We start from the raw sequence: 71,584 nt of genomic DNA on the forward strand, positions 1-71,584 counted from the left end.
CAATTGTCCAACTTTGCAGAGACAAGGTAGGCCAGTCCTTTAAATTTTTCTGCTTCACAGGTAAGTCTGTCAAATATTCTAGGCTTGAAGGTCAAAGACTGGATACTACAATGTTACAGAGGAATCTTGGGTGACTGTCCAGCAGCCAGCAGTCTCTGTCATTTCTAGTTCTGGAAGCTGCTTCTTCTACACTTCCTGTTTGCTCAGGTAATATTTATCCTTCTTAGCTCTCTGATGGGACTGAAGACTAGACAGCTATGCTCTTACAGTTTTCCTTATTAAGATTAAAGACATAAAAGCTTAAGTTGTTTAGGATCTAAGAAAATGTTCTAGTGTTTAAGAAGATGTTTTTAGGTTGATAAATGCAAATTATGGTAAGAAAGTGATTTAGGGACAGAACTTTGGACTCACCAAGATAGGATAGATAGTGGAGTACTTTCTTCAAGGTTGCCAAATACAAATGAAATGGACATTGTGAATGTAATTTTTACCTGATAGTACTCACAATTGTTTTTTTTTAAGATTGATTTTATTTATTATGTATACAGTGTTCTGCCTGCATGTCGGGCACCAGATCTCATTATAGATGGTTGTGAGCCACCATGTGGGTGCTGGGAACTGAACTCAGGACATTTGGAAGAGCAGTCAGTGCTCTTAACCTCTGAGCCATCTCTCCAGCCCCTGAATTTTGGTTTCTTTAAAAACTCAGTTGTGGAGCCAGGCGTGGTGGTGCACACCTTTAATCCCAGCACTTAGGAGGCACTTTGAGGCCAGCCTGGTCTACAGAGCAAGTTCCAGGACAGTCAAGGTAGGGAAACCCTGACTCGAAAAACAAAACAAAACACAAGACAACAAAAATCCCAGTTATGAGACAGAGCAGAGATTGAGGGAATGTCCAACAAATGCCTGGCCCAACCTGAAACCCATCCCATGGGAGAGAGGCAACCCCTGACACTATTAATGACTCTGCTACGCTTGCAGACAGGAACCTAGGGTAACTGTCCTCTCAGAGGCTCCATCCAGCAGCAGATAAACACAGATGCTGAGACTCACAGCAAAATCTTAGATGGGGGCCACAGGGAACCTGGTGGAAGGTTGGGGGTAAGGATAGAAGGGCCCAGAAGGGTCAGGAGCTCCACAAGAGGACCAACAGAGCCAACTCATTTGTGCCCAGAGGGCTTGCAGAGATTGAAGCACCAACCAAGGACCATGCATGATCTGGACCTAGTCCCCCTACACATATATAATGGATGGACAGCCTGGTCTTTAGGTTGATCCCCTAACAACGGGAGCAGGGGATTCCTCTGATATGGACTTTGTTGCCTGCTTTTTGATCACTTCTCCCCTGGCAGGGCTCCCTTGCCAGGCCACTGTGGAAGAAGATGCATTCAGTCCTGATGCCACTTGATGTACTGGGGTGGGTTGTGGGGGGAGGAGCTCCCCTTTTCTGAGGTAGTAGAGGAGGGGTGGGGGGAAGAGAGAGGGAGGGTAGACACAGGAGGAGAGAAGGGAGGGGCTACAGTTGAGATGTAAAGTGAATAAATAAATAAATAAATAAATAAATAAATAAATAAACCCCAGTTATGGTACGTGAATATGTTTTTGTTTTAATTGCAGGTGTGGGATATCGGGGCTGCTTCAGATTGTCCACCACAGCTGACTATAATGTGGCTTGTGCTCTGGCAGAGGCATGACTTTTACCAGCTACAGATAGTTTAACTCTGGGAACTGTTGAGAGGGTATAAATGGTATAGAGCCTCAAGAGAGGGGGGTGTGAGCAGGCATGGTGGCACACACCTTTAATCTCAGTACTCAGGATGCAGAGGCAGGCAGATCTCTGTGTGTTCAAGGCCAGCCTGGTCTACAAAGTGAGTCCAGGACAGCCAGGGGCTACACAGAGAGACCCTATCTGGAAAAACCGAGAGAGAGAGGGAAAGAGAGAGAGAGAGAGAGAGAGAGAGAGAGAGAGAGAGAGAGAGAGAGTGTGTCAGCGCTCCTCTTCCTCCTCCTCCTGCTGCTGGCCCCTGCTATTGTTGGTTCCTGCTGCTGTGTTTGCTATTGCTGTATTATTATATTGCTGGTTTGTTAGATTGCTGGATCGCTGGATATTCTGAAGAAGACTGTACTTTTCCCTAGGCACCTGAGGACCCTGAGCAGCAAGAAGCACTACAAAGAGGTCTACGCCCCCTTTCCTCTCTAACCTTTGTTCTCATCTATCAAGTATTGGGGAGGGGGTGGAAGGGATTGGGGTGGAGAAAGGTGGTAGATATAAGAACCTAAATAAAATAGCTTTAAAAATATGTGAGCTGGGCATGGTGGCTTTAATCCCAGCACTCAGGAGGCAGAGGCAGGAGGATCTTTTTGAGTTCAAGGCCAGCCTGGTCTACAAAGTGAGTCCAGGACAGCCAATGCTAACACAGAGAAACCCTGTCTTGAAAAAATATATAAATGCCCACAACCAACTGGCTCATAACTTTTTTATTATTTTTTGATGTGTGTGTGTGTGTCCATTGTCTCATAGAAGGAAAGGCCCAACAGTGAATGGTGGCGCATGCCTTTAATCCCAGCGCTCAGCAGGCAGAGGTGGGTGAATTGCTGTGAGTTCGAGGCCAGCCTGGTCCACAAAGTTAGTCCAGGACAGCCAAGGCTAACACAGAGAAACTCTGTTTCAAAAAACAGGGGGTTGGGGGCGGGGAAGGAAAGGCCCAAATTAGTTGTGAAGTGCCTCAGCCTCACAGTCATTCTCTGTGTACTTCTGTGACCAGCTAAAAAAATTATGAGCCAGGCAGCAGTGGTGGCGGACCTGATGTCTAACTAACCGTGTGGTGCCGTTCACCCACCTTCTAAGTCAGTCCTGTGAAACTCTGTCTTGAAAAACCAAACACAAAACAAAACAAAATAACAAAATAACAAAAAACCCAAAACCAAATCAAAACAACAACAACAACAACACCCCCCAAAAAAAAGACTAAAGAAAACTGAGTGTGGGTGCATGTCATTGCAGCACTTGGGGAGGTGGAGGCAGAAGGGTAGTGTAAGGCCAGCCTTAGCTACATAGTAAGTTTGAGGTTCTCTGGGCTCTCTCAAAAATCAAAGCTCAAACCTGAGCACCACATTTGTAGGCAACAGGGTGATGTGAGAAGGACGGCTGTAGATGCTCCCTTCTCAGAGCTTATGAATGAAACGCCATGAGCAAGGACGGGGCACCATGGTCTTTAATCCCAGCACCTGAAAGGAAGGTAGAGGCAGGAGGATCTCTGTGAGTTTGAGATCAACCTGATCTGCACAGCAGTCAGGATTACCCAGAGAGAACCTTTCTTAAAAAAATAAATTTAAAAAATCATAAGCAAGATACAGGAGTGAATTTTAGACTGTAAGAAGTGGTTGGTCCTACGGAGAGAAAAAAAGACACAGAGCCGGGCGGTGGTGGCGCACGCCTTTAATCCCAACACTTGAGAGGCAGAGGCAGGCAGATCTCTGTGAGTTCGAGACCAGCCTGGTCTACAGAGCGAGTTCAAGGACAGCCAGAGCTGTTACACAGAGCAACTCTGTCTTGAAAAACCAAAAACCAAAACAAAAAAACAAGGATGGTAAGAATGGTAAATGCGTGTCAGGCTGAGAAATGACAGGTGCCAAAGCCCTGGGAGGCGCAAGAACGGCTTAGAGTTGGAGCAAGGAAGGGGGTGGGGGGATGACAGCAGAGAATTAAAGGGGCCTCAGATACATTAAGAAGGTTCTGTCCTGCACTCTGAGAGGAGACTCCTGGAGGCAAGAAGGAGGGCCCTGCAGGCTGGTATGACAGGCCTGAGGCCACAAGCAGATCAGGCTTCTATGCTTTAAAGTGGCACCAACAGGATTTAGGGTGAGCTGGGTTCAGGTGCGAGAGGAATGCAGGCACAAGTGTGAAGAAGGTCCCTGCCACTTCCTTTTAACATGGCGCAAGGACACATGGGGTGTTCCAGCTCAGGCACTTCATCATCTGGGGTTGAAGACGGAAAACGAGGAGGGAGGGACTTCACAGATGAGGACAGGTAGCTGGCCAATCCCCTGAGTACCTGAAGCACTCCTTACAAAGGAGCCCTATGTGGGAACTATTTAGCCCTCATCTGAGAGAGATCCCTATCTTATGCTTGCAACACAATTTTATTTTTAGAGGCTCACGTAGCCCAGGTTGGCCTTGGATTTGCTGTGTAGCAAAGAGGATGAATTTGGAATTCTGATTCTCCAGCCTCTACCTCCCTAGTGCTGGGACCTTGGGGATGCCCCGGTTGATGTGGTGCTGGGGTTCGAACTCAGGGCCTCATGCTTGCTAGTAGCCACTCTACCAACTATGTGATAGCCCAGCCCACATTTAACACTTACAAGTTTTCTTTCTTTTCTTTCTTTTTTTTTTTTTTTGGTTTTTTGAGACAGGGTCTCTCTGTGTAGCCTTGGCTGTCCTGGACTCACTTTGTAGTCCAGGCTGGCCTCGAACTCACAGTGATCCACCTGCCTCTGCCTCCCGAGTGCTGGGATTAAAGGCGTGTGCCACCACGCCCGGCTACTTACAAGTTTTCTAAAACTTAAAATCGACTTCATTGTATTTCTACTTAAATGAAATGTCCTACCTACCCTTTGTCAAATTCTTCAATTGTGTGTGTAGGTTTCTGCTCTAGTCCTCTGACAGGTAGTCCCCAGGCACTTCAAGTCTATAAAGCATTATTCTCTACAGTGCTGGGTATTTAGTGCTAGGCAAATACTCTACTGCCTTACCTTGAAAAAAATTATGCAAGAGCTGGAATTGTAGCTCAGTTGGCAGAGTGCATGTCCAGCATGCAGGAAGATCTGGGTTCGCTCCCTTATGGACAGCACAAACTATGACAGGCACACATGTAATGCTAGCATTAGGGTGGTGGAGGCAGGGGGATTAAAAGCTCAAACTCATTCTCAGTTATAACTGTCTCTTGGCCAGCCTAGGATATAGAAGACCTTGACTGAAATAAATAAAAGACATTATTTAGAAGCCTTAAGATAGGAATGGAAGCCAGGCGTGGTGGCACATGCCTCTAATCCCAGCACTCAGGAGACAGAGGCAGGCAGATCGCTGAGTTCAAGGCCAGCCTGGTCTACAAAGTGAGTCTAGGACAGGTAAGGCTAACACAGAGAAGCCCTGTCTCAAAAAAAACAAAACAAAACAAAACAAAACAAAACAAAACCAAAACCAAAACCAAAACAAAACAAAAAAGAAAAAAAGAACCCCCCAAAAAAACCTATGTCAAAGAACAAACCACAACAGGTCTAAATTGTGAGTCTTAGGTTTTGAGTATGGAGCTGGGAGTCAACTCAAGTCTGCTACTCCCTGATCAGATGTGACAGAATTGAACTTCTGTGACAGAAATGGCATTGGCATTGGCCAACTCTTTTTTTTTTTTTTTCAAGACAGGGTTTCTCTGTGTAGCCTTGACTGTCCAGGACTCCCTTTGTAGACCAGGCTGGCCTCGAACTCACAGTGATCCGCCTACCTCTGCCTCCCAAGGGCTGGGATTAAAGGCGTGCGCCACCACCACCCAGCTCCTCTCTTAAGAGACTAGCTCAGTCTGACCTGGAACTCAGTGCAATCCTCCAGTCTCAACTCATGCTGGGACTATAGGCTGGGAGAGCCCAGAGCTAACAGGCACTAGCTAATCTGTGTCCTTTCTGTTGGGTGTGGCCAGGTGACTATCTCACTATCCCTGGCTTGCCTTACTTCTACTCTCTCCAACAGAGCAAAGGATGGGGCAACTGAAGAACCCCATGGAAAAGAGCAGTAGCGCGGAGGAGCCAGCCTTCCTCCCCTCCCATGGGCCCACTCTGGGCTGGTATTGAAGAAGTAAGGTTTGGCTCCATTGCCAGGGCAGGTGTATCACAATAGTATTAGCCTGGATTAATTAACAGGAGGTGTTACTGAGGTGAGATTTGCTGTCATAAAACTTAAAAACCAAATCATCCTGGTTTGGTGGTCAAGGAGTAAATTGACAGGGAGGAAAAATGGGGAGCCATGTTATTCATCTGGAGAGATAGCTCAGTGGATTTGCTGTATTTGCAGAGCACGGGGTTCAGTTTTGACACTCACCAGCACCCACAGGTGGCTTACAAACATGCTTAACTCCAGTTTCGTGGGGTTGGAAGCCTTCCTCTGACTTCTGAGGGCACCAGGCATATCTGTGGTGAACACATACATACATGCAAGCAAAACACTCATTCATATAAAATAATCTAAAATTTAAAAAATGAGTGCAAAGCACATGGAAAAACTGTTCCCTGTGCCAAATTAAATCATACGATGCTAATATCAAGAAGGCCTCAAGGGCTGGAGAGATGGCTCAGTGGTTAAGAGCAACGCCTGCTCTTCCTGAGGTCCTGAGTTCAATTCCCAGCAACCACATGGTGGCTCACAACTATCTATAATGTAATCTGATACCCTCTTCTGCAGATAAAGCACTCATATGCAATAAATAAAATAAATAAACCTTAAAAAAAAAAGGCCTCAAGTTCAAGGCTTTGATGAGGAAGAGCTGGGAAGTCAATGTTGGGGTGTGACTTGTAGGTCACAAGCAATTCTAGCCGGGTGGTGGTGGTGTATGCCTTTAATCCCAGCACTATGGAGGCAGAGGCAGGAGGATCTCTATGAGTTCAAGGCCAGCCTGATCTACACAGTTCCAAGACAGCCAGGGCTACACAGAGAAACCCTTTGTTTCAAAAAACAAAACAAGCACAAACAAAAAAGCATTTCTAGAGAGAGAGCTGAGCTCAGGAAAGAAATGGTAGGAGGAATAGGTAAAGTTAATAAACAAATAAAAGGATAACAAACAAAGGAGATCTTTGGCTCCATGAAGGGTGTGAAAAATTCAATTTCCTGCTGGGCAGTGGTGGAATACACTTTTAATCCTATCATTCTTTGGGAGGCAGAGGCAGGTGGCTGAGTTTGAGGCCAGCCTGTCCTACAGAGTGAATTCCAGGATAGCCAGGGCTCCACAAGAGAAATCCTGCATCTGAAAAAATAAAATAGAATAAAATAAAGAGTCAATATCCTAGCTAGCTATGTTGCCACACTCCTGCAATCTCAATGCTCAGGGTTTCAGGCAGGTTTGAGGCCAGCTTGGGGCCTACACTGAGATCCTCACTCAAAACCAAACGAGAGAGCCTGGCAGGATGGCTCGGCAGGTGTCACAAAGCTCAACCACCTGAGTTCTGTCCCTGGGGCCAACAGCATGGAAAGAACAGGCTCCCATATGCTCCCCTTTGACCTCCACATGCACACCCTGGAATGTGCACACAGAATAGATGTAATGAAAGAACAAAAGGCTGTACCCTCCCCCACTGCCCTTCCCCCCCAAAAAACAAATAAGTAGATACTTCATCGACTCTTACATTCTGCGGTGGCCATGTGACCCAGTTCCAGTCAGTAACAGGAGTTACCACACCTGGCCTGACTTGAAATGACTATCAGTCTGCACAAAGTTACCGGCTTCTGGAAAAGCCAGTTGGGATCTCACATCTAATGAGTGTGTTCTTTTGCCAGCTATTGGTCCAAGCACCTTACGTGTCTTAACCTGGCTCTTCACTGTTATCTCATTTTGTGTATGGCATATGTGCACGTGGGTGTGTGCATGTGCAGGACAGAGGTCCACACTTCTTGGTCACTCTCCACTTCATTTTTGGAGACAGGTTCTCATTAGCCTCAGCCCTCACCAACTGGTTAGTCTGGTAAGCTGATGAGCTAGGGACTGGCCTGTCTCCATCCTGTTGCCTGCCATGACACTGGGCTTTTTTTGTTTGTTTGTTTTTTGTTTTCTTTACCCATGTTGAGTCCTTGGTACCTGAATTCAGGTCTGAATGCCTGTCAATCAGGCATTTTACCAATGATCCTCATTTTACACAGGAAGAAACTTAATCAACTAAGTGGCAAGACTGCACTATACCCAAGCAGCCTGGCTCTAGAGCAGTGGTTCCCAAACTTCCTAAAGCTGTGACTCTCTAACACAGCTCATGTTGTGATGACTCCTGACCTTAAAATTATTTTCATTGCTACTTTGTAATTTTGTTATGAATCCTAATATCTGGTTTTCCATGGTCTTAGACGACTCCTGTCATTTAGCCTTGACCTAAGAGTCAAGACCTACAAGTTGAGAACTGCTGCTCTACCCAGAATTCACTTTGCAGACCAGGCTTGCCTTGAATTGAGTTCCACCTGGTTCGAGAGGCCAGTTTTTACCATTGTACTTCACGGCTGGTGCTGTTTCTGTTATTTTTGTAGCAAATGCATAGAAAATGCTCATCTTACATCTGCAGGGGGTGTCTCCCCAGCAACCTGGAAGTCAGTTTCATGGCTGTGCTCATTCCTTCAGGGTGGGCTCAGGCAAGGCTGCCCTAGTACCTGCACAGAAGTAATTTAAAGGGCCAGCAAGTTGGAAACACAGACTGGAGCGAAGTGTCCATCTCCATTTAGAAGAAGCAGATCAAACGCAAGCATTATGATAAAAACTTTATTGTCTTAAATATCAAAGGTTTTACACATCACGTTTTCTTCAGAAAGTTCCTATTAAAGAAGAAAAATAAAATAAAGTGTTTAGATTATTCAGGGCTGACTTACATTTCAAAGTGTGACAAAAAGGAAAAAAAAAATCAAACTCAAAGGCATCTAGTGCGTGTTCAGCTGCTGACCGGTCCTAACCAGTGCACAAATCGACCTCTGGGATTCCTGAGTGCAGCTCCCATAAGTTCTCAGAGTTTTCCCAACTCTCAAAGCATCTGGGCATGACTGGGCCACTGGCAAGTAGATTTTGCCAACCAGACTAAACCTCAAAAGATGTAGTATCAAAGCTCCAAGAAAAGCCAGAAAACTGCATGACACTTGGGCAACTGCAAGAAGCAAAAGAGGGCTTCCCAGTCACAATCTGCCAGCCATGGCTAGAAGACCAGTGAATGAACCTTTGCTGGGGGTTGAAGCCATCAGCCCAACTCCCTGGAAGAGGAAATCTGGATACAAATGAACAGTTAGTTTCTCATGGAAGGTGCAAGTAGAGCAGATTGGACCAACACAACGGAACCCTAATGTCTCAACAGAACTAAAGGATGCCCAGGGTAGGGGAGAAGAGCGCCAGTGGAATGGGGTGAGGCCACGTCTTCCAGTCTGCTGAGGAGCCTGTGAATACACATCTGGCTGGCTCCTGTAGGAACCGAGGTCTACCCGGCAGGCACACTCATACAAGTTTGCTGGTTTCGGGCAACCAAACTTGTCTTGAGTACAATCACTCCCCATTGCCCGGACAGGCCTAGGGAAAAATGCCTTACCCAAATTAGCCAATCAAAACCTTCTTAGGTTGCTTACTCAGACACAGCTGTTTAAGAAGCAATCCAACCTTATGCTCCACACCATCTCCTGATCTATGGCTCAAACTTTAGTTAAACTGTGTTGAGCCATTTTCTTGGTAGATTTCCCTATAAGTTTTCCTAAAAGTTAGCAGCCGCCTCCCCCCACCAATTTTCACAAGTCTCTCCCCACTCCCGAGTCTAATTATTGGTTAACTTCCGAGTATATTTCCTAACTGTAATGCTCAGAGCCTACTTTCCTTCTATGCTTCAGGAATGCATACATTGAGCGCCCTTAAAGCAACCCTGCCTGCCCCACACCATCCACCGTTCACGACCCTCTGCTCTGGATGCCACTTCCATACACTGCACTCGGCTGCATTAAACGGGCACATCCTGCAGAGGCCTCTGCTAAGTTCTGCTCCCTCAGAGGGTTGAGATCTCAGTACAGCTATGCTCGCCAGAGGGGTGGAGGGTGCTGTACACCCACCCATCTTAGTGTTGTGAACAAAGCCCTCAGGGAAGGAGAGGCATCTATCACTCCTTTCTTCCACTAACCCGGACTTTTATCTTGCCTGTCCCTTTCTGGTCAGCAGCATCCCACATCAATTCCTTAGCATCTTTTCAGTTACTTCTATTAAATTATTTAAAAAAATTTTTTCTTTGTAGTCCGGGATGGGGAGAGGGCGCGTGTGTCAAACCCTGGGCCTTATACTTGCCACGCAAGTTGTTCTACCACTGAGCTACACCAGTAAACCCTCCCTCCACTTTTTTGGAGAGAGGGTTATCATGTAACTCAAGCTGGCCTAAAACTCAGTATGTAGCTAAGAAGAATCTTGAACTTCTGATGTTCTTGCCCCTACGTCTCCGGTGCTGGGATTACATGCATGCACTACCACAACTGGATTATGCAGTACCGGGGGTGGGGGGTGGGGGAGCGGCTTCCGGCAAGCATTCTTATCACTGCATGCCCAACTGTTTCTATTCTATTTTTTTTTTTAGACAGTTCCTCACTGTATCCCCGAATGGCTTTGCACTTATAGCTTAAAGGTGTGTGCCACATCAGCTCCTGTGGGGGGGGCGGCGGGGGGGGGGGGAAGGCAAAACAAAAACTAAACATTTTAAAGTATACCTTTAGGCTTACAGCACTGTATTCCATTGTAGGCTTGATGTTTTTCATAGTCAGTTTTAAACTGCAACCAAATATTTAGATTTAAAAATAAATGTATGCTGTCGACACACAGAATGTGCCTATACCTTCATAATCCCAGCCACTTGAGGATTGCTAGTTCAAGGCCATCTTGGGTTACATTACATCTCTTCTCAAAAACAAAAGGATGCCAGGGGTGGGGGTGGAATAGTATGCCAACAGGTAAAAACAGATCTTAGTTAAGACTTGCTTCATGTCTCCCCTATATTGAAAGTTTCAAAGGCCAGGCTCCAGTCTGGTTTAGCTGATGCTGCTGAACTCCTGAGCTTCAGGGGTACTCAAAGTTTGATGAACACATGGATGGGTTCTTGCTCATACTGCATAGCTTTGATTGGAGGAGCTAACTTCCTAAAAAGAATTGAAGATTTGATCTCTCCCTATCACAGCACAAAATGCACAACAGAAAACCTAGGAAACACCTAGAAACCACTTTTGGTATATAGGATGCAGAAATTCCTGTGGGGAGACCAAATGTTTTGATGCAGGGTAAGAGTGAATCAAAGTGGCAGTGAGCCAAGGACCACATCCAGTGGCAAGCTCTCTCCAGGGGGCTGCCCCAACCTTTTCCCTGATGCTCCCAAGATGTGATGCTTCTGCTATTCAAAATAATTAAGGCACAAAAGAAAAGCAAGTACATCAAAGGCTCACCCCAAAGTCCTTACTGCGGCTCTACCAACACTCAGGGGTCATGTAACTCATAGGGGCTCAGGGGCAGCCCTCAGGGAACACAAAATGCTATCCTGTATTAACTACAGAGAAGGCATCATCCTCCAGGAGGAAAATTAACGGTAACTGTTGTCTTGATAGTCAGCCAGATTCTACCAAATCCCAGACCGGCTTTTACTTTTGTTTTTTGGTGGTAAGGATCGAACCCAGGACCTCACACTCTATGCAGGAGCTCCGCCAGCTGCACGCCCCTCTGCCCAGGCATTGCTAGTGACCCACCAGTCATTTCAGCCAGTGCCCGTTCTTATCACAAGTAGCAATCTGAATGCAGAGTGAACTGGGCATGGTGGCACACACCCATAATCCTAGCATTCCAGAGGCTGAGGCAGGAGAAGTGTCATGATTTTGAGGCTAGCCTGGGCTATGGCAAGATCTTGTCTCAAGACAAACAAAACCAAACTAAACCCCCACAAAATAATGAAAGAAAATTTGCCTTGACATTCTGGCACAGCTATTTGCAAGGCAGTTTATTATATACATAGTAGGAGGAAAAGCCACCAGACATCTGCGGGTAGACATAAAAGCTGCTTTTCAACCTATGTAAAATATTTATCAATAACCTTATATATGAGATAGCTTATGTATTTACTTATAGACATGAGCTGAAAAGTTCAAACAAATTCTTATGGCTTTCACTAGAGATCGAAAGCTGTAGAGAGGGACTAACAGGCAGATGCTATACAAGCTAGGCATAAAATCTGTGACACCAGGTGCCTATCCCACTGCTAGGCACCCTATTGCCAGAGACATGCTTGACCTGGGCCTTCTTCATCCTGCACCTGATGGTCAGAGGGAGCAGGTTTTGAGGCAGAAGTTCCCACACAGTACTCACCATCTAGTCAAGCTTCTTTTGCCAAGCAACTGGTCTTACCTTCACCTATCGACATATAAAGCCCGAAGTAAAGGCTTCTGGCACATCTGGAATTGGCTAGATCTCCAGCTGCAGTGACACCAGCTGGCTACCAAGCCCCCTTCTATACACCAGCTTCAGCATTTACAAGAGAATCCTCTTTGGTGCATAAATGGAGAAAGAAAACTATTGAAGGCCACGTGCTGGCCATGGAATCTCCTCACACAGGGCGGTGAAGGAGTTGCCCTTGCTGTTATGGCTATAATTCGACCGGCTGAACTCTAGTTTCACAATGATGTGATCTTACTCTTGGTAGGTAGCGACTAAATGAAAGCTGGGGATGAAGGGCCACAGTGTGATGCACCTTAATGTCCTCTCTTCTGGAATTGCTCAGTTTAAGCCAATCAACTCCTAACTTCACACAAATGTTATTAGACAAAAGATTGGCTTTTTATTTATGTATTTTTAGACAGGGTATCACTAATGTAGCTCTGACTCAGAGATCTACTTGCCTCCTACGATTAAAGATATGCCAGCATGCCTGGCCTTAATTTTTTTTTTTTTTTTGACAGATTTTAAAAATCAAAAGCAACTATATGTTGAAAAGAAAGTGAGAACCCAAAGGAACTAAGTATTTGGCAAGTGAGTCTAGACCATTCCAAGTATTCCACAAAGGCTATCTGTGCAACCACTGGCCTATCAATTTGCTTTTAAAAATAATCTACAAGTAATGATCTTTCCCACACTGGTATTGTACACTCCACCTAGGGCTGTCTCCCAACCATTCACATTGTCAACGGTCAGTGGCCACACCACTGGGCTTGCAAGCCAATTTCTTCTGCTCACACAGACGACCTTTGGGAATTGTCTGCCATGAATACTTTCTTCTACTTACCCCACCCTGTGGCCTCAAAGATTTGTAACCCTAAAATAGACCCCCACTAACCCCTCCCCCGAAAGCAAACACCAGGCCTCAGTGCAATACCACTTGGTCTTGCTTCTGTCACAGCTGAGCTGCTGACAGAATCCTGTGGGCAGTTCCTAGTGCACCACACATGCATCTTTGGCGTAGAGCAGGGAAACAAAGAACGTCTCAAAGACAGCTCGGCTGGCCTGGTATTCTGAGTGCCCGATGGACAGCAGGAAACCAGAAGGCCATGCAGTTCCAGAAAAGATCATGGTACTCCATGTGACTTGCCATTATGTCACTGAAGCGAGTCTCAGCACACAAACAATATGGCAAAAAGAAGAAATGGACCAGAGAACAGAAATCCCCATGATTGCCCCTAAAGTTCCAAAAACTCCTGAGATATGAACCCGTCTGTGCTCGATGACTTCTATTTTAATGGAAAGAACAAGCTTTCAGAGAGAGACAGAGAGAGAGACTGACTTTAGACAAAAATTAGTTAAAGTTCAAAAATCGATTTCAACAAACTGCAAACTCTCACTTAGAGCCAAGAATTATCCTGAAAATCCATTTTTAAGAAAAATAAGATCATGTATTTCTGCCAGACACCCAAGACAACAGTTTATGTCCCAGGAAAGGATGCGTTTCAACCTCTCCAGAGGGATTATTGCACAGTGGGGGCCATAGGACAGTGACTTGCAAGGGGAGAGCTTACACTAAAAAGGCCACGATCAACACATCTACACATTCTGCCCCACTCTAACTCAACACGGTGAACACAAACATGGATCCTGCTTAGAAAAGAAACTCCTGAGGAAAGAAAGGGATGAAAACTGTACCAAGGCCGCCATAGTTAGAACTTAGTTGTATATTCACTGCCATTAAAGATACTCACAGACTGACCAACCCAAGCACCAAGAGAAACAGGGACAAAGGTTCTGTCTCACTCAGCTCAGAGCTCAGACTGAGTGTGGGAAGAACTTACTAGCAGATGAGTTTAGAAAGCCAGTAGGTTCCTGGTGGCCAACCTATGAACAGAACCTGGACTCATCATTTGGTGGGGTGTCAGTGAGATGCCCCCAAACCCTATCTCCAGTACATTCCAGTGTTTTGTTTATGCCATTATCTTTTTTCCTCACAGTCCTTGACATTTACAAATGGAATTGATTTTTTCCCCCTTCCCTATTGAATACAAGTAGCACCAGGTTTCACTCTAGCGTGAATTCCTCACACCCCACCCATGACCACGAATGAAGGTATTTGGCAATCAATCCATGCAGCAGCCAATGATGCACAAGACAGCCCCCAAGTTTTAAGCCCTCCCAGTTACCCTATTTAAATGTCAACCCTGAGCACACAAATCAAAACATACAACTCCAGAAGTTACTGTATTCTTCTCCAGCTTCCTGTTACAAGCCACATCCTGCACACAGCACAGCCAGAGCCGCAGAGGGCAGCGGGTCTGTTCCTAGCTGCACAGTTTCAAAGCACTCACTCATTCTAAAATGGTATGCTATACACAAAACCATCTGTTTTATTCCAGAATACATCATCTTAAGGAGAATAAAAAGCTTTGTATGCACACACTACCAATACATTTTAAAAGGCCCAAATTTCAACAGATAGAATAGACAAATTAATCAGACAAAAGATCATAAATTACTTTGGCCGGAAAAAAAAATTCTGGCTCAACATTTTGCTTGCAGGTTTCTACATATACTGTATGTATGTGTGTGGGGTGAATGTATTTGTGTGAAGAGGGCTTTTTCAAAGGGAATGGAATACGGTCTAGCCCCCTTCCCCACAATTACGTAGGGACTACAATGTTCTTTGCTAGCAAAACAAGAAGTGCAAGGTCTGCATTCCCACCAACGCGATGCAGAGCCCCAAGGGCCTCCTGCAGAGTGAAGCCGGCACCAAGAATCCTGTCAACATCTGCAGCAGGAAAGATGAATGGTGGGAGAGTGGAGGGAGCAGACGAGGGCTGTGCGACACGTGTGTTCACTCCATGGAGGGGTGGCGCAGCTCCAGGGCAGACATCGTTGGTCTCTGGTCTGTCTGTGCCTAAAGTCTGCACATGCTCAGAAGGCTGACTGTGGTCACCCTCACCTGCTGCAAGTTTGGGGGAAATTTCTACACTTGAGGTGCAGTGCAACTGATCAGAAGGTTTGGCTGTGGTTATGGCGACAGAACAGCTCTTCCTGATTGACTCGGTGGATCCGAGGCCACCTTCTTGGCCAGGTGACAAGCCATCACCCAGACCTCTGAAGCTAGTGGATACTTCGTCTTCTATCCCAGCACAAGGTGTGGTGCCTGTGATTTCTGTCTTTTCCGATTCAGAGGTGGCCTGGAGACAGGAGACTTGTGGGTACTGATCAATGAGGATCAGATGCTCACTTTGGGCTGTCCTTCCTGAAAGGTCCAAAACATTTGTTTGGCTCTCTGCCCCTGGCTCTGACTGACAGGCAGTGTCTTCAGGTGCACCTTCTGAGGCTGGCTTACAGCTAATGACCAGAAGCTCATGCAGTTCTTTCAAGGCCACTGTGACAGATGGACAAAATTCTTCTGCTGATTCCACAGAGGGCTGACCATGGCCATTTAGAGGGGAAGAGGAACTGCCATCTTTGTTATCCATCGTTGACATTTCAACAGTATCTTCTGGGGGCTGCAAATCCTGAGACAAGATGGGACGTTCCACAAGTTCACAGGAAGGGTTATACTGTGGTGTTTCCACTTCCATCAAGGGACTATCTGAAGTGGGATGTGATACTCCAGGGCTCTTGACCATGGCACTTTGTCTGCCTTTTGAGCTGCACACAGCAACCAGAGACTGTTCAATTGTATCCACTTCCATCAGGGTTTCTGAGTATGAGCAGCTACAGCGCCCTAAAGCTAGAAGATTTGTCTCTGTACATGGAAGGTGAGCATTTGCTTGTAGTTCGTCTTTCATCACAGCTTCCAAATTGACAATTTCTTCTTGGTCCTGTTCATTTTCCTCATGAAGCTCAAGGCCCTCTGTGTCACAGAGACACTCCTGGTCACGTGGAGCACTCTGCTGCCCAGCCTCACACTGCCCACTCCCTGCGTCTGTGTGCTGCTGAAGGCCACTCACTTGACTTGGGTTCGGGTTTACTGAATGCCAACTCCTTTCCTCCACAAATCCCCGTGGCTCATGCATCCCAGTAGCTGTGAGAGACAAACTATCGCCCTGTCCTGTGTGGAGAGAAACTCTGAGGCCCTGCGTTCTTCTTTCAGCAGAGTTCTCCACGTTACCTGCAACAAATGCTTCTTCGGATGAATGATGCAAAGGCATAGCTGGACTCTGGCCTGCTGAGGAAGCAAGATCAGGAAGATCCTGCAGAGGAGGTGGCGGACCTGTTTTCTTAGAGTTTGTCTGGAATTCAGCTGAAGCCTTCATCGCCTCCATAGCTAGAGATTCAATGCTATTGGGGTCACTGGGCTCGATGGCGCAGACTGAAGCAGAGACAGAGCGAGCAAGACTCGTAGGGCTACCAACCTCAGGACTTGGCCCTGAAGAAGGGGCTGCATGGTTGAATCCGTCTGAAGTCGGCAATGATGACATTCCCAGTGAGGTAGATTCTTTACGGCTTTTCTCTGCAGTAAAAGAAAAGGAAAAAGATTAGTTAGCAGACCGCTAACTTACCAGACAATGAAAGTCTCAATAGGATAAAAACAGGTCTTTTAATTTAAGTCTCTCTTGCAAATATGAGGTTTAAAAGAAACACAAGACTTTCTCACTATGGTAGACAAGTGGCATCTACCACTGACCCTGAGGTGGGTACGTCCTTAATAAAGGTTATCAAAGTTCATATGTAACATGCACTTCATGATGACTGGATCAGTGCTCACACTTAAAGATACTTATTGATGTATTTATTGATTCAGACAGGGTCTCACTATGTAGCCATCACTGGCCTTAAAGGTGAGAGACTCCTGCCCCAGGTTCTGGAATGTTGGATTGTGGGGCGTATATGGCCATGCCAAGTAGCTCTGCTTCTTTATTTCCGGTGACTTTTTATATCTTCATCGATGATTCTCATGACAGAGCATTCTCTCTTTCTTTAAAAAGATAAAAGATTCTCACTCTGTAGCCCAGGCTGGCCAACTCACTATAGTGAGCCCAGTTCAGCCTTGAACAATCAGTGATCCTCATGTTTCAAGTGTGAGCACAGGAGAAGTCCAAAAGCTGGGACAGAGCAGGCCAACCAATAGAGATGGGGTTTACATGCCAGGAGATCTCCAGAAGACAGAAGCAAACACTGGATTTTATTTCTAGCCAAGCTTCTAAAAAATCATTGCAAAATTGAGTATCCAACTCAAGAACAAAAGAAACCTAGGAATGAAGCAGACAGAATTTTTAAAAAAATTTATTTGATCAACCATTGTAACTATTTGTTTATTTTTGACCAAGATTTCATGTATTCCAGGCTGGCCTCCCATTGCCAGAATTATGGGCATGTATCACCGTTCCCAATTTATGTAGTGCTGTGGACCAGATCTAGGCTTTACTTATTTATTTTTTATTTTTATTTTTTGGTTTTTCAAGACAGGGTTTCTCTGTAGCCTTGGCTGTCCTGAACTCGCTTTGTAGACCAGGCTGGCCTCGAACTCACAGCGATCTGCCTGCCTCTGCCTCCCAACTGCTGGGATTAAAGGTGTGCGCAGACCTAGGCTTTATGTACGTCAGGCAGGTATCTCCAGCCCTGAAATGTAGTTCTGTCCAGCCCAAAACTTGTGGCACTCCTCCTCCTTCAGTCAGAGTGCTGGAAACATGTACCATCATGCCTAGCTTCCAAATACTGCAACTCTTAACACAGTAGAACAAAATTAACAAGATTTAAGTACTTTAGTGACTACAGCAGAGGGAGGTAATAGTTTTTCTTTTTAAAATTTTATTTATTTATTGTATATGAGTACTTTATCTGCAGAAGAGGGAATCAGGGTTACAGATGGTTGTAAGCCACCATGTGGGTGCTGGGAATTGAACTCAGGACCTCTGGAAGAACAGGCAGTGCTCTTAACCACTGAGCCATCTCTCTAGCCCAATAGTTTCTTGACAGGCAACAATAATTTAGACTCACCCTAATTTGACAACTCTTCAGGCTCGACTGTGGGCTCAAACACTACTTCGGTGCAGATGCCATGATGGCCCAACTACTTCCAGTACTATTAAAAATTGGCCTCTAAAGCCAGGCACGGTGATGCACGCCTTTAATCCCAGCACCCAGGAGGCAGAGGCAGGTGGATCACTGTAAGTTCGAGGCCAGCCTAGTCTACGAAGCGAGTCCAGGACAGCCAAAGCTAACACAGAGAGACCCTGTCTCGAAAAACCAAAAAAGAAAAACAAAAACTGGCCTCTAAACACCCATAATGTTTTAAATTAAAAGGCACAGACTGCTATCTAGACTGGAAACAATTGGCTCCTGGGTTAATAAATACTTTGTGCTGTGCTGTGCTGGACTTCCACTCCTCAAGCCACACAGGGTGCAGTTACGATGCAATCCACCTGACACTCTGATCACACACTGCTGAGCAGCAGGAAAGGATGGGCCGCGCTGGGAAGTTGTTATATTTTCCTTTTTTGGATTGAGACAGTATATTGTGTAGTCTAGGCTGCTCCATTTGTTTCTTGAGACAGGATTTCTCTGTCCTGGAATTCACAGAACTGCCTGCCTCTGCTTCTCGTGTGCTGGGAGTGCTGGTCACTACCTGTAGGCAGTTACTGGCTTCTTCTTCTTCTTTTTTTTTTTTAAGATTTATTTATTATTTATACAGTACTCTGCCTGCATACCAAAAGAGGGCCCAGATCACATTGTAGATGGTTGTGAGCCACCATGCGGTTTTGGGAATTGAACTCAGAACCTTTGGAAGAACAGACAGTGCTCTTAGCCACTAAGCCATCTCCTCTCCAGCCCCCCAGTTACTGATTTCTTAAGGAACTACCTAATCTTATAGTTTAGTGGCAAACAGGATAATGGTTTTGTCTCAGTTTTAAACTACATTCCCTGTATCTAGAAAGTTTTTAGTTTTATCAATCTAATCAGTAAAACTGACTCTGAAAGTTCAATTTTGGACTAATGCTAACATAAAAATCATATTGCAATAGAATATCCATGACAGCACCATGGAGGAACATGTACTACCTGGGTTCAGTGCCAAGCACCTGCATACCCCAAAAAATCAGGAAAGGTGAAAGTTAGCCTTAGTGGACTCTGTACTTACTATAAGATTAGCATGTGTGTCATCCTTCTGAACCTGAGATGCCTAGCAACAGGGGGTTAGAAGGAGGGAAGGTAATAGACATTAACTATGCCTATTGTCCTTAAAATGTGTGTGGGGGGCGGGAGAGGGAGAAAGAGGGGGGGATGAAATGATAAAGTCTAATTACAATGAGCACTTTATTAAAGCCTGTGTCAAATAAAGTCAGCCAGTGTACTCTGTCAATATTTCTTTTTTAAAGCCAGTGTTTCAATGTATAATGCCCGATCCCAAATCTTGAACCCTCTTGCCTCACCTTCTCAAGAAGGGAGATGGCAAGACTATATCATCAGGCTCAGCCCACCTATTATTAACTATAATCCTGGACAAGTCATTTGGCTCAATTTTCCAGATGAAAATTTGCCCTTCTATAAACTTCAAACATACAAGGTCTTCCAGCTTTTCAAAGGAAAATGGCTTAAGAAATTCAGTTATCTGCAACAAACTAATGTGACACCAAATAGTCTTGGATCAGTATTTTCAACTATCAGAGGTGGTACTATGACTGTCCCCTGAACCAATAAAATTTTATTATGCCTACATATACACATGGCAACATACATATAAACACATATACAGGCTAGTTGTAACCAGATTGAATAGGGAGAAACAGAGACTGTGATTCTTGAATTTCCAGAATGGTTCCCGACAGACTTTTCAAAGCACAGGTGACAACTGGATGGAAGGTTAATGTGGTGTCTATAAATACCTGGTCTGGGGCCCACTCCAGCTGCAGCACACACACACTACATGCATCATGGCTTCTGACGTTCTGTTTGGATTAGGAAACAGACAAGCAAACGTGGGTTAACAATGCAAAACCACACAGCATGCAGGGCTGAAGTCTTCATTCCTTCCCATCTGCAAAACCAGGAGCTAGGAATCAACATTGGAAGCGGTTTCACAGCTTGAGCATCCCAAAGACTTGCTGGTTGCTTCAGTTCTCTCCAAATGCAACCAGCCAGGTTTCTACATCAACTGTACTTGGAAAGATTATTCTAAAACTCTCCACAGATGTTGGAGGCAAATATGCTGTAGGCAAAGTCAATCCATCAAAGGAGCTACTTGAAGGCCACCCTACAAAGTTAGTGAGCAGTGTAGGAGCTTTCCAAGAGTCTCAACAGTCTCACTTGTTGTTTGCTTTTGTTATATAGGTCTTGTTATACAGCCCTAACTGACCTAGAACTTTACATCCTGGGTGCGGGGCTAATAGATAGGTGCCACCACACCTACCTCAAGGTTCACTTTCTTTCTTTTTATTTTTCAAGACAGGGTTTTTCTATGCAGCCCTTCCTGTCCTGGAACTCATTCTGTAGACCAGGCTGGCTTTGAACTCAGAGATCCACCTGCCTCTTCCTCCTGTGCTAGGATTAAAGGTGCACACACCACCCCACCGCTCAGCTCAAGGCTCATTTTCTGAAGAAGACAAACCAAGTGCTACCCATCTGCTGCCTTCTTCTGAGTTTGGACAGATACAATGGGTAAAGATACCCTCATAATTAGCCAAAGAAATAATTTTCTAAAAATACTTTTACATATTATGTCCAGAATTGTATAATTTCAATGATCATAAGCAGTCAGTCCTCCAAATAAAATAATCTAATGTTGCAAAATCATCACACCATTGTTGTTTTTACATTATCTGTATTATCATTATGCCTAGGTAGCAATCAATCAAGACACTGACACCTGTTATATTTTAAAATAGCCTTAGTTAACCTGGGGCAGGGAAGACATTAATCCTCTAAACTACTTCTCATAGTGGGGCAGGTATCCCATACCTGCCCCAATCCCATGCCATCTGCTTCTAATAACTTCTATCAAGCTACCTCCCATCCATAATCCCAAATACTTGCTAATGTTCTTCATCTGGGCCAAATCCCCATCCACGCTGGTCACATGCTTTCCTTGTACATAAACAATGAGGGCCTTCTCCTCCTCCCTCTCTCCTCTTCCTCTTCCCAGGATTCCCCTCTCTCTCTAAGCCAGGGAACCTTAGTCACACCTATCTCAATTGCCCTGCCCAGGTGGGATGGCTTTTTATTAATTAGCATCAAAATACATCAGACTACCCCCCAACACACCATTAAAACACTACTCCCCCCCACCCCTCGCAAAAAAAAAGGAAAGAAAAACCCAACCAACCAACCAAAACCAGCAAAGGTCTCACATGTCAGCAGCAAATGTTCCACAGATAAACTGACTAGTCCCTTTGCTGATCCTGGAAATGTGTCACCTACTTTAGCTGCCTGAAGGTTACTTACTTATTTTTGTTTTGTTATTCTTTTTCTTGAGACAGGGTTTCTCTGTATAACAGTACTAGTTTTCCTAGACTCGCTTTGTAGACCAGGCTGGCCTGGAACTCACAGAGATCCTCCTGCCTCTGTCTCCTGAGTGCTGGGATTAAAGGTGTGTGCCACCACACCTGGCTTGTTTTGTTTTTCCGGAAACAGGGTTTCTCTGTGTAGAAGCGCTGGCTGCCTGGATGCCTGAACTTTACTTAAGATGCCTACGTTAGGGGGTTAACTGTTAATGGGTTAGGAACACTGCTTCTCTAAACACACCACATGGCTGTGTGAGGGGGAAATCTATCTCAAAATGTCAACATGCCATCTAAGCTGCCAAATTACCTTCTACATGCTAAGGAGGTAAATGAGCTCACTCATGCTGACCTTCTGGGAAGACTAAAGTGATTGCTGGTAACTCAAAACTCTCCCTCTTAAAAACAAAAAACAAAAACAAACAAACAAATACAAAAACCCAGCTTAGCTGCAACCAAAACCCCACTTGACACACAGTGACTCCTGATCAGAGGGTGGTGGGGCAGCTGTGACTATGGCCAGCCAGGAGGCTCCCCAGCTACGCCATCCCACTCCAGAGGTTCAAGGCAAACAGAACAAAACCTTGGGTTCATCAGGAAAACATAACAAAACCTTGTAGTTTGCTTTTCAAATATGTTATCTTTTGTCTTGAGGAGAAAGCTGTCTCATGTGCTCATAATCTAACACCCTTTGCCAGAAAAAGCAAAGCATGAGACTGCCACACTGATGAATTAATCCTGATCCAAGACTTGCAAGATAACTCACTTAAAAGTTAATTCTTCTCAGTTTAGAAATGCTCCCCAGAGCCACTGTTCTGTAACAGGTGAGGGTTTCAGCAACACTGTCTTGATCCTTTTTTTTTTTTTTTTTCAAAAGACTCCATTCTGTCCTCAGACTTAGGAGTTTAGGGGGCTTGCTTTCAGAGGCACTGCTACCTCAGGGAACACAAAGACTCCACTTGATTAATGCAAGATTACACTCATGGCTGGTTCTTCTCTTTGGGGGCAGCACTTTCTCCAAACATTTTTACTGTAGTCACAATGACAATGCCTTCCTTCAAATCAATAAGTGGGCTGAGAAAATGAAACACATTTCCAAGGAAGTACTGCTGATCTTGAAAGCATACGCTTACTGTGGAGTTCTCTTTATGGACAACACAAGATGTTTTAGAAGCATCCAAGCAAGTTATGATCTAATCTTGAACATAGCACTGGATTCTTGTCCCTCCCAGCTTTGTTTTTTTCCACAAACAGCGTCTCACTGTGCAGACTAGCTGGCCAGGAACTCACACTGTAGACCAGCCTGGCCTGAAGGCACAGAGAGCCACTTTGCCTTGGCCTGGAGTCCTGGGATTAAGGTATGTGCCACTGCTTCAGGCTCCTCAAGTTTTTGTTTGTTTGTTTTTTGTTTTTGACAGGGTATGGCTATATAGTCCAAACCAGCCTGGAATTCAATATTCAGCTTAAGCTGGGACTGACCATGTGATCCTTCTGCCCAGTCTTGGAGGCCGCTATTACACGAATGTTCCACTATACTTAGATACTTGCTTTTTGATTTGTTCAAACAGGAGTCCTTCAATGCTTTTATTAGGATGGTACGTGTATATGGGTCCGTGTAGGTCAGAGTGTACTGTGGAGTCAGTGCTGTCCTTCCACTTTCACACAGGCTTGGGTTTCTAGGCTTCTATGGCAAGTGCTTTTGCCAGCTGAGCCACAGCAATGCAAACTCCTGCCCACTCTCTCTCCTCCTTTCTGAGACAACAGTCTAAAATATTCCAAGCTAGCCTTGCATTTAGATTATTTACTCTTATCTCCAAAGTACTGGAATTCTGGGTGTGCACCACCACACTGGCCTAAGTAGTACTGGGGACTGAACCCAGCGCTTCCTGTGTGTTAAGCAAGTCTTTTACTATAGAGCTACATTTCCATTGAACAATGAAGCCAGTAAGAAGCTGGAAAGGCCTGGACCTCGCTAACAACACATCACTATTCAAATGCTCAGTTCCAATACCTGCATCCTCTGCTGATTTTTGAATGGCTTCTGCTAATTCTTGGTCTGCAATCTCCTCTGGCCGTATGTCCTCTCGCCCAGTTCCATATGCCAAGCGGGCACACTCTGGTAACTCCCCCTCAGGAAGGAAGGTGGTCTGTGAGCCTGTGGTGCCAATCACTAAGACATTTTTCTTCAGGTCAATAGAACACTTTAGAAGAAGAAAGCAAAGAGTGAATGAAGTATCCTACAGAAAAATCAATTCTTAGTTCAACATTCAACCAATGAAGAACATAAGAACAGAGATAGTTTAAAAATAAAAATTAATATACACCTGAAACCACCAATTTTATACTTCTGGTTTTAGAGATAAAGTCTTGTTATGTAATCCAGGCTGGCTTTGAACTCATTTTGTAGCCAAAGCAGCCTCCAACTTTCCCTCCTCACTCCAGGTGTGTGCTACTACATTGCCTTAGACTTTTTCTGATTTTAGAGATAGGCCCTTGAGTTCAGCATATAGCTAAGGCTGGCCTTGAACTTCTGGTCCTTGTCTCTCTTTGGTCTCTTATTTCTGATGTTATATTGTGTACTCCAGGGCAGCTGACCCATGAGCTTCTAGGCAATTCTGTCTCCACGTCCTGAGTGCTAAGACTACAGGTCCCCCCCACATCCATCAAGGGCTCGGCGTATCAAGTATGGGTCATCAGGCTTGCACAACCACTGCAGCTAGCAGCGCCTCACCTGCCTGGTTGTCTCCCTGCCCTCCTTTGCTTTGTTGTTTTGAGACTGAGACCCTGAGTGTGGGATTACAGGTGTGGCCACTGGCCATGTTACTTCTTATTTACAGTCTCCTTTGTTGTGTGTTTTATCTCTATTTAAGATCTGACAATTGCCCACATATAAGATTTATGTCTGTAAAGTTAGAAAATACCAGTGTATGTTAAATGACAGCAAAACAGTGACAAGTTAATACCTTGGTTTCTTTTATACAGACATCTACTCATTCCTTCTATTTACAATGCTAATCAATCAATATAATACACATTATTCTTCAAGGCTTTTTGTCTTTAGGGGCCTGAATCTAGAGCCTTTCATGCTTGAGGCAAGTGCTCTTCCACTGATTTATATCCTCAGGGGAATGTTTAAAATACAGTGGTGCAAGTGCAGTGGTGCACGCCTGTAGTCCCAGCCACTCTGGAGGCTGAGACAGGAGGATCGCTTGAGTCCAGTTTTGGACTGTAGTGAGCTATGCCGCTTGGATGTCTGCACTAAGTTCAGCATCAATATGGTGACCTCCCAAGAGCGAGGGACCACAAGGCTGCCTAAGGAGAAGTGAACTGGCCCAGGTTGGAAACAGAGCAGGTTAAAATACAGTGGCGCCAGGTGTGGTGGCGCACGCCTGTAATCCCAGGTGCAAGAGGCAGAGGGAAGAGCATCACTGCAAGTGTGAGGCAGCCTGCTGCACAGTGGGCTCCAGGCCAGTCAGGGCTGCATAACAAAACCATCCTTCAGAAACAACAGAACACAAACCACAAGCCCAGGCTGGGAGTGCTGGGTGCTGTCTGACTTGGTAAAGTGTGTTTGCTGTGCAGGCGTGAGAACCTAAGTCTGGATTTCCCAACACTCATGGAAAAAGCCTGGTGCAACAGTGCACATTTATAACCTGAGCACTGGGGGAGAGGACACAGGAGGATCCCTGTAGTTGCTGCTCAGCCAATCTAGCCAAATTTGTTAACTCTGGGTTCAGTGAGAGACACTCTCTGAAACAAATAAGGTAGAGACTGGCCAAGGAAGACACCCGTTGTCAACTTCTAGCCTCCATGCATATGTGTGCCCCTGTATGTACACAGACACATACAAAAGCTCGTAATTACCTGATGCCGTTTAAGCATGTCCAGTCCCAGAAGCATGTCCATAGGCTGCTCCTCAAGAATCGAGAAGGAACATGCCAGGAAGTCACCTTCAATCTGAACCTGAGCTAAAGCACAAGCAGAGAAGGGATTACTGATGTGGGCTTCACAAGGCCAGGGCGAGCTGTGGGAATGAAGCCATCATTCTGTGCTGGGCTTCCTGGACTCAGTCAGGCCCAGGGAGGCACAACAATCCAACAGGCTGAAAGACAATGAGTGGACAGGGCAGAGCCAAGCTACTGCTCTGAATGCCACCAGGACGCACTCAGCTGGTGAAGAAAGCAAGCATTAAGAGGATTTTAAAAACCTGTAACAGCCAGGGGCGGTGGTGTACGCCTTTAATTCCAGCATTTGGGAGGCAGAGGCAGGTGGATCTCCACGAATTCCAGGCCAGCCTGGTCTACAGAGCAAGTTTCAGAACAGCCAGGACTGTGCTGAGAAATCCTGTCTGGAAAAAAACCAAACCAAACAAAAAAGGTATTTCTATACCTGAGTTGTTGAGGATAAAGCTGTACCACTCAGACACATTTTGCATAAAAGTATCCTAAAAAAAGTGGTGGTGCCAGGTGTGGTGGTGCAGGCCTTTAAGCCCAGCACTCAGGAGGCAGAGGCAGGTGGATCGCTGTGATTCAAGGCCAGCTTGGACTACAAAGTGAGTCCAAGACAGCCAAGACTACACAGAGAAACCCTGTCTCAGAAAAGTGGTAGAACCAACAAATTTTCTTTTCTTGAGATAGGATTTCTCTATGTAGCTTTGACTTTGTAAACCAGGTTGGCCTCAAACTCAAGAGATCTGCCTGCTCTGCCTCCCTGAGTGCTGGGATTAAAGACGTGTGCCGCCACACTCAGTTTATTTTAAACCTTTTAAAGTAAACTTTCATTCGAGAAAATGCCTGTTAGAATCAGGTTCCTACTTATCAAATCAGAGACACAAGTAAGGCCTGGCTTTACTTGCAATCTCCTACTTCTCAGGTTAAAAATTACTTTACTAAGGCCAGGTGTGGTGGTTCACGCCTTTAATCCCAGCACTCATGCGGCAGAGGCAGGTGGACTTCTGTGAGTTCAAAGCCAACTTGGTCTACAAAGAAAGTGTAGGACAGGCAGGGTTGGTACACAGAGAAACCGGTCTCAGGGGGAAATAAATAAATAAATAACTTTACTAGAGGCTATAAAGATGGCTAAGCGGTTAGGAGCACTGGCTGTTCTAGCAGAGGACCCAGATCAATTCCCAGCATCCCACAGGGTAGCTCAAAATCACCTGTAAATACAGGTCCAGGGGGTCCTATGCCCTCTTCTGGCTTTCATAGCACCAGGCATACATGTAGTGCAAAGACTTGAACCGGGCAAACAGCCATAAACATAAAAAATTTAAAATTAAAATTACTTTGCTACTATTAAGTAGTAAATGGTGTATGTACATGTATATGGAGGCTGGAGGTTGATGTTAAGTGTCTTTTCCTCCACTGCTCTCCACTGTAGTTTTAGAACAGGTATTCACAGAACAAGGGACTCACCATTTGGCTGGCATGGATGGGTTGCTAGACACCAAGATCTTCCAATCTTTTCTCACACTTGCATAGCAAGCACTCAGCCAGTTCAGCTATCCTCCAACCCACAGGTGGGCTGTAATCCAGTCGATTACACCACGCTGACGCCACGAAGGTGGTCTCTACATGGATATGCAGCTATCCCAGAACACCTCAAACTTTTGTCCTGTTCTGAGACTTGCATACTAACATAGAATGCAGAAACTCCCTTGGTGATGATAGCTAGAAAAGGGTGTCCTGCTTTTCATGACCAAGAACCACATAACTGGGGCAGGAGTGATGGCTCAGAGGTTCAACAACTGTTCTTTTTGAGGATCCAGATTAGGTTCCTAGCACTGACATGGAGGACCACAATCACCCATAATTCCAATTCCAGAGGATCGGATGTCCTCTTCTGAACTCCAAGAGCACCAGACACACATAGTACTACTCACATACATAAAATATAACAATTCTTTAAAAAACAAAACCAACAAGAATTTCACAAAAAAAAAAATCTCACATCTCAAGTAAGTCAGCCATTTTACGTTGGGTCCCTGCCACACATGTAGTTCATGTGTTGGAAAGTTCCTTTGCAGTGATGTCATGCTGGTTCTTGCAATAAAGGGTGTAGGAAGTTTCATAGCCTACTTGATGGGATCTAGAATCACTATGGAAAGATAAAACCTCTGGTTGTAGCTCTACTGTGTTTCTAGAAAGGCTTTTTGGTTTCTAGAGAGTACCCATTCTGAGTACCCATCAACATCTTGCCCCCCTCCTTGGAATGAGAGGATAAGCCCAGCACAGGAGCCGATTTGTTCGAAGGACATCAAGGGGCTAGAGGACAGCCTGGCTGTGGAGCATGCGTAGCATGTGCTAGGGCACTGGGTTCCACCATGGAACTGATGGATGCATTTCTAGACTAAAAAGCCACCAGCATTTGAGTACAAGAAATGAAGAGACCCATACTCAGGCATATGCAAACACCCTAAAGAGGAGTTGAAAGGAGAAAGGGCCATACATTCCATGAGTGTGCAGCATCGCTGACCACAGGAGATTAAAATGCAGTGCCTAACACTGTGTGGGAAATGACCTCTGACCTAGCCAGGCTAGAGGGAAAGAAGCCATACTCCAGGGTCAGCAAGATGTCTCAGCAAGTAAGCGGCTTGCCACAGAAGCCCAGCAACCTCCATTGAAGTCCAGGGACCTGTGTAAGGGTATAGGCCAGAACCAACTCCAAAGTGGTCCCCTGACCTACACAGGAGCAGATGTATCCAAAGACACACACTGCTTGCTCCCATGTACATAGTCTCATCAAGCAAAGGGACTTATGAAAGAACTTTAAAACTCACCACCTACCAATTCCCTACAAAAAAAGCAGCAACTTGCCTGCCTCCACTCACCTAGATGCACCCTTCCAATAATCTTCTGTGTGCCCACTCCTTTGGCAATGCCAGCCCACCGGCGGTCCACGAGTCTCATTATGTTGCACCTTTCTGCACAAGCCTGGCTCATAATAGTCATCTGGGCACCTAGAGGGAGAGAATAATATCAGACTGTAAAAATAAATGCCATGTAACATCATCCTGCCTAGCTGTTCTTTCACGTATTTTTTAAACTCCTGCTGTTCTTCCTGCTTCAGCCCTCATGTTCTGGTTATTTTACTCCCGGCTTAATTCAGTTTTTATTTCCATACCAGAATCTAGTATAGCACAGAAATCTGACTGAAAGAGTATATTAATCCCAGGACTCTGGAGGCAGAGGCAAGCAGGTTGCTGTGAGTTGGAGGCCAGCCTGTTCTACAGAGATTACAGAACAGACAGGACTACAGAGGGAAATTGGGTCTCAAAAATCGAAACAAAAATAATAATAAAGTTTGAGCAAAAGCAGAGCCATTATTGAAAATAGGTGTTAGTTATAGTTAGCACATGGACCATCTAAAACTCGTGGCAAACTCCATCTCTTTGCTTATTCTTTCTTTCATTCTTTTTCAATTTTATGTGTTTTAGCACATGAGAGCCTGGTGTCTACTAAGGCCAGCAGATAGCAACAAATTCCATGAGACTAGAGTTGCAGACAGTTGTTAGCTGTGAACTAAGCTTAAGTCCTTTGAAAGAGCAGTGTGTGCTTTTAATGAAGCTATCTCTCTACCTATTTATTTATGTATTTGTATATTTATTTGCTTATTGTTGGTTTTTTGAGACAAGGTTTCTCTGTATAGCCCTGACTGTTCTGGAGGCTACGAAGAGCCTCCTTGCAGGTGGGCTGGAGGCCTCCTGGACTGAATAAATGGGGAAAAGGAGAAAGATCTAGTAGAATGCATATATTTTTCTCTCTTTTATAAGGCACACGTTTCCATCCCCACCCCCCAAAATGCTCCCACTAACCATATTCTCTGAAATTGTGAGCCAAAATAAGCTGTTGAGCCCTTCACAGGGAGTATCCTATCAGCAACTAGTGCACACTCATGCCCTTTGCGGCCCTTTCACGGGTGCTATTGCTCCCAAACCCTTCAAAAAGGCCCAAGACACTCAGCATACTAAACGAGCTAAAGAGCCAGATGAGCAGAGGAGAGCTTCCCTTGGGACTCCAGCTTGGTTTTGTACACGCCTCTCTTGTAATGAGACACTCGGAACTCGCCTGGTTCCTTCACCAGAGCACCACATCCCCTTCCAAACAATGCCCTTAGCAACTTTAGAACCCTCTTGAGCCCTGAGGCCCACCAGGCTATGAATACTACCATCTCTGAACAATGGCCTATATTTCTCCATTCCTGTTAACTGCCAATTGACAGTTTCTAATCAAGTGTAGCCCCAATGTATTTGTGGTTGAACAAGAGAAGGGCCAGCCAGCGTGGTGGCGCACACTTTTAATCCCAGCACTCAGGAGGCAGAGGCAGGTGGGTCTCTGTGAGATCCAGGCCAGCCTGGTCTACAAAGTGAGTCCAGGACAACCAGTACTGTTATACAATGAAAACCTGTCTGAAAACAAACAAACAAACACAAAACCAAAAACAACAAATGAACAAGGGAAGGGCCAATCCAGCCTGAATCAGTTCTGGGTATGTGTGTGATAAGAAAACCAGTGGCCTCTTGTAAGCGTTTGGAGAGAATCCCTATTGACAATGCTATGCTTGTGTATAACTGGGTGTGCACATAACTAAAATCTGATGCAATAAGGGAAGGGACATGTGCAGTAGAAGAAACAAACAGATGACATGATTTATCAGACAAAATAGGGAACCATTCAAAACAACCCCTTACTAACCAATCCTTCCTTTTCTTGTGCCCCACAAAAAGCAGCCCCCAACAATAATTGGGGCCTTGAATACTGACTGTTGCTCATTTGGCTCACTGTCAACCTTTTGTTGTTGTTGTTTTTTGAGACAGGGTTTCTCTGTGCAGCCTTGCCTGTCCTGGACTCACATTGTAGACCAGGCTAGCCTCGAACTCAGAGAGATCCGCCTGCCCCTGCCTCCCTGAGTGCTGGGATTAGAGGTGTGCGCCACCACACCAGGCTGATTATATTTTATTTTTAATTACATTTATTTGTAGGAGAAGGAGAAATGCAACGTTAGTACAGACGTCCATGGAAACTACAAGAGGGTGTCATATCCCCTGGAGCTGGCATTAACAGGTGTTTGTGAGCTGTGGATATGGGTGCTAGGATATAAACCATTGAGCTAACAATTCCCGTCCACCCCACCCACCCACATTAAATCTCAACAGTGTCTCCTTCTGTTTGAGCCTCTATTTTTGGTTCTTTGGTTAAATTGCCAAAAAAAAAAAAAAAAAAAAAAAAAAAAACAACCCGGAAAAACCCACCCATGTCCTGGCAATCAGTAAGTAACAGTAGAAGACAGACACTCAAATACAAAACCAGGTAAGAAACGACTGGGAAAAGAAATTTATCACCAAGACAAAGACTGAAAAGTAAATATGTAACTTCCAGGCATCAGCAAGCAGACCACAGGACCAGTGTTTAAGACACTAGACTCTCCCCTCTCCCCATCATCACCTGAGTCAACGAAGGCTTTCACAGGATGCCCGTTCACTCTGCAGTTGATGTAAAGCATGGCGACCTGGCCGAAGCTCTCTGGGGCCTCCTCCATAGCTATCGTCATGTTCTCCTCGATGTTCTGCTGCCTGTGACGAGCCAGAGCAGCACACTGAAAGCTCCACTCCCAGCAAAGAACACCGCAAACACATTTTGTAAATGTTTTTTGCCCTAACTGGAGCAGCTGAGTCATAGAATGGAAATTGGTTCTGTGTTCCCCAACAGGTGACTCAGCAGGAGGTGATGAGAGACAGAGCTGGCAGAAGACCTAAGACAGGCATAAAAATTATCCTCATGCAAAACAATTGTGCTCCCTTTAAAAGCTCAGAAATGGAAAAATAAAGTCCTAAAAAGCAAGGCCAGATCCCTTTGTATCTTACCAAACATTCAAATTTCATGACTACTACTTGAGACAGGCTCTTACTACATAGCCCAGGCTGGACTTGAATGTGTAAACCTGTCTTCAGCCTCTCCAATGTTGGAATTATCATGTATGAATCATGCCCTGCAAGAATGCTCCTTTATTTGGGAGTTCATGTTGTCTTGGTTTGGATTTTTTGAAGCAGGATTTCTTTGTGTAACTCTGGCTGTCCTAGAACTTGCTCTGTAGACCAGGCTTGGATTAAAGGCATGTGGCACCACTTTTTAAGGGCAATGGGCCTATGAGATAGCTCCATGTGGGTGAAGATGCTTGCCTCTAAGCCTAAACACTTGAGTTCCATCCCCAGGTACCACAAGGAAAAAGGTGGGATCTAACACCAGCAAACTGCCTTGTCATTGCATGCATATACACACCAATACGTAAATGTAATAAAAATGTTTTAATTCAGCCAGGTATGGTGGCATACGCCTGTAATCCCAGCAGTCAGGGAGGCAGAGGCAGGCAGATCTCTGTGAGTTCAAGGCCAGCCTGGTCTACAAAGTGAGTCCAGGACAGCCAAGGCCACACAGAGAAAGCTTGTCTTGGGGGAACAAAACAAAACAAAACAAAACCAAACCAAAACAAACAATATCAAAAAATGCTTTAATCTAGGTAGCTTTGACCACATTTCTTGAGCTTGAGCGATGACCTGGCAGTCAAGGGTGCTTGCTGTTTTCCCAAAGGATCTGAGTTTGGTTCCTAGCATCTACGTCATGCAGTTCACAGCTGTGATCCAACCGGCTACCTACACTCATATTCTCATAACACACGCACCAATAAAATTAAAATAAATAATTACCACGCGTGGTGGCTCACACAGAGGCTAACCAGGGCATATATCTCAAAACAACAAGAAAACTCAATGAGCCAACCAAATAAACTAAAAAAAAAAACCAAAAAACAAAAAACCTTCAGGGTAGCCCCAGATACATAACAGTGTCAGGCCAGCTTGGACTACGGAGTAATATGCTTTCCTCACATTACCTAGTTTCCTTCACTGCACCCCTGTAGGATACGCTATACTCCACTCCCAGGGTTTATCTATGAGGCTTTCCTACTCCCTTTTCCAGGATGAATGTGACTATACTTGAAGTCAATGTCAGACTCCCTTACAGGTGCAATGTGACCCGGTAAGAACAAATGGTTTGTTTATTTTATTTCTTTATTATTATTATTTTTTTTTTCAAGACAGGGTCTCTCTGTGTAGCCTTGGCTGTCCTGGACTCACTTTGTAGGCCAGGCTGACTTCAAACTCACAGCGACCCGCCTGCCTCTGCCTCCTGAGTGCTGGGATTAAAGGAGTGAGCCACCACACCCGGCTAGGAACAAATGGTTTATTTCTCTGGGCAGACTCAGCTAGCTACGTTATGTCCACAGACAGTCAAAACATACAGGCCCGAAGTCATAGCTAGTAGAGGCTGAGTTCAAGGTCATCTTAGCAACTCAGCGAGATCCTGTCTCAAAATAAAATGTAAAATCCGAGCTGAGGATGTGATTCAGTGGCAGAACACTTGCTAAATGTGTAAGAAGGAGGGGAAAAAGTGTTTTTTTGATGCAATTAATGAGAATACTTAAGCAAGAGAATATGAGCAAATAGCTTAGGGATTTCAATTAATTCTGGAGTGTGATTTTTATTTTTTCAGTATCAAGTACAGTCAGATATGCAGCCTGGTAATAAGGGACTAGTCTAACAGGTATGGCTGACAAGGTCCCTAGTGTAGGCAAAAGAGCGGGGGAAAGCATGTTGAGTATATTAAAGTAGACATCTATAGATAAAGCCCACCCTAGGGGGTGTAATAGGGTATTACTGGATTTGCTCCTCTTAGTTATATGGTTTTCACAATTTGCAACAAAACTGAATTGGGGTTGGGGAGCAAATGGCCATTTTATTCAGACAGCATCTTATTTATGATCAGTGATGCAGCCAGCACTTGCCTGGGCTCCATTCTGGAAGATCCTGACTCACAGACTATAGAGAAGACTCAAGAATCTGCAGTTTTAAAACCATACTGCATGCTTTTAATACGACCTCAGCAGAGAACCACTGCATCAGAGGCTCAGAGTTGGAAATGTGCCAGGCAGAGAGCTTATCCACCAACCAAGGCAGCAAAGGACAGAAGAAAGCAGACAGATGCTGGACTACCAGACTCTACTTGTGCAGAGCTCTCTAATCCAATCACCTTCAAGCTCTAATTTAATCAGGATAGAAACAAGCCTTCATAGCCAGTCTACTGCTCTCAGCAGACGGGGTTTCCCCTGCGTCTGTCCTAGGGTCGCCGACCTAGCTTTAACAAACTGTTCTGTCTGCTAGTCAGAGAACACTCACAAAACCTAAGGAGAGCAAGAAGTTGTTAGGTATGAAGGAGAGTTTCCTGGAAAGACTGAGGTTATTATCTCAACCCGGAGACAGGGGAGTTGCTCCAAGCAGACATCTAGCTAACGCCTGATGACCTGGATTCTGTGAGCTTGCTCATTAGGTAGATGGATCTTACCTTATATCTTCTTCTATCTTTGCCTGAGCTTCAAGATCGAAGGGGTCAGCAGAAAACAGTCGAATCCTTTCTTGCTCTCTCCGGGCTCGGTCCTGTTGCTGCTCCACCAGGACCCTAGAGAATTTCTCTACAAAAATAAGGGAGACACATTTAGCTCTACACTTTCTTTTTTATTCCACAATTTAATAAATACTTTTATTTCAGCTGAGCAGTGGTGGTGCACGCCTTTAATCCCAGCACTCAGGTACGGGCAGGCAAATATCTGAGTTCAAGGCCAGTCTGGTTTACATAGCAAGTTTCAGGACAGCCAAGCTATACAGAGAAACCCTGTCTTGAAAAACAACAACAAAACACTCTTATTTCAGATGTGTACATGAACAGGATTTTCACAGCTACAATCTTGTATGCCTTAGCTTAAAAGTCAGAAGACAAAAACATGTCTTTTCACTTCTTTTTCTTTCTTTCTTTTTTCCCTTTTTGGTTTTCTGAGAAAGGGTTTCCTTGAGTATCTCTGGCTGTCTTGGACTCACTTTGTAGACCAGGCTGGCCTCGAACTTACAGAGATCCACCTGCTTCTGCCTCCCGAGTGCTCAGAGGCATGTGCCAGTGAGACCGGCTCTGTCTCCATTTCTTAACACTCTACCCTCAAACTTCTGCTGCAGTTTCCTGAGTGCTAGCTACACTTTCCCGTGTGTGGGACACATTGAATTTGGTTTTTATTCTTATACATTTGTGCATACGTAGCCATGTATATGTTCGTGCAGCCACAGCCCACAAGTGGGCCAGAAGAGAGCTGATCTGTGGGAGTCAGCTCCCTCCTACTCCATGTGGGTTCAGTTCCAAGGACTGAACTTGGATTGTCAGGCTTGGCCTCAAACCTGCTTGCTCATCCTCACCAGATCAGCTGCATCACCAACTCTTATTGTCCCTTTTATTATTACTGTAAGTCCCCATTACACTGTTTCTACTCAGTCAGCAGCTTCCCTATATGGCCGAGTGAGGCAATGATCACGTATGGCAGAGAGATGCCTCCTTGCCTCCATGCCCCGACTGTCCTCATTATCCTACCATGTAGGAACAAACAGAGCGCTTTTCCTCATCGGTGCTTGTTTCCTTTGAGCCACGGTCTGGCTTAAACTGCATAAATCATACTCTATCACATTTCATGGTCTTGAGAGAAAATTCGCAGGAAAGGTAACAGAGAAAGCCATGCTTGCCACTACATGATATAATTACAACAAAAATCGGTGTGTAAATGTGCCCAAACTAATCTCTGACAATTAATATGCCAACATAATTAAGGAGTTGGGCATGGTTGTGTACACCTTTAAATCTGGCACTTAGGAGGCAGAGGCAGCAAAATCTCTGTAGACTTGGGGCCATCACAGGCTATAATATTGACTGCTTTAAAAAGAAAGAAAGAAAGGGATGGAGAGATAGCCCAGTGGTAAGTTAAGACAACTGTCTACTCTTCCAAAGACCTGGGTTCAATTCCCAGCACCCACATGGCAGCTCAGAACTGTCTGTAATCCAGTTCCAAGGGACCTAATGACCTCAACCAATGAAAATAAAGCAAAATTAAATAAATTGTTTTAAAAAAGAAAAAGAAATGAAGAAAACCAAGGCAATGTTACGTGGATTACAAACATTTCCAACATGATGTACCGAAAAAAAAAAATTTTTGTGGTACCTAAAAATTAACTAAAAGAAACCTTGACACAAAAGAGTGTATTCTATAATCCCAAATACATAAAGTTTGAAAGTAGACAAAACAAATCAATGATTATCAGAACAGTGCTGCCTATTAAAGAGGAAACTGACTAGAGGAACACAACAAGACTTTCTGGCTGACATGGCTTCCGTGGGTAATGTGCTTACTGTGCCAGTGTGAGAGGACCTGAGTGTGACAGCAGACTGCATAAGACTGCTGAAGATGACGGTGCACACTTGCACTCCAGGGACCAGGAAGCAGACAGAGGGCTCCTGGGGCCTGCTGCCAGGCAGCCTAGGAAGGGACCCCACCTCAGAGGAGCTGGTTGACATTCTGGAGGGTGATACCCAAGGTGGCCACATGATCTATATCTCTAACCCTCCACTTTAAAAAGGCCAAAACCAAGTCAGGCTTAGTGGCACATGCCTTTAATGCCAGCACTTGGGAGGCAGAGGCACTTGTGGACCAGTCTGAAGATCTGAACTCAATCCCTCACTCGCCTAAGCGGGTAGGAGAGAACAGGCTCTGTGAGCTGTCCTCTACAATGGCTGTGGGCTGTGCTTTGCAGCCTACTACACAAAATGAAAGCTGAGTCTGGACCCCCAGAGTCCATGTGAAAGCTGGTGCAGTGCCACACATGTGCATGCTAGTGTTCCTATGAGAATCCCCAGAAGTACACACACCACTTGGCTTGGTGTCCTCAGTACACTGACAAACACTAGAGGCCCTGCTCTCAAGGACACAGTACAGGGGGCTGGAGAGATGGCTCAGTGGTTAAGAGCACTGACTGTTCTTCCAGAGGTCCTGAGTTCAATTCCCAGCAACCACATGGTGGCTCACAACCATCTGTAATGAGATCTGGTCTCCTCTTCTGATCTGCAGGCAGAATATTGTATACATAATAAATAAATCTGAAGGAAAAAACAAAGTGCAATGTAAGGACTGACACCCAATGTTGCTCTCTGACCTCTATATGCAAGCTGTGGCCACATGTGCAGAACACACACAAACAAACACACACACACACACACACACACACACACACACACACTCCCTCTCTCTCTCTTAAGATTTTTTTCCCAAGATAGGGTTTCTCTGTGTAGCCTTGGCTCCCCAAGGCTCACTTGTAGACCAGGCTGGCCTTGAATTCACAGCGATCTACCTGCCTATGCTCCCTGAATGTTGGGATTAAAAGCGTGTACTGCCACGCCTAGCTAAAATTAAGAAATTTTAAAAGAAACTGGTGGCCTAGCATGGTGGCACACGCCTTTAATCCCAGCACTCAGGAGGCAGAAGCAGGTGGATTTGTGAGTTCCAGGGCAGCCTGGTCAACAAAGCGAGTCCAGGACACCCTGTCTCAAAAAACCCAAAAGCGTAAAAAGAAACTGGCACATGCTATTAATCACAGCACTTGGGAGGCAAATTTCTTGGTGATCGAAAAGATACCTCTCCCAGGATCAAGATGATTTCAACTAAATACAAACTTTACTGTCAGCTAACCCAGCCTTTGAGATTACATAATTCACCCCTCAACAGGTGGCCTGTTCAGGAATCACTGCAGAGAGCCAATGGACTGAGACCACTGCCTGGGTCTTGAGCATTTGTGGTGGCACAGCCACATCACCTAAGGTCATCCTGACTTGTCTGCAAACGGCTGAGCTTACCGAGATCTCCACTAAGCAGAGCTTCTGCCAGGGGTGGGTTACGCTCCTTCAGCAAGGACAGTTCATGCGGGTTGGCCAGCAGCATGTCTCGGAGCAGGGCTGGATTGTCTAAGCCTTGAGGAGACGATGCTATTTCCCCAGGAGATGGGCGCTGAGCCTGTGATCTGGGCGGCTGGCGCTGTTGGGGATTTGACGTGCCAGGCACAGCTATACTACTAAAGTCGATCCGGGGTAAGTCTGTTGAGATTAAACAACAAGTTTGCCCAAATGATGCATTCCATTAAAACAAGCACTGAAAAAAACAACAGAACACTCACTCACTCATCACAGCGAACAGCAGCAAGTGATAATTGCAGACACACAATGCCGCTCCCCTTGCTCTTCCTCCAAGAAGGTGCTCCAAGGGTAAACTGATAGGAAAGAATATGAGAGGGAGGGACAGCTCAGAGGTTAAGACACTTGGCTGCTCTAGCAGAAGACCAGGGTTCGGTTCCCAGTACCCACATGGTAGCTCAAAATGACCAGCAACTCCAGTTATAGGAACATCCCATACCCTCTTCCAACCTCCATGAGCGTCAGGCGCGCGCACACACAGTGTACATACATTCATTCACACACATAAATTTCTTTGAATCTTAAAAAAATTAAGAAGAATTCTGCTTCAGGCAATGGTAATAACTCCAAATTTGGGATCTACAAAATGTTCCAGAACAAATAAAGGCGTTACTTAAATTTTTAGTTGGGGGTACTAGAGAGATGGCTTGGTGGTTAAGAGCACTGTCTGCTCTTCCAGAAGTCCTCAGTTCAGTTCCCAGTAACCACATGGTGGCTCTCAACCATCTACAACCTCTAATGCCCTCCTCTGGCATGCAGGAATACATAGAAATAGAGCACTCATATACATAAAATAAATAAAATCATTTTTGTTGTTGTTGTTGTTTGTTTTGTTTTGTTTTTCAGACAGGGTTTTTCTGTATAACAGCTCTGGCTGTTTTGGAACTCCCTCTGTAGTCCAGGCTGGCCTCAAACTCACAGAGATCCACCTGCCTCTGCCTCCCAAGTGCTGGGATTAAAGGCGTGTGTCAATACCACGTGACCCAAAATAAATAAAATCTTTAATAGGCAGATCTCCATGAGTTCCAAGCCAACTTGGTCTACATATTGAGTTGCAGGCTAGCCAAGGCTATGTAGTAAGACACCGTTCTCCAAAGAAAAAGAAAAAAAAAAATCAGGTGGATTGCTGTGGGTCTACAAATCGAGTCCAGGACAGCCAAGGCTACACAGAGAACCTCTGTCTTGAAAAACAATAACAACAACAACAACAAAAAACCAAAACAAACAAACAAACAACAACAAAACCAAAAGAAAGAAATTTAATTTACATTTATTTGATTTGTGTTGGGGGAGAAAAGGCTTGTAGACTCAGTAGACAACTTTTAAGAGTCAGTTTTCTCCTCTCATCAAAAGCCTTTCTAGGTCAAGCTCAGGGTGGTCAGGCTTGGCAGCAAGCTCCTTCACACACTGACGACCTATCTCTCTAGTTCTTTATGTTTTTAGAAAACTAAATCAAAGGGCTAAAGTATGTTCAGATGGCAAAGTAGTCACCCAACATGCCAGAGCCCTGGGTCCACTCCCCAGCACCATATAAACTATGCTGATGCAGTCCATCTATAACCCTGGTTCTCAGGAAGGGGGAGTGCCAAGAGGATTACAAATTCAAGGTAATTGGCTACAAAGTAAGTTTTTGGCCTCCTTGGGGATGTGTGAGTCTGTTTCAAACAAACAAAAAAAATTGTCTCAGTAACTGCAATTGCCTTAACTCTAGATATGGTTCTTCTTAAAAAGTTTTATTGAGCTAGGCATGCAGGAACAAGCTTTTAACCCCAGCACTCAGGAAGCAGAGGCAGGTGGATCAAAATTGGAGGCCAGCCTGCTTTACATTCTAGGACAGCTAGGACTACATAAAGAAACCCTGTTTCAAAATAATAATAATAATAATAATAATAATAATAATAATAATAATAATAATAATAATAATAATAATAAAAATATACTGTTTCTGTGTGGGTGGGTATGATGTAAGTGTGGGCATGTGTCCCAGAGCACACTCACTGTCTTAGTCCCTGCTCTACTGTTGTAGAGCCACTATGACCAAGTTAACTCTTACATTTAATTTGAGGCTTGTTTACAGTGTCAGAGGGTTAGCCCACTATCACCATGGCAGGAAGCATGGCAGCATGCAGGCAGCTGCTGGACCCCTATCTGAGAGCTGGTGCAGGTTCTTAAGAGACATCCTAAGCCTGGAGAGATACCTCAGTACTTAATGAGCAAAAGACATGGGTTTTATTCCCAGAATCAACATGGCGTTTAAAAAAAAAAAAAAAACAACTGTATGAAACTGGTGTGGTGGTATATGCCTGTAATCCCAGCACCCTGGGAGGCAGAGGCAGGTGGATCTCTGAGTTAAGAGGCCAACCTGATCTACAAAGTGAGTTCAGGACAGCCAAGGCTACACAGAGAAACTGTCTTGAAAAAAACAAAGCAAACAAACAAACAAAACTGCCCAGTGGTGGTGCACACCTTAATCCCAGCACTTAGGAGGCAGAAGTTCAAGGCCAGACTAGTTCCAGCACAACCAGGGCTACACAAAGAAACCTTGTCTCAAGGGGGAAAGAATACTGTATGCATCAAGTGAACAGCATAAATACCTGATGCCAAATTCTGCACAACTAAGCACTGCAGCACCATATGAGGAAGTCTAAGGAGGCTCTTCACGCCTCTCTGAATTAGTTTCATCTGTGCATCCCACACATGGTCCTGGGAAATAAGTGGGCACAATGGTTTCACAGGACTAAAGAACTGAAGAACAGGAATTTTTTTTACCCCAGGTTCTGGATTGTTCTAGAACCCCAGTCTTCACACAAGAGTCCACACATGAATGACTCCCCTGCCATGAAATGCCCATAACAGGTAAACATAAAGACAGAAAGCAAACTTGCTGGGTGTAATGGAAAGCAGTGAATGGCTGTTAGGGTGCACATGATGAATGAAATAAACAGAGCTGGATGACAGCTGCACAGCTCTGCGAATACATCCACAGCCATTGAACTTTACCCTGTAAACAGGTGAATCTTGTGGACTGTGGTTTTATTTCAATAAATCTGGTAAGTGAAAGAAAGAAAGACACTGGATACGGTGGCTTATGCCTGTATTTCCAGCACATTAGAGGCTTAGAGAAGAGGACTGGGAGTTTGAGACAAGTCTGTCTCCAAAAAAAGGCAAACTAAAATAAACTAGAGCCCAAATGAGACAATGACCTTGAAAAACTCCACATTATGTTCAACTCTAAAACTCATTTAAAGCTGGGCGCAATGGTGCACACCTTTAATCCCAGCACTCAGAGAGGTAGAGGCAAGTGGATCTTGGTCAGTTCGAGGCCAGCCTGGTCTACAAAGCGAGTCCACAACAGCCAAGGCTACACAGAGGAACCCTGTCTTGAAAAACCAACCAACCAACAAACTCATTTAATGACCAACCTTTGTCCTGAAGCCCTTTGTGTCTCAACTACAAAAAGGGAATGCTGAAATTCATGTATAAGGTTTCAGCCTCGTATGTAGGTTCAACTAGTAACTATCTTAAAACAGAGACCAACTGGCAGCCAGTGTTTGTGTTGAGAGATAGGGCAGATAGGGAATATAGGACAAAACATTTAAGCAATGGAAAGGCGAGTGAGTGGAAGGCTCCCTGGGAGCCGCTGCCTCCACCAACCACCAAAACCAGTGGGTGGGGCTATCTCTGCATGTGGAGAAACTTATCTCCATCTGACATTCCATCTTGCTAGTCCATTCTGAAAAACTTGTTTACTTAATAAACAAGATCTCCACATATATCTCTCCCCTCACAGCAACATACTGGCTATGTTGTCGATATAGAAAAAGCAGAACAAAACAAACAAAAACAAAACTAATACCCAGAGCCTCTAGTTCCACCTCCCAAAGTACCTGAGGGAATATTTGGTTTTACTGATTGGTAAGCTAGAAGTGCTATCTTTCTAAAGCAGAAGCCCAAGGGATGGATTAAAATCAGGACCAGACACAGTGAGTGCCTGAAGAAGATCCTGTAGTCTGAATAGAAGCACTGTACTCCAAACAGCAGTGTGTATTGCCTAACACACCTGCCAGCCTATTACCATAAACTAGAAAAACAACTGACCTAAATACTACTTGAAGAATTTCACAAAAATATGGCAAGGGAGGCTGGGCATGGTGGCACACGCCTTTAATCCTAGCATGCAGGAGGCAGAGGCAGGTGGATCACTGTGAGTTCGAGGCCAGCCTGTTCTACAAAGTGAGTCCAGGACAGCCAAGGCTACACAGAGAGACCGTCTAGAAAAACAAAAAAGGCGGGTGCGGGGTGGGGGGTGGGGGTGGTGGTGGTGGTGGGGGCGACGACACATTTCATTATGCAGTTCCACATCAGGGTTTTGAAACCCTGAGTCACGAGCCCCTTTGAGAAGCTAAAGGAAGGTATGGGCCCTCAGCACCAAACACATATGTGCCCGCTCCCACATAGTCCTGCGTGTTTTAGAGACATAGAAAGCTCCTAAGCCTACATGTAGGCTCCAGACCCTGAGCACCACGGCTGGTGGGTGTGTAGGTGCGTGCCTGTAATTCTAGCCCCTGGGAAGATGAGGCTGGGCATCCTGGGTCAGACACAAAGTTCCATAGCCCTACAGGCTGTGGAAGCCTGTCTTTAAAACAAAACAATTGGGGGGGGGGGTGTCCTAGAGCAATAGCTCGGTGGTTAAGAGTGACTTCTTAATGGTTCCCAGAACACACACAAGGGAGTTCATAACCCCCTGTAATTCCAGTTCCATGGAGCTCTGATACCTCCAATGTCTATGGTACCTACACTCATGTGTATTAAAAACAATAAACTCCAGTTCCAGAAGATCTGACACCCTCTTCTAGCCCCCACAGGTACTGTATGCACACCCACAAAGAGGCAAAATATCCATACATATAAAAATAAATCATTAAAAAAAATTACAAGGGGAAGCAAATCCCCCAATATGAATAGTGCACCCAAGACTATAGCAGTGTCAAGGAGGGACCCAAACATGGTGCTCCAACCACTTAAACCTGCCAAGTTTGAAATAACAGAAAAAGCAACATTTCAATCACTGTTTTTACTGACTAGCTACATAATTCTGATGACATCATTTAAAGGAGCTTCATCTATTGCTAAGGCAAAGCAGGATTACTTACCCCACAACCACGTAAGGAGGCCAATGAAATATGGGTTTATGTGCCTGATAGTTAGATATACTGTAGTTAAGTCAGTCAAGCAGCACAGGCTTCCCCAGCCACCTAGTCCTAGGGTTGAATGTTATCATGGAACCATCGCTGAGAACAGGAGAGACTAACTTTGACTGAGGGCTCGCAATGTGCCAGCTCTAAGTGCTGGGTTAGCTACGACACCGACCTTCCTTAGAAGACCCACAGTCAGGGCTACACCCTGCTAGTCTGATTCTAAAATACAGGCCCTCTCTGCTCTACCTACTCAGGGTTATATTAGAAGGTGGTGAATCTTACTTGAGAACTGCACTGGAGGACGAGGGTCTGCATTCTCCTTCTGTCGTAAAATTACAACATCACCATCTTTTAAGCCGTAGGAAGCCAGTGACCTATGGTTGTCGGTGAGCGGTCTTTCTGCATAGACAATCTGCAAAGGAAGATCCAGCGGAATGAAGTACAGAGAAGCAACCCGGCACCACTTTCCCTCTTCATCATGTTTCCTGCTCAAGACTCTGCTGTGGGTTCCCATCATACCTAGAAGGAAACCTAAAGCCCTGCCTGTGGCTGATGGCTGCCTCTGACCTCATCCTACTGCTATCCTAACAGACACACACCATCTTCCTCTCAGGCTGTTTCTTTCTCCTGTCACTTTGTTTGGGTCTCTGATCAAATATTACTTCTTCAGTAATCTTCCCTAAAGCCACATGTAAAGTGTACCTCAATTAAACAGCATTTCTCTTACACCCAAGCCCTGGGTTCCATCTCTAACGACTCAGTGTATTTTGAAGTAAACTATACTTTCCTCATGTACTATGCTCCATGTTGACATGCTCCTTAATCTATTACTCAACTAAAATGTAAGCAATGTGGAACAACAATTTGCTCGGCTGCCCATCACAGATGCTTAGGACAAGGCCCATTATATGACAAATGCCCAGAAGTCTGCTCAAGTAAAGGAGAGTAGGGAATCTTAACTTTCATTCTGAGCAACCAGGAAAATAGGAATGACATATTCTGGGTATGTTCACTACAAGGCGAATACTGTCTACTTTTGCTAAGCATGGTGGCCCAAGTCTGTCATCCCAATACTGGGAGGCCAAGGCAGAAGAACTGCCTTGAGTGCCAGGCCAGCCAGAGCTACAGTAAGATACTGTCTCAAAAACCACAGAACTAAAGCCCAGTATACAAGTAACAACACTAATTATAAAACAGGTCACGAATCAGGGAGGGGGTAGAAATCATCAAACACAGTACTCAAAGGACCAAGTTCTCAAAAAATAAATGAATAAAACGTTTAAAAAACAAATCATCGGAGAAAGTGATAATAAAGAAATTCAGGATAAAAAGGTAATTGTGTTTTCCAACTGAAAACCAACAAACCCACAACTATGGTAGTTGACTAGAATACAGTAAGCACTTTAAGTTCATTGCACACTAGCAGGTCTTTCTCTTTCACCATCTCCAAAGTTTTACTGCTCTTGTTTTTGTTGTTTTTAAAAAAGTCTTTTGAGACAGTTTCTCTGTGTAGCCTTCCTTGGCTGTCATGGACTCACTTTGTAGACCAGGCTGGCCTCCAACTCACAGAGATCTACCTGCCTCTGCCTCCGGAGTGCTGGGATTAAAGGCATACACCATCACGCCTGGCTCATGTTTATGAAAGAAATATAAACAGGAAAGAAAAACATGTTGAGCTAAGAACTACTAACAGAAATACTTTCTATGGTGTCAAACACAAAAGAAGACTGTTCTGTGAGGGAAGAACGGAACACACAGGAGCACAGAGGCTTTGCCACGTAGGGATGTGAAACCGTCCCTATGTCATCATGTACTCCACAGAACAAACCGGGCTTGGCACAGCTTGCTCCCTAAGCAGTTTACTCTGCACTGGCCTACAAGCTAACTGAGCAACCTGAGCTGGGCACTAACTCAGCCAGGAACTCTGGGAGGGAAGGGCCCTGTCACTAGGTGGGCCAGGAATCAAATTTCTTGCTTCAAGCAGGCCACGAGATATCCCTTCTAGTCCTTTTTCCATGCTAAGCCCAGAGCCTCGTACCTGTTAGGCAACTTGTCTACCACAGCCTTCCCTCAGCCATGCACACGGCACACGGCATTTACACTGGTCATTCACTCTAAGCCCTTTCTGTCACTCTGCTCCCAAGTTTGCAATAAAATGGGCAAAAACCCTAACCCTCCAAAACTGAATCCTTCTAGAGACAAGAAAACAACTCGTATGTCCAATTTTACATATGACTAAAGATGACTGCAACCATCATCCCCATCTTGTCATAGCACTTCCCTAAGTGAGGAGCTCATACTTCAAGGAGAGAGAAAACAACCAGTTCTTTTTTATTTTTGGTTAATATAATGTAAAGTAATACTGCATATAATTTGTGGGAGTGAGTGGTAAACAACTGTAAACCAGTCACAGGTTGAAGTGTGTGTGGGTGGCACCAACACCACTAAGCCACTGTGATGAAGCCACCAATAGCCCATGGCCTATTCTAACTTCTCAGATTCAGAGAGTCGGCTGTCAGTGTATTTAAAGACACATGACTAGTCTCCCAAGACAGATACACTACACTCTTACTAGAAAACGTATTCATTTATAAAGAACCAAACTCAGGAAGATAAGAACAATTTAGGGGACGGTGCTGTGGTTCAGTGGAAAAATATCTGACTGGCATGGAAGGGCCCGGCACAAGACCATTGAATCCTCTTCTAGTGGGACACAATTTGGAAATCCAAATTTAAAAAGAACATCCTGGTCTGGTATGGTGGTGCGCCCCTCTGATACTGGTTTTGAAGATAGGGTTTCTCTTGTAGATCTGGGTGTCCAGGACTCGAATTGTAGACCAGGATGGTGCTGAATTCATAGAGATGCAACTGCCTGCCTCCCAAGTGTGTGTGCTGCCACGCCCAACAGTGTAGCACTCATCTTTTTTTTTTTTTTCCGAGACAGGGTCTCTCCGTGTTAGCCTAGGCTGTCCTGGACTGGCTTTGTAGACCAGGCTAGCCTTGAACTCACAGTGATCCGCCTGCCTCTGCCTCCCGAGTGCTGGAATTAAAGGCGTGTGCCACCACGCCCGGCTGTAACACTCATCTTTAATCCCAGCACTTGTGAGGCAGAGGCAAGTGGATTTCTATGTTTCCCTAAGTTTGAGGTCAGCCTGGTCTACACAGAGTTCTAGGACAGCCTGGGCTAAAAGCTTTACAAGAGAGAAAAGAGGGTGGTGGGATGGGATGGCGATATCATCAAGAACAAAGTAGTACGCTCCCGACAGTCACTGGCACCAGGCACGTATACAAGTTACAGAATATCTGATCCCATCTCCTCAAAATGGCTGAATTAGTTACTTGCGCACTGATGCCTGTTTGGCCCTGATTTCAGAGAATTTGGGTTATGGTCAGGAGGGAACAGCAAAGGACTGTTCACATCAGGGCATGCCAGAAACAAAAGAGGACACAGGAAGACACACCCCAAGGACACACTGACCCTCTTTCTCCAGGCCCCACCTTCTCCACACCTCTCAATAATTCCATCATACTATGAATTCATCAAACAATTGGCTAACGCATGGTTATGGCAGATCCCCATGATGCAGCTGTCTCTGAAAACGCTGTCATATATACATCTGGAGGTGTGTTTCACTAATCCCGACACAGAAGGCTAAGGAGGAAGGTTGGGGTTAAGGCAGCCTGGGCTATTGAGACCCTAGATCAAAGAAGTTCAAGAAAGGTAGTATTACTTAAATAAATCACCCTATAGGCCAGGCATGATGGTACAGCCTGCAATCCCAGCACTTGGGACTCAGAGACAGGAGGGTTAAGTTGCTCAAGGCCAGACTGAGCTCTATGAGGCCGGTCTCAAACAAACTCATATCATCTTCCAACTCAACATGAATGACCAGATCAATGACTTCAAGTCTCTAGCAGGCAAACAAAAGGTTAGCAGGTAATGGCTCTGGTGCAGTTCCCTATCACGTCTGCTACCCGTCTCAAAAGCTAGTATGGAAAACCTGAGCCCTGCCATTCAGGGGAGAATACAAGAAAAATCTCTATTTTCAGGTGTAAATCTACAGGACTGGTGCAATGGCTAGTATTTGCAAAGAGGAGCACTCTAAAGACACGATTCGAACCTTAACAACACTTGGTAACAGACTCATTAATACAACTCCAAATCTTTAAGCATGACATCAAATGTCTTCTGGTCTTGCCATAGTAGCTCATGCTCATGAAAGAGGCAGGCAGATCTCTGTGGTTTCGAGACCAGCCTGGTCTACAGAATGAACTCCAAGGCGGCCAGGATTGCATAGAGAAACCCTGTCTGGAAACAACCCCCCTCCCTAAAGCTTCCTGGTCTCTGAAAACACTTTACAGAGCTATCCCCAACCCGGCAGCTCTTAAGTTTTTTGAAACAAGACCTCACTATTTCCTATTTAGACTAGGTTAGGCTAAGAACTTAAGAGAACACCTGTGTCTGCCTCCCAATTACTGGGTTTAAGTATGAGCCACCATGCTCAGCACCCCAAGAAAAACTTTTGTTTTTTAAGACAGATCCTCAGTATGTAGCCTTGGCTGGCCTGAAACCTGAAATGGAGAACAGGCTGTCCTTGAACTGTAAGTCTCAAATAACAACAAATAACAAACAAACAATTACCAAAACTGAAACTGAAACTAACTAACACTCAGTGTGCAGTTCTCTCTGGATTATGAGGATAAATGAGTGATATCATTCTTTACTCTTTTCTGTGTTTTCATGACTATTACCCATTTACCAGGAAAAAGAAAAAAGAAAAAGAAGAAGAAGAAGAAGAAGAAGAAGAAGAAGAAGAAGAAGAAGAAGAAGAAGAAAGAAAAAAAATTACTTAAGGAAATAAACACACCAAAACGAGCCACAATAGAAACTTTCAGTTTCCATGGTTTAAAATAGCATTTTTTTGGTAAGTCACACATAGGCTATGTGCAAAGTAGCATTTCCAAGGTCATAGTTAGTTGCCACTTAAACATGCCTTTCATTGATGGTCCTTCATTCTGTACAGGCTTTTGCTTCATGTCACCTACTGAAGTAAATTATGTTCCAAAAGTATCAAGACATTAATTAAATGTGAAGCTAAATTCTCCCTCCCGCCTCGTCCTGAGATAGGGTTTCTCTGTGTAGCCTTGGCTGTCCTGGACTCATTTTGTAGACCAGGCTATCCTCGAACTCACAGTGGGATTAAAGGCATGAGCCACCACACCTGGTGAGGCTAAATTCTAATAATTTTTGAAGTAGGCCCAGCCAAGCCTGCATCAAAGCAGCGCCCTGTGGCTCCCAAGCCCACACTTGCACTGAGACTGAACAGCACAAGTGGAGATGACTTCTATTTTAAATTTATTGTCATCCCATTAGAACTACTATAATCAGACTAGAGCTGTTAAAAAATTAACACCTTTTCCAAGCGTCTTGTGCACAGATGATGGTGATGAAAGATGGAGTTCCAAACTACTACTCCCGTGTTGGACAGGCACACAAGACAATTCTTCAAGGGTATAGGAAGGAAACAGAAAGCATGAGAATTTTCTTTTCTTTTTTTAATTTAGACTTATTTTGTGTACTTTGCCTGCATGTATACTCATGTATCATGTGCATGCCTGGTGCTCTCAGAGGCCAGAGGATGTTAAATCCTGTGAAACCAGGGCTATTGATGGTTGTGGGGCATCATGTGGGTGCTGGAAATCAAACTTCTCTAAGAGTCCACTGTAAGCCTGGCCTGGTGGCGCACGCCTGTAATAACCAGCACTGTGGGAGGCAGAGGCAGGCGGATCTTTGTGAGTTCGAGACCAGCCTGTTTTACAAAGTGAGTCCAAGACAGCCGAGGCTACACAGAGAAACTCTGTCTTGAAAAAAGAAACAAACAAACAAAAAAAAGTCCTCTATAAAAGCAACAATAGCTCTTAACTGTGGCCTGTCTCTTCAATCTCCTCTCCACTCATCCTAGTTTATTTATCTTTATTTTAACCCCCTTCCCCCATCCCCAATCAGGGTTTCTCTGTGTAACCCTGACTGTCCTGGTACTTGATCTGTAGGCCAGGCTCACCTTGAACTCAAGAGATTTGCCTGCCTCTACCTCCTAAATTCTGAGGTTAAAGGCATGCAATCACTCTTACCTGGCTTAGCTTATCATTCTTGAATTCTATTTCATATCGATTTGTAAAGTACATTATTACTTAATGTACATAATGTGACTGATATATAGTAGATGCACATGAAGAATACCTGTTAGCTGTAACTGCTATAGACCATACAACAGAATATGCACACACATAAACCAGCCATTTACGTGTAAGGTACTGTGAGTATGATCTGAAACACTTCACTTACAGGGGTACAGTAGCTCTATCATGAGAATAGTAAGTTTAGAACAGAAACCATCTTCACTTGCGCACATGTGACTAAAGTGGAACACACTCCATCTCAGCACAAGTGGGATTCAGTAACCAAGCACTTAGATGCTTACAAGTTTGGACAGCAGTGTTGTGGAACGCAAGAAAGGCTCCTGAAGAAATGGAGCGAGAAACAGGAGGTGAAGAAATAAAGCTTAAGTGAAGTAAACAGAAATCTGAGAGGGGACAAATCAGAAAAACTAGTTGGGGAGCTCAAAGAAGAAATGGTTGTGAATAAAAAAACAAAACAAAACAAAAGCAAAAACAAAAAACCCAAAAAATGATAATGTTTACTTTTATGATCCAATGAAAGGAAGTGACTCAAGTGTCTGAGGTGGATCCTGTTTCTGCCTGAGGGGGTTAGTCAGTAAACTAGACAAGTGAACCCCCACTTAAAAAAATCAACTCTTAAAATAGACACTAAGTTGTCAGGTTACATAGAGCCAACAGCACTAACCTGAAAAACAGGGTGCTGCTTACAGCTATTTAATACAAGCTTAACAGCAGTGGGAGTCCAGGTTTCTGTATACTAATTTGGGTTGATGCCAGCAAAGGAAGAATTTAAAGCCAGCCTACTTATTCATATAGTACCCCTAAAAACTCCAAACTGGTGCCCTTTTTAACCATACAATTCTCATTCAATCTAATACCCCCTTTAATTTACTTTTTTTTTTAAACAGACATTTGATTGCTATAGGCCGGGAAGGCGGCATATAACCCAGCAGTAGCATGCTTGCCTAACAGACACACAGGCGCACACACAATGAAGGAAGAGAAAAAAAGCCAACCTCTGTTCAATCTCAAGCCCCACTAACAAACTCAACTTAAAATTATTCCCAATCAGCTGGCAATTACAACTTGGATAATCAAAACAGCAACACAAAAGAACTGAAAAAAAACTTTGAAAACAGAAAAGTGAAGCTGGGCATGGTCGTGTATACTTGTAATCCCCGCAGTACAGGAGCCTGAAGCAGGACTGCTGTGTGAGGCCAACCTTGGCCCCACAGTGGAGACCTTGCTCCCAAAACCAAAAACAGCTGGTTGTGATGGGCTCAGGTCTTTAATCCAAAGGCTTGGAAGGCATCGTCAACAGGGATCTCTGTGAGTTTAGATCTGGATGCCAATCTGATCTATATGTTCAGACCCTGCCTTTAAAAAAAAAAAAATCAAGCAATCCTCTAAAAGGCTGGCCGCCCCCCCTCCCCCCCAGTCCTGGTTTGTTACTGCAGCGAATATGAGACTGACCAACAGGAACTGGGTCCTGGGTTTTTGTGGGTCGATTTTTCTATGGAAATTGGGGAAACTGTTTATCCCCTAGCTTTCTGCCAGACTGCATCTGAGTGACACCTAAAATAGATCCTTCCAGAGACCTTGTATCCCAAGGTTCTAAAGTTCATATTGTGTAAAGGAATCATACTTCTGAACAAAATATTGACACATGTTTACCATAAGTCAGGACAGAACAAGCAGTAATTGGGCAACAGTTTTTTGGAACTATTTCATAACTGCAGAAGGAAATCAAGATTTACATTTTGGGGCCTTGGGAGCCGTCTCTAATTTTCTGATGTTTAGACTACGCCCAGCGAGGCCCATTTTGGAAAAAAATTCTTAAGTGTTCTAATGTAAAGGGTACAGAGTAGTCCACCTAATGTTGGAAGACTACTGAGGGCTCCTAACCATTTTGAGACTACATTTTCTTGTTAGAAACGTAAGACGGGCTGAGCTCCTTGCCACCGAGTCTCTCAAAGGTCTTCAGAGGGTAGGCCATTTTCAAGCTAATATCCTTCGAAAGCAGAGAGACCTTTGAACTGACCCAACTGTACTGGGACCAGAAAGGAGGAGAACTTTGGCCTGAGAGCAGCAGACAGACCGAGGTGACCTAACCATTACTTTTAAAAGAAATAAAATTAAATTAACCAGAGACGCATGTCGTAAGGAAGCACTGCCAGAGACGTCAAAGGCAGAGCGAGTCTCAAACTTTCCCCCCCCCCATCACTTTCGACTGCAAATCTGCATGCTCCCAGGTAAACTGCGCAAACTGAAGCAGGAACTGGGTCCCAATAAGCAAACCTCAGACCAGTGCCTATCTCCCAGTGATCCAAACTGGTATTTCTGGTTGGAGAAGCAGGGGATGAGGACCCAGGGCTCCCGAGGGGCCAGAAGGTGGGGAGGGCTGCCCACCCGTGCACGTGCCCCTCTAAGCTGCTGCGGGTGCATCTACGGGCGGCTGCAGGACTCGGCCCCCGCCGCCCCCCAACTCCCCGGCCGGCAGCGGCTGGAGGCCCCGCTCGCTGCCTACCCCCACCCCCCGCACCCCCCGGCGTACCTGGCTCTCGGCGGCGGGGATGCCGGACTCGAGCTCGCACAGCGCGCGGAAGTTGTGCAGCTCGAAGTCGGCGTCGACCTGGAGGGAAAAGGTCACCTCGGAGAGGTCCCTCCGCACACAGTACACGGTGAGCAGCATGGCCCGGGCCCGACCCGGCTCGGCTTGGCCCCGGCCTGGGCGCTGGGCGAAGGGCAGCCGGCGGCGAAGGGGCCAGGCGGGAGCTGCGGGAGGGCGGCGGGCGCGGGCTGCTCGCTCGCTCGCTCGCTCGCTCCTTCCCTCCCTCACACGCGCGCAGTGACTCACTCCTCGCTCCCGCCCTCAGCAGCCAGCGCGGCCGCCGCCACCCGCCTGCGAGGCCGTCTGCTTGCCCGGCCTGCCTCCCACAGGCTGCCGTCAAGCGCACGGGCCGCCCGGCGCCCCGCCCCGCCGCAACGCGGCTGCCGTAAAACGCTCTAGGATACGGCCGCCTTCGCGACGCGCGGGGCGGGGCTCGGGGCTGGGGGCCAGCTGCGGGGAGGAATGTGGGGGTGGGAGGGGGACCCCCACGGCTGGTTGCCTTAATAGCCTAACCCGGGAGTACTCTACAATCCCAAATTATTCATCCAACAGGCACCTTCTGAGCGTTTGGGGCGGACATAAAAATAGATGAAAGACACTGAGTCTGAGTCCTCACCCTTAACTCTCCATCTGCTATGGGAGACTTAAGTAAGCAGATCTTCCTAAAAGAGATGTTTCGAAATCGAAATTGGCGTTCGGTAATATTAATTCGTTTTCGTCTTGGTAATGGACGTAGGACGAAAACTCAAATCCTTACTTTGATCCCTAGAACTACCTTTGCCGTGCTCCGGGGCCCATCCCCGCCTTCGGAGGCCCAGTGCAGTGCGCCTCCACCTCGGTGCTACTGGCACCCACACCACTCAGTTCCCCTCTGTCATAAGTTACCTCACTCTCAGACTGCATCCATTTCCCAGCCTTAGCAACTGCAGCATCCAGCACAGGGCCTTTACTGGGCACAGTTTAGAATCTATTTGTTATACTGGGACTGGTGGTACAAACCTGTAATCCCAGCTACGGGGGGGGGGGGGGGGGGCGGGTGAGGGTGGAGGTGAGGGCATTAAACAGAAGGCTGGCAAGTTCAAGGCCTGCCTGGACTATATGGGTTCCAGGCCAGTCTGAACAACTTATTTTGAGAAGGTTCTTGCTAAATAGCTCGTTGATAACTTGCCTAGCACTCACAAAACTCAATCCCTTGCCCTTAAAAAAAAAAAAAAGGTAAATATGCTATTTCAGTGGCCACCCAGTTCATAAGGAGATATATAGAGACCACGGCATAAGAATGGTAAAAATCCAAAAACTCCTCAGGGCCCACTAGGATGGATGATCACTGCAAATACGAGGATTTCCACTCCTGGCACCAGGAATCGGGCAGCCTCCCCTAGCATAACAGGAAGGAAATAGGGAACAGGATGGCTGTGGATGCTGCAAAAACTTTGATCCTGTTTGCAGAAAAGAACTGATGGGTGCAGATTTTTACAAAGACAGAAGTAGAGAAGCTGAGACCCGAAGATGGATCAAGACCAAGTGACAGAAAGACCAGCCACTGTGCAAACAAAAGAAAAATTGTAATGAAAACAGCTTAATGAGCCTTTTAAAATGGAGGTAGGTCAGTCGTAGTGGTGCACGCCTTTAATCCCAGCACTCAAGGAGGCAGAGGCAGGCCGATCTCTGTGAGTTCGAGGCCAGCCTGGTCTACAAAAGTGAGTCTAGGACAGCCAAGGCTACACAGAGAAACCCTGTTTCGAAAAACCAAAACCACCACCAACAAAACAAAAAAAACCAAAACACAAAACAACAACAACAACAAAAATGGAGTTAGGAAATTTAAGAAGGTTGTTGAGGACAGTAGATGCCCTTCATGATGTGAACTCTGGTGACCTTCACACTTCAATGGTGTCATCTGAAAGAGATGACCACCTTGTGGCTTGGTATTTAATCGGATCAAGATATTATTGTTGTATGAATTGTGCATTTAAAAATATAAAATTTTGCCTTTAATCCCAGGACTCGGGAGGCAGAGGCAGGCAGATTGCTGTGAGTTGAAGGCTACCCTGTCTACAAAGTGAGTCTAGGACAGTCAAGGCCACACAGAGAAACCCTGTGTGGAAAAACCACAAATAAATAAATAAATAATGAAAAAAGGGAAAAGAAAGAAAGAAAGAAAGAAAAATATATAAAATTTTAAGATGACCAGTGACGGTGGTGCATACCTTTAATCCCAGCACTTGGGAGGCAGAGGGAGGTGGATCTCTGTGATTTCCAGGCCAGCCTAGTCTACACAGAGAAACCCTGTCTCAAAGGCAATTTAAATTGTATATGTGTGTGTGTGTGTGTGTTGCACCTGAGTGCTTGTCAGTGCACCAACTGTGTACAGTGCTGGTGAGGGGGAAGAGGACATTAGGTTTCCTAGGGCTGGAGTCATTGACAGTTGTGAGCCGACATATGGGTGCTGGGAATTAAACTTGGCCCTAGCCTCTGGAAGAGCAGCCAGCTCAGCCGGGCGTGGTGGCGCTCCCCTTTAATCCCAGCACTCAGGAGGCAGAGGCAGGTGGATCTTTGTGAGTTTGAGGCCAGCTTGATCTACAAAGAGTCCAGGACCGCCAAGGCTACACAGACACTGTCTCGAGAGAGGGTCTCACTAACCCTGGAACTTACTAGGTAGTGCAAGCTGGTCTTGAACGCAGAGAGATCCACCTGATTCTGCCTCTCGAGTGCTAGGATTAAAGCATTGCACCACCATGCTGGCTTGAAAGCATCAGTCACATAGAGAGCCTTTCATACAACTCCAATTGTTTCCCAGTTTCAATGGCCTTTCTCTACTCACCCACTTGGGACCAAATTCTCCCTGCCTTCTTTATTGGAAACCCCGACTCTGCGTTCTATAAACCTGTTACACCTGACTTGCCATTCCTACTAATCTAAAGGAAGTCCTCTAGCTTCTGAGTTTGGATTGGCAGATGCTATCTGGGGCTTTCACAAATGAAGATTTGTTTCTCTCAGATGGGCAGCTGTTCCGGTTCAGTGGCTCAATGGTACAAGGATCTCTAAGGATTCAAAAACTCTTTTGGCTTTTCCCCAACGATTGTGGTGTGGCTGGAGTCTCCACACCGTGAGTCATTTTCTTGTCTGAGGTTGGAGCTTGCCAAGAAGTCAGTCAACCAGTTTGTGGCTTGTATCTTACTGGACAGACCTGTGTGGAGCAGCTATAAGAGAGGCTAGGGAAGCAGGTGTTTAGCAGTCTCTACAAGTTTTAATGGACACGGTCAGGGAAAAGAGGATGAGGATATTACTAGGTAAAACATACAGAATGGGTCTGGGCATGGTGGCACACGCCTTTAATCTCAGCACTCTCGAGGCAGAGGAAAGCAGATTACTGTGAGTTCAAGGCCAGCCTTGTCTACAAAGGGAGTCTAGGATAGCCAAGGCTACAGAGAAACCCTGTCTCAAAAAGCCAAAAAAGAAAAAAACAAAAACAAAAACCATACCTGATGTTTTCTAGAGCAGAGAAGGGTTAGAGCGTAGTAGCCAAATGCAAGAGGCTTTGAGAGTGGTATTGGATCAGCTGAGATGGAGTTTTGAAACATACACACACACACACACACACACACACACACACACATAATTTTAAGTGTATAGTGTTTTGCCTGCATGTATGTGTGTGGATCATGTGTCTGCTGATGCCCTGGAGGCTAGAAGAAGGCATCTGATCCCCTGGAACTGGAGTTGCCGTTGGCTGTGAGCTGGGAACTGAACCTGGATCCTCTACAAGAAGGACAAGCGCTCTTCGTGGCTGAGCCCTCCCCACAGCCTCTCTGTGATGTCGTTGCTACGAGTGCTCAGGTTCTTGGCTCTGCAAGAACTTATTTTTCTGAACATGGCCATAACAATCACGCCCGCCCTATATGCTTTTCCTCCCAATCAGAAGTAGGGTGTGGCCAGGTGTGGTGCACACGCCTTTAACCCTAGAACTCTCTGTGAGTTGAGACCAGCCTGGTCTCCAGAGTGAGTCAAGGACAGCCAGGGCTGTTACATAGAAAACCATGTCTAGAAAAACCAACTAGCCAACCAGCCAACAAATAAATAATAAACAAATAAATAAATAATAAAAGAAGTGGGGTGTGGGGCTGGAGAGATGGCTCAGTAGTTAAGAGCTCTTCTTGCTCTTTTTGTTTGATTGTTTTTTGTTTTTGGAGACAGGGTTTCTCTGTGTAGCCTTGGTTGTCCTGGACTCACTTTGTAGACCAGGCTGGCCCCGAACTCACAGAGATCCGCTTGCTTCTGCCTCCTGAGTGCTGGGATTAAAGACATGTGCCACCTTTCAGATCCTGATTCAATTCCTAGCACTCACATTGGGTGGCTTTTGCGACAGCCACGGGATCCAATGTCCTCCTCTGTGTCTTTGGATACTGCATGCATGTGGTGCACATACACACATGCAATCACATGCACACACACGTATAAAATAAAGAAGTCTAAAAATAAACAAAAAGAAGCTGGTGCATGCCTCTAATCCCAGCATTTGGGAGGCAGAGGCAGGTGGATCATTGTAAATTCAAGGCCAGCCTGGTCTACAAAGTGAGTCCAGGACGGCCAAGGCTAACACGGAGAAACCCTGTCTCAAAACAAAACAAAACAAAAACCAAAGCAAAACAAAAAAATAAACAGAAAGAAATGATATGTGAGCCAGATGTGGTGGAACATGTGTGTAATCCCAACACTCAGGAGACAGAATTGAAAGGACTGCCCGTTTTCAGCAACTGACCAACTTTTGACATTGTGTCTCAAGACAAGGTAGCAAGCAGTGGGGCTGTGGCTCAGCTGGTGGAGTGCTTACCTAGCACGCGGGAAGCCCTGGCTTCAGCCTCCTGCACTGCATACACTGAAGCAAGGGCACACAGGCCTGTGATCCCAGCACGCTGCCATAGGGGCAGGAGGAGCAGAAGAGCAAGGCCATTCTCAGCTAAAAGGATGATTTGAGACCAGTTTGACCGGGGCGGGTGGAAGTCCCTGCATTTGAATTGTGTGTAGACTGACTCTGTGTAGGTAATGCTGTATGGCTTCTAAGCTGAGGTCTGATTGGCAACTTGGATTTAACCTGGTTCTCTTAAACAATCCCCTCTTGGGATCCAGTGGGGAAGTCCACATTCATATCCTCTCTCTCTCTCTCTCTCTCTCTCTCTCTCTCTCTCTCTCTCTCTCTCTCTCTCTGAGACCACCATGAAGAAAACACAGAGCCACTCTCCAGGCAACAGCTGCTCACCAGGAAGACTTAGCAAGCATCTGCGTTTAGAAACTTCCAGAAGAACTCAGCCCTCACCACTGAGTCATCGACAGCCCTTGAGGCTTTCCAGCTGAGGCTCCAGACATCTCGGAGCCGTCTCCTCTGTATGTTGTGCTCTCTGAATTTCCAGCTCCCAGAATCGACAACTAATAAAATGCAGTTGTGAATTAAAAGCACAAACAGGCACCACCCACTAGGGTGGGTATGGCGGCAAGTGCAGGAGAGGGCAGGGGGATGTATAAATGAAGTCCTCACAAACTGTTAAAGGCTCACGTTCAGTGGTGGCCTTTGGGGGAAATGACACAGTCGTGCGTTCATGTCGCTTTGGACTCACAGCTGAATGGAATGCTGGCATATAGTGGGTAGGGCCTGATGGGATGAAGTGAGTTGGTGATGTCATCCCTTTGAAGGGTGTAGCTTGTCCCAGGTTGGTCTCACCCCCTTTCCCTTCCTTCTTCCTAGCTTTCTTTCAAGAGGGGAACAGCTTTCTCTGTCACATGCTATTGCCTCTGTGGTGTTTTGTGGTGGTTGATCTAGAGCCACCACATATTCAGATGTTAATTGCTTCCCCTCCCCCCACCCCCACCCCAAAGTTGCCTTCGTACCTGGGTTGGACAGAAATGAGGTAGCTGGAGCTAAGGTTCAAACGGCTTAGAGGACAGAAGCATCACTGGAGGAGAACAAGGAAAGATAGAAGAGGAGGAGGAAGGAGAGAGACCACCCTGGGTTAGCGCAAGGAAGAACCACGTGGCAGGGAGGAGCTTGCTCTGAGCATCTGCGAGGGAGGGAAACAGCCCAGATGGAAAGCTTGGGAAGTATTTGTGGATATGATGGATGGGGAGTAGCCCAGATAAAACCAGTTAGAACCCATGGCATGGGATGTGGGGCTGGGAGGTAAAAGGTAGCTTAAGGGTTAGTTTCTGCTCGGTGCCAGTGTGTAGGCATATTAAAGATCTAAGAGGTGTCTGTGTCTTCTATTGACATTATAGCAGGTTAAATGATAACACCATAATAATTATATGGATTAACAGTAAACATTAATAACCATTTTATGCAACAGTGTTATGCTTTACCACATCACCCCTGCTAATGGAAAAAATATATAGATCTTGGGCCAAAACCTTTTAACCATGAGCCAATGTAAATTGCTCCTCCTTTAAGTTGGCATCCCTAGGTAACTGGTCACAACAATAAATAAATAAATAGTTGACTTTTTAAAAGCCTGGTGTGGTAGCACATGCCATTAGTCCTAGTACTTGAGAGGGAGTGGCAGGTGGATCTCTAGGAATTCCAGGCCAGCCTGGCCTACATAGTGAGTTCCAGGCCAGTGAGAGATACATACTGATTTTTGTCTTGTTTTGTTTTACTTACTTTATTATTGTTTTGCCCATATGTATGTATGTTGTATGTATGTATGTATGTATGTATTATCTATGTGCACCATGTTGGGGCCTTGTACACTCAGAGGTCAGATGAGGAAGTCAAGTCCCCTGAAACTGTAATTACATATGGTTGTGAGTTATTGTGTGGGTGCTGGGAATTGAACTCAGGTCCTCTGTAAGAACAAGAATTATTCTTTTTTTGTTTGTTTTGAGACAGGGTCTCTCTGTGTTAGCATGGGCTATCCTGGACTCACTTTGTAGACCAGGCTGGCCTCGAACTCACAGCGATCCGCCCGCCTCTGCCTCCCGAGTGCTGGGATTAAAGGCGTGCGCCACCACGCTGGGCCTGAGAGACCCTTTCTTGAAAAACCAAAACACAAAGAAAAAGAAAAACAAAACAACAAAAAAGAAAGTCAAACCCGGCATGGTGGTGCACACCTGTATCCCAGCACTCCAGAGGTAGAGGCAGGAGGATCTCTGTGAGTTCAAGGCTCGCCTGTTCCACAAAGTGAGTCCAGGATAGCCAAGGCTACATAGAGAAACCCTGTCTTAAAAAAACAAAAAAAAAAGCCGGGCGTGGTGGCACACACCTTTAATCCCAGCACTTAGGAGGCAGAGGCAGGTGGATGGCTGTGAGTTCGAGGCCAGCCTGGTCTATAGAGTGAGTCTAGGACAGGCAAGGCTACACAGAGAAACCCTGTCTTGAAAAACCAACCAACCAACCAAATAAATAAATAAATAAATAGCCAAATCCAGGAGCACAAAGTTCTCTCAGCTCCTTCTGGTCAATTTGGTTCGTCTCATGCCTCGCCACATTTGAACTCTAGTCAACTGCCTCTTGGGATGTGATTCGGAGTGTGGACTTTTGTCCACTCACGCTACAAGGTGGACTTTGTACTTCCATCCACCTGTCACAGTTAATGACTGGAGACATTTCAGTCCTCCGTCCTAACCTAGGCTGGAAGGGTTAGAAACAGGACACTCAGAACCTGAGTCCCGTTAATTAGTCACCACTGTCAAACATCTTTCTTTCTTTCTTTCTTTTTAATTTCAAGACAGGGTTTCTCTGTGTAGCCTTGACTATCCTGGACTCACTCTGTAGACCAGGCTGGCCTCAAACTCTCAGCTATCGGCCTGCCTCTGCCTCCCAAGTGCTGGGATTAGAGGTGTGTGCCACCACTGCCTGGCTTCTTTTCTTTTCTTTTTTCTTTTTTGAAAATTTATTTATTATTATATAGTGCTCTCCCTGACTGTACACCTGCAGGCGAGAAGAGGGCATCAGATTACATTATAGATGGTTGTGAGCCACCATGTGATTGCTGGGAATTGAACTCAGGACCTCTGGAAGAGCAGTCAGTGTTCTTAACCTCTGAGCCATCTCTCCAGCCCGTCAAGTACCTTTCTAATGAGCACTACATTTACCCCAGTGCTCGCTGTGTGCCAAGAACTCTTCGGAGCACTTTGTGTGTGAACCCTTAGGAAGATCCCATGAGATATTTATTATGTCCATTTTACAGATGTAGAGCTATAGAGGGGTCAGCCTCTCACCTAAGGATACAAGAAAACTGATTAGCAGCTCCGGGAGTTAAAACAGGCAATCGGACTTGAGCCTACAATCTTCTATATTCTTTGAGACAGGACCTATGTAGTTTAGACTCACCTAGAACTCTCAATCATGTTGCCTAACTGAGCCTACGGTCTGTTTCAGGAGCTTTTGTGCCACCAGGCCCAGCAAGCCTACAATCCTAACCCCTATGTTAAGATGCCTCATATAGGAATTTGCTCTTCAAAATATTTCCAGAGATGGCTGGGTGTGGTGGTGCATGCTTTTAATCCCAGGACTCAGGAGGCAGAGGCAGGCCGATCGCTGTGAGCTCGAGGCCAGCGTGGTCTAGAAAGTGAGTCCAGGATAGTCAAGGCTACGCAGAGAAATCTTGTCTCGAACCCCCCCCCCCCAGATGTTTCCAGAGGGACTGGAGAGATGGTTCAGAGGTTAAGAGTACTGACCTCTATTCCAGAGGTCCTGAGTTCAATTCCCAGAAACCACATGGTGGCTCACAACCATCTATAATGTGATCTAATGTGCACTGTATACATAATAAATAAATTAAAAATAAAAACAAAATGTTCCAATAAAGCCTTATTTTCATTTCATGAAAGAAAACTGAGGCCTAGGGACTTTACTTTCCTAAATACACACACACACACACACACACACACACACACACACACACACACACACACACACACACCACACACACACAAAGAGAGAGAGAGAGAGAGAGAGAGAGAGAGAGAGAGAGAGAGAGAGAGAGAGAGAGGGAAATCAGGAGAGACTTTTCAAACTGGAAGAAGCTAAGAATCTAAACTGTTGGCCTGGAGAGATGGCTCAGTGGTTAGGATCAATCCTGTTCTTGCAGAGGACCAAGTTCAGCTTTCAGAGCCCATGTGGACTAGCTTACAACAGCCTGTAACTCCAGCTCCAGTGGATCTGAAACCTCTTCTGGACTCTGGGGGCGCCTGCTCACATTCCCCCACACATATGCATGTAATTAATAATAAAAAATAACAATCTAAACTTTTATTTCTTCCCTTAGCTGGAGCACAGGCTTTCTGCTCACACCTGTGGCAGTGCTGTGCTCCAACGCCCCTTGATTACTCCATGGTCCCTGCCAACAAGGTTTTCGCCTCCTTCTTCTCCTCCTCTTCTTCCTCTTCTTCCTCCTCCTCCTCTTCCTCCGTTCTTGCCTGATTCTTCTCTTCTTCTCTGCTTGAAACAGCCAACCAAAAAAAGAAAAAAAGAAATTAAAAAAAAAAAAAGAAACAGCCAACCAGTTAAAGATACCTGCTCCAATTTTGTTGTTGTTTTAATTGTGAAAGTATACTTATTTATGAATGCTGTGTTATGTGTTGGTGGGTGTGCGCATGCCAATGGATGCACATGGAGGTGAGAGGGCAATTTGCAGGCTTAGTTTTCTCCTTTCATAGTGTGGGTGCAGCATTGGCAAACTCAGGTCACTAGGGTTGGCAGGAAGCACCATCTTACCAGCCTGTTTTGGTTTTGAAGACAGGGCATCTCTGCGTAGCTCTGGGTGTCCTGGAATTTACTCTGTAGACCAGGCTATCCTTGAACTCAGAGATCCACCTGCTTCTGCCTCGCTAGTGCTGGGATTAAAGGCCTAAACTGTCATAGCCTGGCTTGTGTTGTTTTGAGACAAGAGTCTTATTATGTAGCTCTGGCTGGCCTCGCAGATGCCTGGCACCTCTCTGCTCCAAGTGCTCAGATTAAAGCATGCCACCACCATACCCAACTGGCAGACTCTAATTGTAATGACATCATTTCAACTCTGTACGATGACAAAAATCTACCAAGGACATCTCCATAACATGCAACTAACGGAACTGATGTAAACACTAGAGACACACCACAAAAGTAGAGAGCCCCCAGCCTGATGGTGTTTTCCTGTAATCCCAGGTGCAAGAGGCAGAGGGAAGAGCGTCACTGCAATTGTGAGGCAGCCTCCTGCACACAGTGGACTCCAGGCCAGTCAGGCCTACATAACAAAACCACCCTTCAGAAACAGCAGCCTCCACCACCACAGAACACAAGCCACAAGCCCAGGCTGGGAGTACTGAGCGCTGTCTGACTTGGTAAAGTGTGTTTGCTGTGCAGGCGTGAGAACCTAAGTTTGGATTTCCCGGTACTCATCGAAAAAGCCATCAGACCTGGTGCCTTCAGCTTTTAATGTGGATCCTGGGAATCCACCCCCTTCATTAGCCTTGCACTTCTAGGGACACTCTCTATCCATTGAGCCATTCTCCTGGCACATGATGATATTTTTTTTTTTGAGACAGAGTTTCTCTGTGTATATTTGACTGTCCTGGACTCGCTTTGTACAGCAGGCTGGCCTCAAACTCACAGAGATCCACCTGCCTCTGCTTCCCAGAGTGCTGGGATTAAAGGCATGTGCCACTGTGTCTGGCTTTGCTGGTTGATTTTTAAATGCCTTATATTGTAAATACTTTTTTTTTTTTGAGGCAGGGTCTCATTATGTAGCCTTGGCTGCCCCCAGAACACTCTAGACTAGGCTGGCTTCCTACTCACAAAGATCTGCCTTCCTCGGCTTCTCCAGTGCTAGGGTTAAACTTCCCTGCCATTCTCAGCAGTCTGGGAGACAGAGGCAGGAGGATCTTTGTGAGTTCCATGCCATTACGGTCTAAAAAATGGAGTCCAGGACGGCCAGGACTACAAAATAAGCCCTCTCTCAAAAAGAGGAGGAGGAGGAGGAGGAGGAAGAGGAGGAGGAAAGAAAGAAAGAAAGAAAGAAAGAAAGAAAGAAAGAAAGAAAGAAAGAAGTCCTGCCATTCCCAGCCTTGTAAATACTTTTTGATACTTTGGAATTATTATTTTTCTTTAGGGAATTACACATAGAATTCTTTTTTGTTTGTTTGTTTTTTGTTTTTTGTTTTTTTCAAGACAAGGTTTCTCTTTGTATCCTTGGCTGTCCTGGACTCATTTTGTAGGCCAGGCTGGCCTCGAACTCACAGAGATCTGCCTGCCTCTACCTCCCGAGTGCTGTACACATAAACTTCCTGTTTCTTTGGCCTGGATCATGGGCACTTGTGTAAGGTGCCAGCCTCTCCCTTGTCAGATTCCAGTCCCACCCACTCCCAGTGACCTCCTCTCCAGTGCACCTGTACCCTGGATTGTGAAAACATTTCAGGTAAGCTTGAACTTTGCTCCGTTCTGATAGCGGGCACACCATCATTTGCTGCCTAACTCCTATGTTTGGAGCCAAAGACTGATTGTTTGAATGCAAGCATCAGCCTTGGACAAAACTACAAAATGGGTCAAAGTTGGTCTGTGGCTAACTCAGCCTCATCGCTCCTTCCTCTCCTCCTGGGCTCTTCTTGTTTGCTCCCACTTATTCTCCTGTACTCTCAAGTAAGGTCCTTTTTCAAAACCTGCTTTTGCATATGCCTTTAATCTGGGCATTTAGGAGGAAGGGACGGGCAGATCTTTATTCCTTTGAAGCCAGCCTGGCTAGTTACGGCAACACAGAGACCTGGCCTCAAAAACAAACAAAACCCAACATGCTCTTTAGAAAGAGTCTGAACTAACCCTAATATCTTTTTGTTTGAATGTTTGTTTGTTTTGGATTTCTTTGTGTAGCCCTGGCTGTCCCAAACTTGCTTTGTAGACCAGGCTGGCCTCTAACTCACAGCAATCTACCTGCTTCTTCCTTCCCTGAGTGCTGTGATGAAAGGCATGTGCTACTGTACCTGGTTTTAACCCTAATATCTTTATGACTGCTGATAATTTGTTTTTTTCTGAGGTTGAGTTTTGGTCAGGAATAAAATTATCAGTTGGAGGCTGCAGGTCCATAGGTAAGCTCTGAGGAAACTTCTGGGCTCAAAAGAGTTCACTTACTGTTGACACCTGAGTGGGGATTCGTTTCTCTAGCCTGGGCACTCCTATTTTAAGATCCCCACCTTGGTAAGAGAGATGGGGGGGGGTTCCATTTTTCTATGCTCTGATCAGGAATAAAATTATCAGTTTGAGGCTGCAGGTCCATAGATAAGCTCTGAGGAAACTTCTGGGCTCAAAAGAGTCCACTTACTGTTTACACCTGAGTGGGGATTTGTCACTCTAGCCTGGGCACTCCTACTTTAAGATCCCCACCTTGGTAAGAGAGGTGGGGGGTGGTTCCATTTTTCTATGCTGAGGTGTAGTGTGCCACATGTCCATAATCCCAGCACTCAAGAGACAGAGAGGCAGGAGGGTCACAAATTTGAAACCTACATGGTTTGAAACTTCAGTGTAAGTTCCAGGACAACCAGAGCTACAGTTAAACAGCATCTCAGAAAATGAGAAAAGGAGGCAGCCACAAGTGTGTCCTTCTTGGAAAACTATAAGTGTGAAGGGATTTCAAAGCTAAGATTATAAAGAAGGCAGTTGTAATAATTCAAGTCTATAATTTTAGCACCTTGGAGATGGAGGCAAGCTCATTATGAGTTCAAGGCTAGCCTGGGATCCAAAACGAGTCCCAAGCTCCCGCAGACCAGCTCCAGGAAGAGAGAAGAGAAAGTCTTAGTGGTTCCTTGGTAGGGAGAATTGAATGGGCAGGGAACAGCTGGTGAAGGGAAACCAACCGTTGGTTAAACAGTTAGCTAGAGGAAGTAGTTGTTGGGGAGAGATTGAAGAATAGACGAGAAAAGAAATTTAAGATCCAGGCATAAAATGGTGTGCAAACCGAAAGGTCTTCTAGCCCAGGAAAACTTTTTTTCTTTTGCTTTCTCTGTCTCCTTGGGCCAACCTCAATACTTTATTTAAAGTGAAATTCAGTTTGTTTGTTTTTCATTACAGATTACATCATGATTTTCTCGCTTTTTACAATCAATAGAGCCTTTAAAAATCAACTGAGCAAGAAGACAGTCTAACAAAGAAATACAAACAGTTCTATATAACCTACAATAAAGCATATAGCAAAAATCATTCAATTTCCAATCAATGGTCAGCATGACCTGATTATTAGTTCTTAAACAATACTCAGGAAAGTTTAATCATAAATTTCCCTGGGCTAAAGCCATTGTACTTACATGATTGTCATAACAACATAGCTTGAAACTAAATGTCCTGAATGCAGAAAAAACGACTTACTTCCAGTCCCAAACCAACAGATATGCTATCCAAGCCTGGGCTAACTGCCAAGGGGTCCTCTATTGTAAAATACCTATAAAGCATGATGTTCCAAGCCTACCTTCTATTACTTTCAAAGCAGATTCTAAAGATGCAAGTTTTACTTTTCTACAGCTAACCATTTAACCAGGTGCTGTTATGCCAAAGTCTTAACTTTCTTTTCAAGCAGTTTCTGCCTGGCTGCTCACAACAGTCAGAGCCAACGCTCTCTCATTGTCTCAAGCTTTTGGCCAGATGCCTTCTTTCAACGGTCTCTGTGAAAAGATGTTTTCCAGTGTGAATTTCATTAGGGCTGAGAAGTACAGAGAAAAGCAGTTTAGGACAAAAATCTGATTTCAAAGTAGTTTTTAGGCAAAATTATACCTGGACCATACATAATATTTAAGGACAGTGACAATCCTCTGGAGATCTTTGGAACTTGGTCACGCAAAGCCTCAACAGCTGTTCTGGATCTCTAAACACCATTGTGGGATAGATTAAGCTTTGTCTCAGGTGGAAGCAGTCTTGGCGGGCTTTACCCTTGGGGCACACCATGAATACCTTGTGAGAGACTGTTTGGAGCCTTCCTGGGCTTGGAATTCAGGAAGCCTACCTAGGAACCCCACCGTGGCTATTGTTTTCCTAATTGACCCTCGAAGGGAGAAGGGACCGCCCTTTGCATATGACTGGGAAGGTGGGGGGGGGGGGGAGGAGAAAAAAACAAGAGGTAGAAGGAGAGAAGAAGAAGGCGCGGAGAGAGAGGAAGGGACCGGACCAGCTCATGGGACTGAGACACCTAAAGACCCGTCCTGCCGAACAGATTCCAGGAGGTTTTAATCTTCTGTCCCTTTAACCTTTTTTTTTCCTTCTTGTATATGCTAGTTGGGTTGTATAATAAAGTTTAACTGTTAATAAACTGAGCCAACACACCATGCTAGACAGTCAGAGGTCTTTGGAACATTGGTAAACAAAGCCTCTACAACGTGTCTTCATGTCTGTGACATCAAGCCATTCTGGACTCCAGAGTGAGACACTATCTTATGAAGCTCAAACTCAAGCTGTTTAAATACAGAGTAAAAAGACACAACTTTAAAGAGTCAAAGTACTTACATCTCCCGAGTGGGCACTACCAATATTTTGGGTACAATCAAAGGCTTTCAGTCACTGGAGATAACAAAGCAGAGCTGTTTTCTGTTTGTTGAGACAGTCTCATGTGGGCTCAGCTGGCTTCAAACTCACATTAAAGTCCCTCCTCCATTTCTCACATACTCAAACCACGTGCTTACTCAGTATGTGTAGTTCTAAGAATTGAACCCAAGGCTTTTGCACATGCTAGACAAACTACCCCAGACTACATGGGTTGTTTGTTTGTTTGTTTATTTGTTTGTTTGTTTTTCAGAGCTGAGGACCGAACCCAGGGCCTTGCGCTTGCTAGGTAAGCACTCTACCACTGAGCTAAATCTCCAACCTCCATATGTTTTGTTTTGTTTTTAAAGATTAATTTTATTTCATGTGTACCTGTGTTTGCCTGCATGCAGCACATGCATGCCTGGTGGGATGGATCCCCTGGAACCAGGGTTACAGATAGCTGTGATCTGTCTTGTAGGTGCTAGGGCTTGAAGCCCCGTACTCTAGAGGAACAGCCAGTGCTCTTAACTGCTGAGCCATCTCTTCAGGCCCCAGACTATAATCTTTGTTTGTTTGGTTTTTCGAGACTGTTCTTCTGTGTCCCCTTGGCCCTCCTGGAACTCACTCTGTAGACCAGGTTGGCCTTGAACTCAAAGATTTGCTTGTCTCTGCCTCCTAAGTGCTGGGATTAAAGGTGTGCACTACCACCACCAGCAGCAGCAGCTCAGGCTATTGTGTTGGTTTTGAGACAGTCTTTCTATGCATGTACCTTGACTAGGGGACTACTCACTATGTAACCTGGCTTCACTCTGAACTCGTGGTACACTTCCAGCCTCAGCCTCCCAAGTTCTGGAATTACAGGCATGCCCCCTCTCACTCCTGGCTAGACCCTGTTGAGAGCAGAATATTTATTCTTATTTTTATTTTTTGAGACAGGGTTTCTCTGTGTAGCCTTGATTGTCCTGGACTCGTTTTGTAGACTAGGCTGGCCTTGAACTCCCAGCGAGCCACCTGCCTCTGCCTCTCAAATGTTGGGATTCAAGGTGTGAGCCACCACCGCCCGGCTTAATCTTTTTGTTTGTTTGTTTTTGTTTTCGTTTTTCGAGACACAACTTTTTTTGTGTAACAGAGGCCTGGATGTCTTGGACTTGCTTTGTAGACCAGGCTGGCCTCAAACTCACGTTGATTCACCTGCCTCTGCCTCCTGTGTGATGGGATTAAAGGCATGTGCCATCTTGCCTGGCCCTATTTATTAATTTCTACCAAAAGTATTAACTTATGGCATGCCTGCCTTGAGTGCATGCCTCCATTTGCTGGAGGGAGGTGTCAGAAAAGATGTCGTTGGCCTGAAAGTGTGGCACAATCCTGTAAACTGGGAAGCTGGAGGCAGAAGGTTCAGGAGTTCTGGCCTGGGCTTCCTGATGCTTCCAGTGCGTGAGATTTTTTAAAAGCTTGCCCCACATAAATCATCTCAAATCTCTTTTATATTAGTTACTGTTGGGTTTGGGGTGGAAGCCGAGGAAATGCACTTCAGACACAGAAGCTTTGTTTTCTGAGCTCAGGGAGGCGGCCAGTTCAGGATCTGAACCAGAGAAGTTGTATTGCATCTTTAAAGGTGAAAACTGCAATTAGCTCATGGGGTTGGTGGGGGTGGGGAGGTAGATGGTGGAACAGGGTGGTGAGCTCTGACTCAAGTTATTTTGCTAACAGGAAGTTCTAGCTGACCTTAAAAGTGTGCCTGGTAGCTGGGAGCAGCTGGGCTTGTGGTTGTGGAATTTTTGCTTATTAATAAGGCCATAGGGTACACTGAGCATAAACATCATTCATGGTCAACCTGACCATGTATAGAGATTCTTTAACATCAGCACAGAGCTGAGATGTGGCTGGTGGGCCTGAAATAAAACTACCTATAGTTATGCGACCCAAAAGGAGCAGGCCTCAACAGTTACTATGTATGTTGGTCTGCAAAACATCAGACAGCCAGGTGGGAACAGTTATAAACCAGTTCCTCATAAAATTCATCAAGGAATGAGCCGGGCGTGGTGGCGCATGCCTTTGTTCCCAACAGTGGGGAGGCAGAGGCAGCCAGATCACTGAATTCTGAATTCGAGGCCTGCGTGGTCACCAAAGAGAGTTCCAGGACAGCCAGGGCTATTATTACACAGAGAAACCCTGTCTAGAAAAACCAGAAGGGGAAAAAAAAAAAAAAAAAAAAGGAAGCAGTGTAATTGTTGGGCAGCACTGGGGAATACATAACATCATGACTCAGAAGTAAACTAAAGTACAGCAACTACCCCAGCAGCCATATGCCCGGATGCAGTCTCTTTTCCAAGCAGAAGCAACTTCACATCCTTAAAGTTCATCCTTTGTCACGAAATTCCTTTGGCGTCAAACCAGTTGCTGAGAAGTTTTTCTTTCCAGGGAAGACAGATTTTTTTTTCCAGATTTTAATATAAAATGTGAAATGTTTTGTCCAAAGGAAACGCTTCCCACGCAGACTCACGAAAAGCCTTTGAAAGGCATGTCAGCCTCCCTGCAGTCTTATCTCCCCAGGGAGCGCTTGTCTGCAGCTGCCTTCACCTCCACTGCGCCTGTGTGGTAGCACCAGCCTGAGGCGCATGCGCATAACGGGCGGTTCCGCTTATCTCGTCACTCTCCAGACAGTGCCCACTGACTGATAGTGTGTGGCTGTGGTTGCTAGGTGACCGTCCGGCGCGGATGCTGCGGAAGTAAAGGTCCAGCCTTGGTCTTGCGGAGTGCAGCTTCTCCTTGCTGCTGCTCTCCCCTCAGTCCGAGAGCCCGCGCGTTCTGGAAAGCTCTGAATCCTGAGGGACCCAGTCGGGGTGTGGCTGGGCTGCACCCACTCAGGGACTTTATCTCCTGCTTCAGAGAAAGGGCGGGGTCCCTCGTGGTACAGGGATGGGGCGGAGTCCTGGGCATAACTTCCTGAAGCTTCTCTGAGGCTTTGGTTGGGGCTAGTTGGTCATACCCAAAGGAGCTGTGCCTTAGGGACTCAGCGGCCGCTTGTCCAAATGAGATTTTGTGATAGAGGATAACTAGTTCAAGAATAATAATTCAACTTAAAAAGATAAAGCAAAGGCACTGAGATGTGTGACTCATTGATAGAATGCTTGCTTAGAATTCTCTGGGTCTCTAGGTTGTTGAATCTCCAGCAACAGCAGAAGCCTCTCGAAAGGAAAAAGCCCAGATACTTAAAAAAAAAAAAAATTAAAAAAAAAATATATATTTGCACCTTTTGAGGTAAGATTACAGGCACACTCCAACGCGCTGAGTACTGCAGATGGAATCTAGGGCTTCACCTCTTGGACTCAAATGCTCCCTCAAAGGCTTAGAAGTAGCTCCATTACGAGAGAGCTTACCTAGCATGCTGAAGGTCCTGGGTTTGATCCGTAGAATACCATGCATTGGACATTGAGGCATAATTCTGTGTTTACTACTCTGGGAGAAGCGGTAGACGCTCAAGGCCATCCTCAGCTAAATAGCCAGTTTGGCACTGCCCCAGGTTATATGAGGTCCTGTCTCAAAACAATAAGCAGGTTGTGATGGTGCATGCCCTTAGTTGTGCATTCCAGAGGCAGAGGCAATCAGATCTCAGTGAGTTGGAAGCCAGCCATAGTGAGTTCTAGGACAGCCAGAGCTACATAGAGAGACCCTGCTTCAATAAAACAGGCTGGGGAGATGGCTCAGCGATTTCTTTTTCTTTTTTAGATTTATTTGATTTTATTATTATGTGTACAGTGCTCTGCCCACATGTACACCTGCAGGCCAGAAGAGGGCATCAGATCACGTTATAGATGGTTGTGAGCCACTTTGTGATTGCTGGGAATTGAACCTATGACCTTTCGAAGAACGGACAGTGCTCTTAACCGCCGGAGCCATCTCTTCAGTCCCGGCTCAGCGATTTCTTAATTGCTGCAGGAACTCCTACAGAAGACCTAGGTTCAGTTTCCAGCACCTATATCAGGCGACCCTCTGGCCTTCAAGGGCACCTTTAAATACATGATACACATAAGCATACAGCTACACACATATAATGCAAAGTTTAAAGACATAATAGCTGGGAGGTGATGGCACACACCTTTTAATCCAAGCACTTGGGAGGCAGAGGTAGGCAGATCTCTGAGTTGGAGGCCAGCCTGGTCTACAGAGCAAGTTACAGGACAGCCAGGGCTACCCAGAAAAACCCTGTTTCGAACGCCGCAAATATATATATTAAAAACATAGCCAGGTGTGATGGTGCACGCCTGTAATCCCAGCACTGGGGGAGGCAGAGGCAGGCGGATCTCTGTGAGTTCGAGGCTAGTCTGGTCTACAAAGCCCAAGGCTACACAGAGAAAACGCTGTCTCTAAAGACAAAAAAACCAAACCCCCAAAAGAAAACAGAACCAGAAAAACACCCCCCCCGCCCCCCGCCAAAAAGAACAACAAAAACTCAGGGATGGAGAAATGGCTCGGTAGCCAAGAGCACTGGCTGCTCTTTCAGGGGACCCAAGTTGAGTTCTCAGCACTATGTGGTGACTCCCAACGGTCTCTAACTACAGTTCCAGGAGCTCTGACGCCCTCTTCTGGCCTTCTTGGGTACCAGGCATACAAATAGTTCATAGACAAGCATGCAGGCAGAATGCATATAAATGAATGTCCAAACCTCTTCTACCTTGACTATATCTTATTGAGCTTAGAGCCAATTACTCCTGGGGAGATGCCTATTACCTCGCTTCTTATCCCCGACAGACTTAACCAGCACCTGTCACTTGGCTGATACTCAGCAAAAGCTGGACTCCATGGTAAACTATTTCTAGCAAGCAGCTGCTGAGCAGCTTGTGGTGTTTTCATCCAGCGTTTGTTGACAGGCACCTTCTGCCTTCCAGCAGCCGGCCAGGCAAAATGGCCACTCCTGAGCCTTGGAATCCAGGACTGTAACAGTCTGTGAGAATGTCGGGATGGCTGTACAGTACAGAGGCAGGGTGCTGGCGCTACGCACACAAAGCTCTGACCTTGATGCCCAGCACCACAAAACATACAGAGCGCCATCATTTCAGCCACATGAGGGGCACCAGCTGCACAGGAGGATGGCTTGAGCCCAGGAATTCCAGATACATGTGTTCAATGGAGAGACAGTCCATGTCCAAGACTCTTGTGCCAGAACCTGTTCGGGTGTCATGATGAAATCAGATGACTCGGCTGTTTTGGGGGTGGTTTTGGAGGCTTCTGGCTCCCAGCTTTAGGGGCTTTCCAGAAGTCTCAGAAACTTGATCTGTTACCTCTGATAAGAAGCTTTTTGGAGATAGAAACTAGGGTGTGAGTCTGTTAGGCAAATGCTCACCCACTGAGCTACGTCCCTGCCTCCCTCAGCCTCTGTTTGAGATGAGCATATATAAACTGTCATAACAGTAACATAAACCATGCCATATGCTTGGATGGTTGCAAGAGAGCTCTGTCCAGTCCTCTGAGTCAACCCCTTCTTTCATCTGTTAGATGACCATGCAGAAGATTTTGTATCAGCCGGGCGTGGTGGCACACGCCTTTAATCCCAGCACTTGGGAGGCAGAGGCAGGGGGATCACTGTGCGTTCGAGGCCAGCCTGGTCTATAAAGCGAG

General features: G+C 45.5%; 1 protein-coding gene and 1 long non-coding RNA gene across 5 annotated transcripts; one reads left to right on the plus strand and one right to left on the minus strand.

The window, feature by feature from the left end:
• Positions 1-8,490: 8,490 nt before the first annotated feature.
• LOC311599833 (regulatory solute carrier protein family 1 member 1-like) lies at positions 8,491-51,820 on the minus strand. Of its 4 annotated transcripts, XM_084785892.1 has the most exons (9): positions 51,439-51,820; positions 42,987-43,116; positions 37,393-37,629; positions 34,018-34,144; positions 31,066-31,193; positions 28,452-28,580; positions 25,487-25,590; positions 23,634-23,823; positions 8,491-16,638 (listed from the first exon to the last, which is right to left on the minus strand). In XM_084785892.1, exons 1-9 carry the CDS (start codon positions 51,574-51,576, stop codon positions 14,831-14,833), a joined length of 2,991 nt encoding a protein of 996 aa, XP_084642018.1. In that variant the 5' UTR covers positions 51,577-51,820; the 3' UTR covers positions 8,491-14,830. The 4 variants fall into 4 exon arrangements, with proteins under 4 accessions (XP_084642018.1, XP_084642017.1, XP_084642019.1 ...); XM_084785891.1 differs by lacking the exons at positions 42,987-43,116; positions 51,439-51,820 and adding an exon at positions 37,714-37,885; XM_084785893.1 differs by lacking the exons at positions 25,487-25,590; positions 28,452-28,580; positions 31,066-31,193; ... (2 more) ...; positions 42,987-43,116; positions 51,439-51,820 and adding an exon at positions 20,012-20,074 and having other exon boundaries at positions 23,634-23,711.
• A 198-nt stretch (positions 51,821-52,018) lies between these two features.
• On the plus strand, positions 52,019-58,413 carry LOC311599834. Its single transcript, XR_014780015.1, has 3 exons — positions 52,019-52,143; positions 52,945-53,097; positions 56,707-58,413. It is a non-coding gene; the product is annotated as an uncharacterized lncRNA (long non-coding RNA).
• The last annotated feature ends 13,171 nt before the right edge of the window (positions 58,414-71,584 follow it).

The sequence above is a fragment of the Acomys minous genome, assembly GCF_964271855.1.
Source record: "Acomys minous genome assembly, chromosome: 6".
Lineage (NCBI taxonomy): Eukaryota > Metazoa > Chordata > Mammalia > Rodentia > Muridae > Acomys > Acomys minous.

Bases quoted from the DNA above. Each gene is read 5' to 3' on its own strand.
- LOC311599833 (XM_084785892.1), bottom strand. From the start codon at position 51,576: ATGCTGCTCACCGTGTACTGTGTGCGGAGGGACCTCTCCGAGGTGACC. The intron at 31,194-34,017 runs GTAAGATCCATC...GGCTCGTCACAG, and splicing joins AAGATAGAAGAAGATATAAG to GCAGCAGAACATCGAGGAGA. The intron at 16,639-23,633 runs GTATTGGAACTG...CTTTTACTGCAG, and splicing joins AAAATCAGCAGAGGATGCAG to AGAAAAGCCGTAAAGAATCT.